At 33.7% G+C, this 72,089-nt stretch overlaps 2 protein-coding genes, 1 long non-coding RNA gene and 1 pseudogene across 3 annotated transcripts; 3 read left to right on the top strand and 1 right to left on the bottom strand.

Moving 5' to 3' along the window:
- The first annotated feature begins 15,568 nt into the window (after positions 1-15,568).
- On the top strand, positions 15,569-28,843 carry LOC125494859 (uncharacterized; annotated as a pseudogene).
- LOC125494858 (uncharacterized) lies at positions 25,528-26,260 on the top strand. The gene is made up of 3 exons (XR_008968460.1): positions 25,528-25,649; positions 25,745-26,053; positions 26,130-26,260. It is a non-coding gene; the product is annotated as an uncharacterized LOC125494858 (long non-coding RNA).
- On the top strand, positions 27,801-28,391 carry LOC130590617 (uncharacterized). Its single transcript, XM_057393098.1, has 2 exons — positions 27,801-27,949; positions 28,083-28,391. The coding sequence occupies exons 1-2, from the start codon at positions 27,815-27,817 to the stop codon at positions 28,296-28,298; spliced, it is 351 nt and encodes a 116-aa protein (XP_057249081.1). The 5' UTR covers positions 27,801-27,814; the 3' UTR covers positions 28,299-28,391.
- A 29,293-nt stretch (positions 28,844-58,136) lies between the features above and the next one.
- On the bottom strand, positions 58,137-64,617 carry LOC104886703 (hypothetical protein). Its single transcript, XM_010671182.3, has 2 exons — positions 64,309-64,617; positions 58,137-58,780 (listed from the first exon to the last, which is right to left on the bottom strand). The coding sequence occupies exons 1-2, from the start codon at positions 64,474-64,476 to the stop codon at positions 58,229-58,231; spliced, it is 720 nt and encodes a 239-aa protein (XP_010669484.1). The 5' UTR covers positions 64,477-64,617; the 3' UTR covers positions 58,137-58,228.
- Between the last annotated feature and the right edge of the window lie 7,472 nt (positions 64,618-72,089).

Below are 72,089 nucleotides of genomic sequence, written 5' to 3'. Positions count from 1 at the left end.
TTCCCTACTAATGATATGTAAGTAGAAGGATCATACAGTAGGTCTCCAAGGTCAGCATGTAACTTAAGATTGATGGGAAGAGGAGTAGAAGCTTTCTTAGAAAGATCAAACTTGCAGCAAGAAAGAAGTTCCTTTGTAAATTTGCCTTGGCTTAACAAAATACCAGAATCTGTATAACTCACTTCTAGACCAAGGAAATAGTGCAACTGACCAAGATCCTTGATACTAAATTCATGATGCAAATGAACCTTAAGAGCCTCTATTTCAGCAAGATTAGTACCAGTTACAAGTATGTCATCAACATACACTGCTGCAATACAGATATCTTCATGATGCTTCTTAATAAACAGACTATGATCATAGTGAGATTTCACAAAGCCTTAAGCAAGAAGAGAGTGAGACAACTTCTCATGCCATTGTCTAGAAGCCTGTTTAAGTCCATAGAGGGACTTAGTAAGATTGCAAACAAGCTGATGTGGATTTGCCATTTCTTCAGGCACTCTCATGTAAACTTCTTCTTTTAAATCCCCATGCAAGAAGGCATTATTCACATCTAGTTGAAATAATTGCCATTTCTTGCAAGCTGCCACAGCTATAATAGTTCTAACTGTGCTCATTTTAACCACTGGACTAAAAGTCTCTTCATAATCAATCCTATATTTTTTATTAAAACCTTTAGCAACTAAACGAGCTTTACACTTCTCTAATTCACCATTAGCTTTGAGCTTAACTTTGTAGACCCATTTAGAACCAATTGGTTTCTTACCCTTTGGAAGTGGAACCAGATCCCAAGTGTTGTTTTGCTGTAAAGCTAAGAGTTCAGCAGACATAGCATCAATCCATAGAGGATCAGTAGAAGCTTCAAGGTAATTAGAAGGTTCAGTTAAAGTACAGGCTTGAGAGATGAAAGCTTGATGTTCAGAAGGAAATTTATGATAAGAAACAAAGTTACACCAGTGAGGAGAAGGTAGAGAAGAAGTAGACAGACAATGATAGTCTTGTAAGTAAGAAGGAGGATGGTGTTGTCTGGTAGATTTAGTAGGAAGTGAAGAAGGTTCAGGTGTGGGGGAAGATGAGTAAGGAACATCAATAGGTGTAGCAAGAGAAGAAGAAGAATCAGGTGAAGTAGTATGAGAAGTAGAAGAGATGTGAGCAGGAGAAGGAGAGGGAGAATCATGAGAAGGGAAAAAAGTAGTTGGTGAAGAGAATTCATGTGGGTCATGAAAGATTGGAGAAGAACTAGAAGGAAGAAAGATGGCATGTGTATAGTTAGATGTAGGTGTAGAATGTTTATGAAAAAGATGATATGGAAAGTGTCTTTCATGAAAGTAAACATCCCTGGTGATACTAACCTTGTTAGTGTCAATATCAAGAACTTTATATCCCTTCTGCTTATCAGAATAACCAAGGAATACATAAGGTTGAGCTCTAGCATGAAGCTTAGATCTATTGTGTTTAGAAGTAGAGACATAGCATAAACAACCAAAGGTTCGAAGATGGGAAAGATTAGCAGCTTTGCCATATAATCTGAAGTATGGAGTAGCATGATTAATTGCTTTCAGAGGCATCCTATTGATCAGATAAGAAGCACACATGACACAATATCCCCATAATCTATCAGGCACTCTAGACTGAATGTATAGAGCCCTAGCAGTCTCCATAAGATGTTTATGCTTACGTTCTACAACTCCATTTTGCTGAGGTGTATCACTACAGCTTGTTTGAATGAGAATACCAAGATGGTCATAGAGCTGTTTCATGTCACCTTCACACAATTCACCAGCATTATCTGATCTAATGCATTGCACATTTGTATTAAACTGATTCTGAACCATTTGCAGAAAATTCTTCATGACAAAAACACAATCAGATTTATATTTCAAGAAGTGTACCCATGTAAACCTGCTAAAATCATCTACTATGGTGAGGAATTTGTTACAACCAGAAGGTGTATTAACAGAGTGAGGACCCCAAACATCAAGGTGTAACAGTTCAAAAGGTTTATTTGTTTTTATTGAGCTTCTAGGAAAAGGTACACGAGTTTGCTTTGCCTTGGGACATACTTGACAAATGATGTCATGACAAGACTTAGGATCACAAGAAATAGGAAGAAAATGTAATTTGTTAAAAGGCAAATGGCCTAATCTAAGATGCCACAATTTAGCATCATTAACAGTAGCTAGACAAGTCTTATTGTATGTAAGGGAAACAACAGCAACTTTGGGAAAAACCTTGTGATCTTGAACATTATACAATCCAGCCTTGAGATTACCAAGAGGAATCAACTTCTCGTTCTCAGAAACAAAGCATTTATCAGAAGTGAAATGTAATTCACAATTCATATCTTGGCATAACTTGTGCACAGAAATGAGATTGAACTTGAATTGAGGCACATGTAACACATTATGAAGTATAATGTCTGTAGTTAACATGACTGAACCAATGTGCTTTACTGGTATTTTACTTCCATCAGGAATAGTAATGAAATTTTCAGAATCATGTATAAGTTGATATTCAGAGAAATAAGTTAAATCAGAGCAAATGTGGTCTGTTGCACCACTATCAAGTAACCATTTAGAGTCAGAGCAAGACAAGAAACATAGACTGTTACCTGCCATCATAGCTTGTGCTCCAGTGGTGGTGGATTGAGATTTAAGCATAGTGATAAGTTGATTATATTGATCCATAGAGAGGGAAGGACCAGGTGAATCATCAACATCCATAGCAACAGTTTCTTCATGAGTAGATATAGCAGCAACTCGTTTATCTTTGAACCCTTTGAAATTGGCTGGATAGCCATGAATTTTGAAGCACCTATCAACACTATGACCTGGAACGTCACAGTGAGTACAATAATACTTGGAACCAGGTTTATCAGCCTTAGTACCTCCAGAACCTTTGAAAGGTTTCTTGAAATTGTTGCTGGTGGGCTTTACATTGTTTCCAAATGATCTATGTTCAGAATATCTTCGTTTATCTGCCATAAAAGCCATGGACTCAGTTTGTGAAGAAGTGGCAGATGAAATTTCCTTGTGTTTCTCCTCCTGAGCAAACATCCTAAAAGCTTCAGTAACCTTAGGTAATTTCTGCATCATGAGCATGTTTCCTCGAATTATTGCAAACTGATCTGTCAACTTCATCATGAATTGAATGATCATTCTTTCTTGATGCCTTTCAAGAAGTCTCTTAGTTAAGTTGCAAGAATTTATTACAGGTAAATAAGGAAGAGGATTAGCCTCATCAATTGCATCCCAGACAGTCTTGATACTAGTAAAGAACTTAGACACAGATTGAGTTCCTTCTTGATGTATGTCAGCTAATTTCTGTTCTAATGCATAAATCTGAGCCAGAGAAGTGTAACCAAACGTTCTTCAAGGTCCAACCATATATCTCTAGCAGTTCTCATAAACATAAATACTACTATGTTTTCATCAAGATTAAACAAAATCCATGAGCTAGATCATTGCACCTTGACCATGCTTTATATTCAGCAGATATTCATCAGCAGGAGGTTGTGACTGCCATCTACAAAACCAACTTATTCTTGGCTGAGAGAGTGAGCAACATGGCTCTTTTCCAACTAGTATATCCTTCACCACTAAATTTGAAGGAAACTAATTGAGCAGAATGTGAATCAGAGGGAAGAGTATAGTATGGACTATTTTGATCCTGATTCCAAGGTATAGTGGATGATGTGTTTGTGCTTGAAGAAGTAGTCATTATGAACAGATTGAAGAACAAATGAAGAAAAGATGATGAAATTTTGAGAAACAAAATGAAAAATGAATTTGATATTGAGAATTTCAGGAAAAAGTAGGATTGTTTGAAATTGGCCAGAAATTTCAGAAAGATTTCAACAATTACTACAAAATCAGCAAGATTAAAGAAGAAATTCTGTAGTATACAAAGAATCTAGCGTATGTGAATCAAAATAAGAAACACACCTTGATCGAAGAAATTTTAAGCTGAAATTCTTCTGATTACCTTTGAATTTGCAGAAAGAGAATTTCAGAATCAATGCGGAAGATTCAGTGAAGATATGTCCTAGAGTTTGAGCATAGCTCTGATACCATGACAATTTATGAAGATTAACTTCATATGTTCAGAGAAATGAAAGAAATGATTGAGAGAAGAGAGAAGTAATGAATTGTATTATTGTATTTCTTACCATACAAAGAGAGAGAAAGAATACTATTTATACAAAGGTTTGTTAGATAGTTAGTTAGGAGTCATAACTATCTTGTAACAACCATAAGCTGATGTGGCTTATATTATTATCCCCATCAGCATTACATGCTTTATTATTAAGCTCCAATAGTCAACACCACCAAGGGGAAAGAGGGAGAAATGGTGCAGCTGCATCACTAGTTCATGCACCAACAACCAAACCAAGTCAAACAAAGGAGGGAGAGATAGGGCAGCAGCCAACGAGAGGAGATAAAGCTTCACTGATGAAAAAGAACGCCAACAGAGGGTGAGGGGACCTACAAAGAGAGAGAAAGAGAAAGACAATGGTTTGAGAGAAGGACTTGAGAAAGAGAAGCCACGAGAGAAAATGGATTTTGGGGCGGTTATTGGGTTCATCTAACCGACGACAAGCAGACAGGAGGAGTAAATCAGAGACGCAAGAGTGGGAGGAGGCATATGGGAGGGTGGACGTGTTTCCACTAGCCAACGGTAGGGAGGTAAAGAGTAGCAGTTTCACGAGTAGGTTAGGTGGGGGTGGGGCACTAGAGGAGGTTTCAAGGGCGGGAGAGAGAGTTGTGGGGCAGGGGATGAGGTTTCAGGGCATGGGAGGTGGTGGCAAGGTAGTGAAAGAGTTTCGAGGGCGGGGGAGGGGGTGGTGGTGCAGGGGATAGGGTAGTGGTTTCAAAAGTTTACCTGTTATAGTAGATTAGGTAACTTGTTAGGACTATTATTGTAATTGACCCCCCAAAGTTGAGACTGTTGTGGAATATTCGAAAGTTTGGACCTTTTATGTAAGGGTGACCATAGTTGTGACCAACCTCGTCAGTTTTTCCAAAGTAATAAAGATATCTCATTGTTTTATAAGGCAAGTAATAGATGTACACTCAGTGTACATACATCTACACCGTGATAAATTTTCTCTAAATCAGGAAGGAAGTTTCATAGGCAAATTAATTTTGATTTTAGTCCAAAAGTAGAGTTTCAAAAATAAGAGTGGTGTATATATACACTAAGGCTCTGTTTGGTAGGGCATAAAACATTTTCTTGGAAAATTATTTTCTTCTATTTATAATTTTACAATGTTAGGTTTCAAGGGAGTTTAAAATCATTTCTCCTATGAGTAAAATTGCTCTATTTTGAATTCTATGCTTATAATGTTAGGCCTATATACATAAGTATAAATTTATTCTTACAAGTCCATACATTTTCTATAAGCCTTTAAATAAGTCTTCAAAAACTTAATCATATTAAAGAACTTGTAAAATATTTTAAAAGATATGCATCAACGTATTTTAAATTTTGAAAATGATCAGAGATCCATATGAATTCGATTTGTTCTATTTTCTTTTAAATTCAAACACCCTAAATCGATTCGATTTAAAATTTGATCAAATTTAATTTTTAAAAAATGATTTGAAACAAATCATTTAAATTAGATTCAATCCTTATTATTTATTCAAGTATTGATTCATTTACGTGTTGAACATATCTAATCTGACTTTAATCTGATCTCCTAAAGCTGAGGGAATAATGGAGAACTAGAAATAATTGAGTGTAACTAAGAAATTACGAGCTTTTTTTGTGAGATGCTTAAATGACATAGATGAGGTCCTATTACAATTTTATGGTAGAGGTAGTAAAAAGTGAGATGACCCGTCAACTCGCTTACTTAAAAAGTGAGATGTGAACCTGATGCTGATTAAGGTTAATGTTTCCATCTTATTTAAGTAAGCGGGTTGACTCGACGTGACATTTAAATGGGTTGGGTCATGGTTGAATCTTCTAACCCCAATTCGACAATAGATTACATATATTTCTATGCTAATATCAATACTATTAGATTTGCTTGTAATAATTTGAATATATTCGACATAAAATTAGCGGGTCGGGGATGAGGTTCACAACCCCCTTAAGTAACTGGATTGACCGGACACAACATGTTTAATAAACGAATTGAGTTAAGGTTAAGAGGGTTTAATCTGATTACGGGTGAACTCAAACCGTTTACTAGATCTAGTTTATGGGCTTAAATCGATTGATGTTCTACGTTAAACTGATAGGCTTGTTGGATTAAACTGATGATGTCTTACTTAATGTAATGTATGTTTCATGTTAAACTGATAGCAGGGTTGGATTTTGGCATGTGCCTAAATGTTTACAATACAGGGCCACATCTTTTAGGGTACCAATATTAAGGGTAAGCCCAGCTGAAAAAATTTAATATTTTTCTCAATTAAAATAAATAATCGTCCCTCTCTCTTCTATTAATGATACCTCTTTCTCCAAAATTTTCAATTCACACGTCTACTTATAATGGGGGCCTCATTTTGTTATAAAAATAGAGCCACAAAAATCCAAAGAATGGCCCTGATTGATAGATGTATGTATGGCTTTAAGCCTATAACTGATAGATATTTTATGTTAAACTGATAGATGTATGGTTTAAATTGATAGAGATCATATTTAAACTGACATTTATCTCAATAATGACTTGTGAGACAGTCTTACTCAAGACTTTTGGAAGATTATAATATTTAAATTGAGCAGCTATAACAATTGGATTGAATTTTCTGTACACAAGAGGAGAACATTAAAAAGATGAAAACCCGGTTTGGTAAAGAGAGGTTTGGATAAAAGTGAGAGGTTTTAAGTTTTAACTCATGTTAGAAGATTTGACCAATCAATCCCTAATATGAGTGTTTTGTTTAGGAATGAGTGGGCCCAAAAAGCACTTTTTAAAAAAGTTGTAGAGGTGAACTATTTGACAATAAAGGTTTGAAAATGAGTGGAGTAAATTACATTTATGTCCTAAAATTATTGAAAATTACATTTATAAATAATTAAATGTACTGCCTCCGTCCCAGAATATAGTGCTCGCATTTTTTTTGGGTGTCCCAAAATGTTGTGACTATTTTTTTTTCTATCAATTTGTTTGGACTAAATTAGCATTAATTTTTACACAAAATTTCTAAAATACCCCTACATTTTTTTAAAATATGTGCCCTATTTATTGGTTTTTTACAGTATTCCTACGAACATTCATTGTGTTTTAAATTTTTTTAAAGAAAAAACAAATAAAGAACTAGTTTCAAGATATGTACAAAAAAACTTCCTCAAAGTATTGTTTCGAGAAATCCTGGTACACTTTACATTCTCCTTAATTTCCGTGAAAAATAAGAAGTGAGCACTATAATGAAGTATAGGATAAAGGGAGTACATAAATAATTTATGCACGTGTTTATTGGTCATTTTATATAATTAAGTAGCAATAAACTATCAGTTACTTACCAAATACTCCCTCCGTCCCAAAATATAGTTCCTATTTCATTTTGCACAGTCTCCAAGACGTACTTTTGACCTACGTTATCTTCTATTTCTTATTAGTAAAAAATATAAAAAGTTGATATTACGAATTTATTTTTTGTATACATTAGTAAGAATATTTGGTCAAAGTTTTTAAAAATGGGAACTATATTTTGAGACAGAGAGAGTACATTTATACAATCGACTAATACAATTTACTAGTCAAACCAGTTAATAAATTAAAGGATTTTTCTAACCTATGCACCTAGTGCAAAGGTTAAGTCTATCTATTAAACAAATTGATTAACTAAAATAGAATATCTTCCCTATAATTTTGCTAAATATGTAAGGAGGATATTATATTTTTAATTAATTAATTTACTGAATAGATACAACTTAACCTTTGTATTATGTCATAAATTAGAAAAACTCACAAATTAATTATCAAGTAATACAAACAACTATTAACTATTCATAATTACAGTACCAAACAGAGAAGCAGTGGCCTATAAAATAGGCGTGATGCCCTCAAGAAAAAAATAGTGGCACTAAAAGGCGACAGGTAATAAAGTAAATAAAGAGGAGGATAGGGGTTGTTCCACATGATAGAGCACTACAACGAAAGCCATTTGATTTGGCCTTGCCACCGACCACTAGGGGTGTTCACAAAAAACCGAAACCGAAATCCCGTACCGAAAACCCGAAAAACCGGTTAAAATGGGCGGTTACCGAATCGGAAAATTTGGGATTGAACGGTTCGGTTACCGAACCGGTAAAAATAACGGTTAAACGGTACGGTTACGGTTATGATTTTTTATAAAACGGTTAACCGAAAAACCGGATAAATTTATTTATTATTATTGTTATTTAATTTTTTAAAATAATTATATTAATTAATTTTTTTATCAAAGACATTAATTATAAAGTATAGACATGTAGTCTGTGATTTCACTTCGAGTTCACTGGTAACTTGCCTAAGGCTAAGAGAATTAAAGACATGTTGTGTGCAAAGTGAAGTAATGCTGCTATTTTTATTTATAATGTTGCTGCTGTTTTTCATGTACTGCTGTTTTTTTGTTTTTTTAACTTCTCACTTCTCACTGTGAAGTGTGTGGCAGACTGGCAGTGTGCTCAACATGTAATAGTTTAATATCTTTATGCTTGTTTTTTCTTAGAACTTTGAAATATGTATTTCCTTGTATCGTAATATTTTACGGTGTGGAATGTTTTTAACAATGATTGTCTTTTATAGATAATTTTGGTATTAATGGTATATTATTTAGGTTGAGAAAAAATTAAAATCTAATATATAAAATAAGTAAACTGATTTGATAAAACTTGACTAACGGTTAGTGGTTAACCGAAAAACCGGTTAACCGTTTATGCGGTTACCGGTTTGAACGGTTACGGTTACGGTTCGCAAATATGGCGAACCGATACTTCCGGTTACCGTCCCGAAATTTTATTTCGGTACGGTTAACCACCCATGAACACCCCTACCGACTACCTAGGCAACATTCAATCATTCATGACTCTCCTCAGGTTTCCTTACAAAATCATTTATCCTTTTTATTTTTAACCAGTTGTTGTCTCGAGCGATGCCCCGAGTTACTGTATATAATTCATTTATTATTTTCTTATGAAATAATTGAAATAGACGTTAGTATATCAGCGTATGCATTTAGATGATATATGATTACCTCCAATGCTTCATAACTCTTAATAAGTTTTAAGTACTGTGTGCATGATAAATTTATTGTGATATCATTCACTTTTTGCAAAACAGTTCTTTTATGTGAAAATTAGTCATTTATAAACAAAGAATGATTTTTTACCGTAAATGAGTGACTTGAATAAAAGTTAAAGTGATCCATTTAGGACAAAATGTTACCTGGGTCTAAAAGGCAACTTTTTATCTTAAATAGATCACTCTAGTTACCTGTATCTCACAAACTCATATCAAACAATGAATTGGTTCTTTAAATTAGTTGATTCAACACGACAAAGTTTGTAATATCAATTTTCAGGTCATAAAGACAAGTTACATTCTCGTTCCTATTTATACATTGATTGAAACTAACTAAAATATATTTTTTCTCTCAAATTTCTCCTCCAGATAGATAATATTTGTGTTTTCTATCTTGTAAAAAAAGCTAAGCATAAATTAAGGTTTGCTGGACTCATTAGATATTTTGATAATGAAGCAAAGTTCATTTGATATTTTATTATTACTGTTATGATAAACGAAAACTTGATAGGTAATATAACTTGTAACATGGTGATATACTAGTATATTACTCATTTACATGATAAGTCAATTAATGTAGAAGTCGGATTGGTGTGTGAACTTAAGAAGCATAATTACTTCTATTTACAATAAAAAAAAAATCAATATGAGCTTGCAGATGAATTGGTTAGCATATTTGTATTTCAAATGAGTAGTTGTGGGTTCGAGTCTAAATGTCTGTTCTCTTCGGCATAACACAACTGAACTGAAATGAATAGTAATATGTGAGAGTAAAAATATTGTCAAGAGCTGAACTAAACTGAACTCATCTGAACTGAACTGATCTGAATTGAACTGAACTGAAAATAAGCTGGGGAGAACAGACCCTAACACCAACATTTTTACTTTAAATTTGTGTCAATTATATTACTTTGGGGGAAGGGGGAGAACATGTGGCAACATGACAATTGTCTGCCTTGTATTATATATATACTAGCTTTTTATGCACGCGATGCGTGCGATGACATTTTTAGGCCTAATTATTACTAAGTAATAAACAAAAAGAAAATGCAAGTTAGTACTTTAAGTTCACCCTCCATTTTGCGAATAAGATTCTTTTAAAAACAATCAAATAGTACTCCTTCTACATTCTGTTCTTTCTTTTGCAGTTATTAACTCTTTGCATTTAAGTAGCATTACAGTATTACTCCCTTAATTAAACTTATCTCTATTGAACAAAAAAAATGATTCCATATTATCTGTTACGTTGAATTTCCAATGCAACAATAATATTATAATTTGGCTACTTTATACTTTGATATACACTTGCATTTGAAACCCACACTATAATTTGGCTAATTTATACTTTGATCCACACTTGTATTTGAAACCCAAAATTTTGAGTGACGTGTTGTAGCCTGTAGGCACATCCTTCTAGAATTTTTTACAAAAAATATTTCACTACCTTTTCCACTACTTGGCAACATCAGTATAATTCCACTACTTTTGCTATTGATTTTCTTTCTCCTCTCACTACAAATCTACAAACCATATTTTCAAGGAACCTAGTTCATCAAACTATACACTATACAATAAGAAAATCAGCCTTTTCAAGGTATTAAGCAAAGCAGTAGATCTAATTCATCAAAAATCCATCAGCCGGATCAACCACTTTTGAAGGAAGCAAACCAACTTCAGTGTTTTTTCCCTTGCCTAACATCGAAATTATGATTTCACAAACTTATATTTAAAATTTTCATCAGTCTCATATTTAAAATTATATTTGAGATAAAATTGTAAATTTTCATACACAATTTGATATTGGAATTTTTTTAAAAAACAAAAATCGTTTCTTTTATCTTGTTTTCTGATTTAACATGAAAATGAATTAAATTTAAATTGTATAAAAGCCCTTTTTTTCCATTTCAAAATTTTACAGTTGTCTTGGTGCTTAATTTCACTATTTGTTTTCGCAAAATAATGTAATTTTTTTTTTTTCTGAAAATGGTTTTAGCAAATTAATTTAATTTTTTTTTGAAAATTGATTTTTGCGAAAACTTTGATTTTGGTTTTTTTTTTTTTCAAAATTTATTTGTGAAAATGGTTTTTTTGCAAAAACTATGAGCATAATTTTTAATATTGGAATTTTTTTTTTTTAAAAAACTAAATTTGTTACTTTTATCTTGTTCTCTCATTTCATGTGAAAACAAAGGGTTAAATTTAAGTCCTTTTTAACTACTAATTGGTATCATCTCCCTTTTTTCTGTTAGTCGCTACATAACAATTGCTATTGTTTTTTCAACTAATTTGAAATAACTTGGAAGATTAAAAGAATTATGTACCTTCTTGGAAGTTTGCAATTCGCCGATGGACAAATGTGTGATATCCGATCCCCGTCGAAATTTTATGTTTTTTTTACAGATTTTTAATGATTTGCGGGATTTCTTGAACATGATTTAGAAAGGGATTTGTAAAGTTTCCTAACATAAGTGATTTGGGAGTGATGTTGAAATTTAATTTCCGATAGCTTTGTTTGAATCCCCATTTTGGTATTGATATTATCTTTGTAATTTAGTAAGGGAAAGGGGGGCAAAATAGTCCGTTCAAAAGAGGACACCATAAGTCCCCCATCCCTTATGTAATAGAGATATAGTGAGTTCATATGAGAATGCATACTTATATGAGAAATGAGAATTAATTTTACACGCTATAACTCTTATAAAACAGTGATGTAACTCTAATGAAAAAGTGATGTAACTCCAAAAACTAAATATTTGAATTTTCAAAATTCAAAAAGAACAAAAGTTTTTTGAATTCAAAATTTTTTAGAGGGTTATAACTCTAATGAATAAGTGTTGTAATTCTAAACCAATCGTATGGTTGAGATTCATTCTCATTTCTCATGTAAGGAGCATTCTCATGTGATATTGCCTCTATATATATATATTCTCCTACTTTTTTTAAGTTAAAAAATAGAGGGAGCATATTATTAATTTTTATCTTTACTAAATAAAATGTAAAGATAAAAATGAAATAGATAAAGTATAAGTCTTTTCAAAGAATTATGCATAAACATTAGGAAAACATTACATTAGAGAAAATTATTTTTAAATTTTATGTTAAATGTACATGTTGAAGTGCTGCTAGTCTGCAGGGTACACCAACTCAAATGTTGGGTATTTCATATTTGAACACTATTCAATATCGTAGAATTAGGAATGATATTACACTGAGCTCTCCTATTTATTTATATATTAAATACTTAATACTTCAAATCTGATTAATTAGAATTTATCTATATATTTAACATCAATTTAGTTTTCGTAAATTCTACACACCAACTGACCAATGGAAGTAAAAGAAAAAAAAAGAAGGCAGGAAAAGGACAAATTAGACCGAAAGAGTAGAAAGAAAAAGAAGATCTCATCTACTTTTTCTTCCTTTTAATTTCTTCTCTTTTGGGTTCTCTCCTCAGTGCTTTTACCTGCTTCTTTTTTAGTTTGGGAAAAGAAGCCACCTGATATTTCTTTGAATTGGGGGCAACTTTAATGGTTTCAGACTACGAGCCTATTTATGTAATGGTTTTAGAAAGAAAGTTGGTTTGATGCTACATATATCTAATTTTCCCTTTGTTTTGGCACTTTACAATTTTAGTTGACCACATGCAAAATTAAGAACGAAGAATCTAGCAACTCCATACACCTCAAAAGAAAATATAAAATTACCTTAGCGATTAAGAAATAGCATAAGCTTTCCCTCGAAATAAAGGCAAAAGCATAATCTCCCTCAAAAAAGAAAAGTAGAGAAAAGCGCATAATCGATCAAAAGGTCTATGTCAATTGCATATTTGAACGCAAATTAACAATTTATTTGGTGTCAAATTGAACAAGCTAAGCAAAACTTAATCTCTAAAAATGATCGCATATCTATAGAATCTATATATCTATATATCTATATATCTATATATATAAATAAAACAAGGTTCAATTGGCTTACGTGTCAAGCTAATGCTCATTTTGCCACATGTCATCACTATACTTATTCTTATTCTTTTAGTGCCACGTGTACAATGGATCAATTACAATCTTATAAATTTGGTAAGTTTAACTCAACAAATGGAATTGCTTTACAATCATATTATTACGGCACAGTTGCTAACTAATAGTAAACAATATTAATATTGATAAAACTTACCATTTTACATTACCATTTATGTAACTTATCAAAAAAATAAATGTTATTATATAAGATGTTCATGTAATCACACCCTAATATAAACTGATTTTCTTCCACTTCTTTCTTTACACGAAAAATAAAAAAAATTCAAATGAATCTCAAATAAAAAAAAATAAAACTACCATGTTAGCACAAAAACAAAATGGCGTTATCGTAAACAAAAACAAAAAAGATGAAGTTTACTACAAAAAATTTAAATTCATAAAACCCTAAATATTTAACAATGGAACAAACTTATATTGTCTATTTATTTTTACTAACTTTAAAATTATTGTGTCACTCACCGGTAGAAATCATCCTTATTTCAATAATCTTAATTCTAAATTTTTTTATTTGATGGGTAATTTTTAAATTCCTAATTGACAGTTATACTACTAATATATTGAATTAATTTTCACTAACTGTTAAAATTTAGAATCTTAATTTTTTCAATAAATTTCTCACTCACTAACTGTAATAAATTACAAAATTTTCAATACATTGGCATATTGAGTATTTCATTCCAACCTTAGCTTATATTATTGATTTTTCTCACTCGCTATTATCAATTTTAAGAATTACTCCCTCCGTTTCCTAAAGATCTTCCCTCTTTCCGTTTAAGAGTGTTTCCAAAAGATCTTCCCTCTTTTGCTTTATTCCTTATTTGGCAAAACAAATTTTCATATTTACCCCCTCATGTCACTATCATATGGTCCACCATTACATTATTAATTCAATTTTACTCCCTTTCTCTCTCCTACTTTAACCCCTTTTATTTGTTTATTTATCTTAACCCCTTTCTCTCTCCTACTTTACTCACACCATGCCCCACAGAACTTGATTTTCCTTGGTATCTGTAGAACAGTAAGTGGGAAGATCTTTAGGAAACGGAGGGAGTATATGACTCATTTTAGTATTTTATATATATATAATATATATATATATATATATATATATATATATATATATACATGGAAACATAAAATCAGTTCAATTTCATCATAATTAGTCAAAATCAAAATTTTTTTAAATGAACTTACCAAATAATTTTAATCTATATTGACCCATTTAGAAAATTTCTTCAAACTCCATATCAATCCAACTCCATATATTTGCGGTTTTGCATGCGGTCTTTAAATCTTCTTCACTTTGTAGATCGAATGATTCTACACCTTGGTTGTATCAAGGAATTATAGTAACCATGCTTCAAATGCAAAGAACATGGAGATCAAAGGCTTAATTTCTTCATGAAACCCACATGCATGAGTTTTATATTTGTTGTTGATGCAAAAATCGATGACTTGGAGTATAATTTTGATGGATAATTTGTAGGTTTAAAGTATAAAAAAAATGTAGCTAAGAGAGATTTGCTAAAAAAACGTAGATAAGTTGTATGCAATAATCGGTAATAAGATAGTTTTGGTTCTAATAAGTTTTAGAATCATCTAGGCGTGGGTTGTAATAAGATAGAGATTGTATGTAGCTAAGAGAGATTTGCTAAAAAAACGTAGATAAGTTGTATGCAATAATCGGTAATAAGATAGTTTTGGTTCTAATAAGTTTTAGAATCATCTAGGCGTGGGTTGTAATAAGATAGAGATTGTATGTAGAGAGAGATTTAGAATCAATTCATGGAGAAGATGATGTATGTAGTTGTAATAATAAGAGAATTTATGATATTTTTTATTAAGTTAGAACACATAGTGGACTTAGAGCATTATTTTATAACCAAGGGCCAAATTGTTTGAAGCATCATTATAGTAAAGTGGTATGCTCATTTATGGAGAATACAAAATTTGAAGCATTTTGATTGTGTCCAAATATAAGAAAATATAACTTTTACAATCAAAGTTAATCTTTAAATAAACACTATTTTACTAGCTTCCATTTCACTCTTTATCACTAAAGGAAAGAACTTACCACTTCAGATATTCAAATGTGTAAAAAAATTATATGTACTTGGCCCACATCAAAATCGTATGGATCTATGCTAATTCATGTTATTTATTAAAAAAAAGTCACTATATAAAAAAATAGATATAATATCTGAGTAAATATAGATTGTAAAGTTTAATGATGTGGAAAAAAAACTGCAAAACTTTGCGCTAGCAGACATTGAAGCTAAGCTACAAAGCAATGGCAGCACATTACGTAAATTCAGCGAAAATGCCATATCCTAATGATCTTATCATAGAAGACGGGCAAAACAAAATGATAATGGACGAGCTTTCCTATGACCGAGGGAAGTTAGAAGAGGAGTTCCAGCGACTGTTTCAAGGATTAACAACTGAGCAACGTGGAATTTACAATGAAATTATGTCAGCTGTATCACGAGGAAAAGGAGGGGTGTTCTTTGTATATGGATACGGAGGAACAGGTAAGACGTATCTTTGGAGATTGTTGTGTGCCTCATTAAGGCGTAAAGGAGATATCATTTTGCCAGTCGCATCAAGCGGAATAGCTTCTTTATTGCTTCTGCGCGCGAGGAAGAACTACTCATTCTAGGTTTGGACTCCCGTTAAATGTTGCTGAGAACTCAACATGTGTTGGCATTAAGCCAGGCTCGGAATTAACCAGACTCCTTATGAAGACAAAGTTAATCATATGGGATGAAGCTCCCATGATGCATAAATATTGCTTTGAAGCTCTAGATAGGCGTTTAAAGGATGTTATGCAGTTTGTGAATCCTGCAAATCAAGATATCACATTTGGTGGCAAGGTTGTAGTTTTTGCTGGTGATTCAAGAAAAATATTACCCGTGGTGCCTAAAGGAAGCAGACAAGACATTGTCTTCTCAGCAATAAATAGTTCTTACTTATGGGACTTTTGCCGAGTACTTAGGCTGACAAAGAACATGCGCCTTACAACAGGTTCAAGTAATTAAAATGTTGATGAAATTAGAGAATTTCATAATGGATACTCAATGTTGGAGATGGCTAAGTTGGAAGGCCAAATGATGGTGAGGCCGATATTGAAATACCCCATGAAATGTTTGTAGATGGGGGACATGACCTATTGCGACAATAGTAGAAAGCACATATCCTGACATAGCGGATCACATTTGGGAACCAAGTTATTTTCAAGAAAGAGCTATTCTTGCTCCAACCCATGAAATTGCTGAGACGGTTAACGATCACGTGTTATCTCAATTGCCAGGTGAAGAAAGAACTTACTTGAGTTCAGATGCAATTTCAGTGGAGGAAGGAAATTTTGGAATTCATGAGATGTATTCAACAGAGTTCCTAATTACAATTAAATGCGGAGGATTACCAAACCATAGTATACGACTGAAGGTTGGAGCACCAGTGATGCTCCTATGGAATATTGATCAAAGTTTGGGCTATGTAATGGCACAAGATTGGTCGTTAAGCACTTAGGCGATCGCATTATAGAGGCTATTGTGGTATCTGGTAGTAATTTGGGCAATAAGGTCTTCATTCCACGAATGACGCTGACTTTGTTAGACTCAACAAAATTTTCCATCAAGTTCCAACAGAGACAATTCCCTTTGGTTGTGTGCTTAATGACAATCAATAAAAGTCAAGGACAATCACTTTCGCATGTTGACCTATATCTTCCTCGGTCTGTTTTCAGCTACAGACAATTTTATGTGGCCGTATCAAGAGTTACAGCAAGAAGGGTTGAAAATTTTAATAGTTGATAAAGAACGTGGAACAAATGTTACCACGAACGTAGTGTACAAAGAAGTATTTCAGAATGTTGGTTAAATACTCTTATTTAATGTTACTCAATAATTAATTTTTATTTTCATCCACTTTGTTGACATGTATTTTTTTACCTCAGATTTTCATGATTTATATTGCATGCGAACTTTAAGTGCTTCAAAATATGTTGCAACAATATTTACAGATATTACATTTGATGTACACAATTATCTCAAAAAATAAACTTCCCGTGCATTTTTGCACGGGTTAAAAGCTAGTATATATATAAAGCAGAGTACATTTATCCTACATGTCAAGCTATTGTTCAATTGCATAGCATGCATCACTAACTTATCCTCATTTTTTCAGTGCCACGTGTAGTATGCATATGAACATTTGCTGAGATTTGCTTCCACAATCAAACTGTGCGTGGGCTAATTGTCTCATTTATGGAAAGCCATAACTATTGCTTTAAATTGGATGATTTGCAACATATATAGTCTATAGATATAAAATGAATCAATTACAATCATATAAATTTGACAAGTTTTACCTCATTGCTTTAATTACGTCACCCGGTTAAATTAAATTAATTATTTAGATTCAAAATTTGAAATTCGTGGGTAATTTTCAGACCATAATTAGCCATGACTTTTTGCTGTCAAAAATAGTAAAGAATATTCATTAGATATAGTGAGATTGATTTGTCTATATAATATTTATACTAAGAATATTTAAACCATAATAAATTTTCAAACTAAATCCAAAAGATCAATACAATTAGCATGCCAACATTAAATCATTTGCTCCTAGATCGAAACAAAATCACCATTATGAAACCAAACTCAAAGGGTAAAAAAAGGAACTTACAAGATTGAGAGAACTGAAGGGAGAGAAAGTGAAAAATATTACGGTTCATCAAATAAGTCAAAACAAAATAAAGGAGAGAGAGTGGATACTTTGAAGTGAGAGGGTGATGAGTGTTGCGTTAGTGACAGTGCTTATAATCAAGAAATGGGGATAATTGAGACCATACAAGAAGATAGGAATAGATAGGTTTGGTTTGGTAACTTTGGTTTACCATAATTTTTATACTTTAATCAAGAAATGAAGCTATATTATTCCCTCCTCCCAAAATATAGTTCACATTTTCATTTTAGTTGTCCCAAAATAGAGTTTCCATTTTCATATTTAGTTCCACATTTTTCCGTAATTTGTCTAGAAAAATTGTGTCCCATCACTTATTTGCTTCTTGAATTTTATTTTTTCCTTTGTTTATTCGACCAAGATGTTACAATTAATGCTCTTTCACCAATTATTTTTCATTCTCTCTCCTAATTAAAATCATTTTTTCTCAGACAATACTTATTTAAATAAATAAAAAATCTTTATTATCACTCTGAGATTATACTTACATAAATTACTATGAAATAAGGGAAATGAGAACTATATTTTGGAATGGAGGGAGTATACCTTATGTAACGTGTATGAGCTACCAAATGAAAATTTAAAAGTTTCTTCTAAAACGCTAACAAAAAGAAAAGGAAGTCATTGTCAGGCATGTCAACAATACTTTCTAAATAAAATTCAAGGGTTTCCTCCAAGCTAAGATTTTTTTTTTTGAAAATAACATTAATTCATTGATTCAAAGTCATACGACATCTACAATAGAAGTAGAAACTAAACAAATACATATCAAAATGAAATAAATATTCATTTAGATATAAAACCACGATCGTTGAGTAGATCTAGCACTTCTGAACATCGTCTTTTACATCGCTGTCTGATGCAGCCTTCTGCAAGGGGGTCTGTCGATCTTTTGTAGTTTTGAAGTAGAACTGGATTTAATTCAATTGATTGTAAATGAAGTTTTGACATCTGTTGCAACTCCGCGCAAATTTCGATCAACAAATTAACATCTAGAATTACACAAAAACCCAAAAACAACGTCTCCAAACTCTCACATGGAGAGAGATAAAACTCAACATATGGGAGATATAACCCAATATATGGGTAGAAAAACTCTCCATTAGAGAGAGACTAAAATTTATTAGAAAACATAAACATAAAAAACTAGTAACAAAAGGAGAAAAGGGGCTTACCAGCCAAAAGGGTGGTGGTAGCCCCTAGGTTGAAAATTAGGGTTTTGTGGGAGAGGAGAAAGAAGAGAGAAAAAAAAGTTGAGGGGAGGCGTTATACGTCAAATTAATTACTTGATAATATTGGTTACCCTCCAAGCTAAGATAGATATTAGGAAAAGAGTAATAAACTTTGTTTGTTGGATTAGACAACCATTATTGCTAATTAGTGTCCACAGCCTCCAAGATGAAATTAGGATTCTTATTGTATATGATAAACTTGTCATGTTATATAATTTCTGATTAATTATTAGCTCTGTATGTTACATGTATTGTTATGTTTGCTTTATTTTATTTTTTAATAATATAGATTGATCAGTCGTGCATTATAGATAATCATATCATACAAAAAATAAAAATATGTAATAAGATAGTTTAATAAGAGAGAGGGGTTGAGCGAGACTGCCACAAGCAAGGAGTGAAAGTTGTTGCGTGATTGATGCCAGTAGTGGCGCATCGTGTTTTTTATGATAGCCTCATAATGAAACAATGGGCAGAAACACAAGCTTCTTAGCTTCATTCAACTTTTTTTGTTTAAAAAAAGTTTTTTTTGCTAAGCAAATAATTATACTAATTAGAGTAAACAGTTACAACCTAAAATCAACTAAGAGGAAGCGAAACCAAATTATATTAATTAGAGCAAACAGTTACAACCTAAAACCAAATAAGAGGAAGTGAACCTTGGTTTGCTTCCTAGTTGGTTTTAGGTTATTGTTGCTCTAATTAATATAATTACTTGCTTAGCTAGCAAAAAAAAAAAAAGTCGGTTGGTCACATGTTTTTATCATGACATTAGCTACATCAATCACTGGACATACATATCATAAGTCGGTTTTTTAAAATTTATTTTTATACAGATATGATATAAAAACTTGAAATCAATAACTACATTCAGATCATGATTTTAGGAGAACATTCTAAAATCTTAAATTTAAACAAAGATTCCCCCCGCATTTTAATATGTTTTTTGTTTCATTTACGTATTTATAAATGTATATATCACGATTATAAGATTTTAAAGTTTAAAATGTTGTAACAAAGAATTTTTATATATATTAAATATATAATTTTATATTTTATATTCTTTTAATCTTAAAATAGATGGTATTAACAATTACGGATTTAATATATTTCAATAAAAACAACTACTTAATATACAAAATAATTATCGTACATTATACACGGCTCCACGCAAATCATTTCTACATAATTAACTTTTGTCATGTTATTAATTTCTGATTAATTATTAGCTCTGTACATGTATTGTTATGTTGCTTTATTTTATTTTTTAATAATATAGATTCATCAGTCGTGCATTATAGATAATCATATCATACAAAAATAAAAATAGTAAAAGATAGTTTAATAAGAGAAGGGTTGAGCGAGACTGCCACAAGCAAGGAGTGAAAGTTGTTGCGTGATTGAGTGCCAGTATGGCGCATGTGTTTTTATATGAGCCTCTGAAGAAACAATGGGCAGAACACAAGCTTCTTCATTCAACTTTTTTGTTTAAAAAAAGTTTTTTTTGCTAAGCAAATAATTATACTAATTAGAGTAAACAGTTACAACCTAAAATCAACTAAGAGGAAGCGAAACCAAATTATATAATTAGAGCAAACAGTTACAACCTAAAACCAACTAAGAGGAAGTGAACCTTGGTTTGCTTCCTCTTAGTTGGTTAGGTTGTATTGTTTGCTCTAATTAATATAATTACTTGCTTAGCAAAAAAAAAAAAGTCGGTTGGTCACATGTTTTTAACATGACATTAGCTACATCAATCACTGGACATACAATCATAAGTCGGTTTTTTAAAATTTATTTTTAATACACGATATGATTATAAAAACTTGAAATCAATAACTATATTCAGATCATGATTTTAGGAGAAACATTCTAAAATCTTAAATTTATAAACAAAGTACTCCCCGCATTTTAATATGTTTTTTGTTTCATTTACGTATTTAAATGTAATATACGATTATAAGATTTTTAAAGTTTAAAATGTTGTAAAAAGAATTTTTATATATATTAAAGTATAATTTTATATTTATATTCTTTTAATCTTAAATAGATGGTATCTAACAATTACGGATTTAATATATTTCAAATAAAAACAACTACTTAATATACAAAATAATTATCGTACATTATACACGGCTCACGCTAAATCATTTCTACATAATTAACTTTGTCATGTTAATATATTTTGATTTAATTATTAGCTCTGTTACATGTATTGTTATGTTTGTTTATTTTATTTTAATATATAATTATCATCAGTCGTGCATTATAGATAATCATATCATACAAAATAAAAAGTAATAGATAGTTTAATAAGAGAGAGGGGTTGAGCGAGACTGCCCAAGCAGGAGTGAAAGTTGTTGCGTGATGAGTGCCAGTAGTGGCGCATTGTGTTTTATATACCTCTGAATGAAACAATGGCAGAACACAAGCTTCTTCATTCAACTTTTTTTGTTTAAAAAAAGTTTTTTTTTGCTAAGCAAATAATTATATTAATTAGAGTAAACAGTTACAACCTAAAATCAACTAAAAGGAACGAACAAATTAATTAATTAGAGCAACAGTTACAACCTAAAACCAACTAAGAGGAAGTGAACTTGGTTTGCTTCCTCTTAGTTGGTTTTAGGTTGTATTGTTTGCTCTAGATTAATATAATTATTGCTTAGCAAAAAAAAAAAAAGTCGGTTGGTCACTGTTTTTAACATGACATTTAGCTACAAATCACTGGACATACATATCAAAGGGTTTTTTAAAATTATTTTAATACACGATATGATTATAAAAACTTGAAATCAATAACTACTATTCAGATCATGATTTTAGGAGAAACATTCTAAAATCTTAAATTTATAAACAAAGTACTCCCCGCATTTTAATGTGTTTTTGTTTCATTTACGTATTTATAAATGTATATATCACGATTATAAGATTTTTAAAGTTTAAAAGTTGTAACAAAGAATTTTTATATATATTAAAATATATATATTTATATTTATATTCTTTTAATCTTAAATAGATGGTACCTAACAATTACGGATTTAATATATTTCAAATAAAAACAACTACTTAATATACAAAATAATTATCGTACATTATACACGGCTCCACGCTAAATCATTTCTACATAATTAACTTTTGTCATGTTATATAATTTCTGATTTAATTATTAGCTCTGTTACATGTATTGTTATGTTTGCTTTATTTTATTTTTTAATAATATAGATTCATCAGTCGTGCATTATAGATAATCATATCATACAAAAAATAAAAATATGTAATAAGATAGTTTAATAAGAGAGAGGGGTTGAGCGAGACTGCCACAAGCAAGGAGTGAAATTGTTGCGTGATTGAGTGCCAGTAGTGGGGCATTGTGTTTTTATATGAGCCTCTGAATGAAACAATGGGCAGAACACAAGCTTCTTCATTCAACTTTTTTTGTTTAAAAAAAGTTTCTTTTTGCTAAGCAAATAATTATATTAATTAGAGTAAACAGTTACAACCTAAAATCAACTAAAAGGAAGCGAAACCAAATTATATTAATTAGAGCAAACAGTTACAACCTAAAACCAACTAAGAGGAAGTGAACCTTGGTTTGCTTCCTCTTAGTTGGTTTTAGGTTGTATTGTTTGCTCTAATTAATATAATTACTTGCTTAGCAAAAAAAAAAAAAAGTCGGTTGGTCACATGTTTTTAACATGACATTAGCTACATCAATCACTGGACATACATATCATAAGTCGGTTTTTTAAAATTTATTTTTAATACACGATATGATTATAAAAACTTGAAATCAATAACTACTATTCAGATCATGATTTTAGGAGAAACATTCTAAAATCTTAAATTTATAAACAAAGTACTCCCCCGCATTTTAATGTGTTTTTTGTTTCATTTACGTATTTATAAATGTATATATCACGATTATAAGATTTTTAAAGTTTAAAATGTTGTAACAAAGAAGTTATATATATATTAAATAGTATAATTTTATATTTTATATTCTTTTAATCTTAAATAGATGGTATCTAACAATTACGGATTTAATATATTTCGAATAAAAACAACTACTTAATATACAAAATAATTATCGTACATTATACACGCTAAATCATTTCTACATAAAACTTCTCGTGCATTTTTGAACGGGTGAAAAAGCTAGTATATATATAAAGCAAAGTTAAAATTGCCTATGTGTCAAGTTGATGCTTATTTCGCCACATGTCATTACTATATTTATTTTCATTTTTTATGTGCCACGTGTATAATGTTTTATTGACAATTTTATAAGCTTGGTAAGTTTAACTCAAACAAATGGAATTTTTGGAGCCTAATGATAAATTTGGTAAGTTATTAAGTTATAACGGTATCTTTGGAGTTCTGCCTATAACTTCTACAAGAAAAGCATAAATCTTTATAGCATTAATTTGGTAAAGAATCATATTGTTCACGGCACAGTTGCATCTATATATACTAGAATTTTTTTGCACACAATGCGTGCTTGAATTGTTTTCGAAACAGAAACTCGATTTTCTTCGGCATAAGAGTCAAAATTTGAATATTAGATATACGAAGTAAAATTGTGTTTAGTTGCAAAATTTGATTGGTTTAGTTTCTGTCACTTAAGTCTCTCACCATTCTTTTTGTTTTGTTTTTTTTTTTACTTTTCAAAGTTAAATTTTATGAACAAAATAGAAATTTTATTGAATTTATTTATGATTTCTAATATTATAATTTTTTAGTTGATTTTTGAATTAAGTACAGTTTTTTATAAAGTGTAAAGAAAGTAAACACTTTGATTTCAAGTCAGTTTTTTCATAGGTTGTAGTTTGTAAGTGAATTTTTAAGTTTTTGTAAAGTTTCCTCATTTTAGTGATTTGCATAACGTAAATTATGCAATTTTATGATTTTAGTTGACTTGTGAGTGATCGTTATAATTATATTTTTGATATTTTTGTTTGAAGCCCCCTTTGATTTGTAAGTGAATTTGTAATTTAGAATGGGAAGGAGGTAACACAGTCTCTTTATTCGGGGACAACATACCTCCCCCCTTCCCTTATATAATAGAGATATGTTGTACTTTGATTCTTGAATGATATTTTACATAAACCTCTTTACCTTGATAATTAATCGCTATTATATAATAGAAAAAAATAGGTCCAAATATATGTAAAAGGTTTATTATATATAGGAAACACTATAAAAAAGTAAATATTTTTTTTCCTTGTCTAACTTCTAAATTCTAATTTTACTACAAATACACCTCTATTTTTTTATCATGATCGACCCACCATAAATTGTGAATGGTTCTTGAGAATAGTGATTTGTAAGTAAATCTTTGTAAATGTTTTTGTATGTATTGATGTTCTAGGTTATTAGCTAATTTTAGTTTGTTTGTAAATTTTAAGTTTTAATAAAGTTTCTTGATTATTTGAGTGATTTGCGTGATTTTTGTAATGTGATTTTCTCAATTGTATGAGTAAATGGTAAAGTTTCTTATTTTAAGTGATTTGTGAGTGAGTGTTGTAAATTTATTTTCGGTAGTTTTCTTTGAGTGCCGATTTTGATTTTGACATTCCTTTTGTAATTTAGAAAGGGAAGGGGGGCAAAATAGGCGTTTCAAAAGAGGACTCCATTGCTCCCCACTTCCCTTATATAATAAAGAAATATAAAAGCAAAGTTAAAATTGCCTATGTGTTAAGCTAATGCTTATTTCGCCACATGTCATCACTATATTTATTTTCATTTTTTATGTGCCACGTGTGCAACGTTTTATTGACAATTTTATAAGTTTGGTAAGTTTAACTCAAGCAAATGGAATTTTTGGAGCCTAATGATAAATTTGATAAGCTATTAAGTTATAGCGGTATCTTTGGAAATCCGCCTATAACTTCTACAAGAAAAGCATAAATCTTTATAGCAGTAATTTGGTAAACAATCATATTGTTCACAGCACAGTTGCATAATATTCATAAACAATATTAATATTGATATAATTTACCATTTTACATTACCATTTATGTAACTTACCAAAAAAAAGAATGTTATTATATAAGATGTTCACGTACACACCCTAATATAAACTTATTTTATTCCATTTCTTTCTTTACACGAAAAAAAAAAATCAAATTGACAAAATGCTCCAAAACAAACAAGGATGACCTACAACTAAAGGAATTGTCAATATTCGCAGAATCATGTCCATTGAAAATGTTGAACATGTATTAATAAGTAAGTGATTAATACTATTTTGATAAATTTTACTTTAATCATGTCCATTTGAGTTTTTACTTTTTGAATGCTAGGTATAATTGATATTGTTATATATGCAAGCCCTATCACATTGGCCAAAGATAATGTCACATACCTACAAGATATTGTACTAATTGATAAAAGGTAATTTTTTTCACAAAGTTTTTACTGTTAATACATATAATGTAATTATCCATTACATAAAAGTGTAATTAAAATTATATGAATTATGTGTTTAGTTGCTTTGCAGTTATGTTGACCATATCAAGTCATTTCATATATGGGCCGAATGCACTGGACAATATTAAGGATGCAATTCCTTTCTTAATATGTGGATTAACTGTGAAGAAGAATAATGGTAATTGCCTACTCACTATATAATATTCATTAAACTTATTTTACTAATGGCGTTGTTCCAACATTGCGGTATCAATAATATGACATGTGACATTTTTGATTGAAATAGATGGAATTTCATTACACTGTGGTATTGATACAACTATAACAATTGATCCCAGATGTAAAAAGGCAAGAAGAATGATGTGTTGGTAAGCTATGTATAAAGTATTCAAGCGTAATGGCGTAATTTATCGTTTTTCATGATTTCATCTTTAATTGAAACAGGTTTTTGAAACATCGGTTTGCCCAACACAAAGTAAATTGGATAAAAAGAAGCTCATTTTCGTTATTTATAACTCTAAAAATATCTAATGCAAGGCGAACAACAATCAACGAATTCATGAACATGGACCATGCATGATTGTATTTAAATTATAGCAACTTGAAGTTAATTTTTATACATTCTATTGTTTTAATTTATAACTAATATACAAAAAAATTAATGCAGGAAATCAATTGTCGAATAATTGGATGATTAGTTGGCGTAAATTTGGAGAGTATGCAATGGTGTGATGCATGTTTTTTTGTAATCAAAGAGTCAATTTTGTGGGCCCACAAAGTAATTGTGTTTTGTGCCGCAACAAAAATTTGCCCTCGAAAAAATGGTATAGCTACATATGTCCCAATTTATTAAAATTATATTTTAAACATAATATTTGTTATAACGTACTTCTTCCTATTATTTGTTTTTAGCATGTCACTAAAAGTTACAATTAAGGACAAAAGCGGAACTATAGATGTCACTCTATGGGACAAGCAAATTGATTTTTTATTACCGATGTATAAATCGGTATTACAATATGACAATGTTGAGGTACCATGTAATTTTTTTTTCCTTTTAGTTTTGATTCTAATTATACCATAATCATTTAATTTCTACACTCAATATTCCTTTTTTTTAAAGAAAAATTCTTTGACACACTTAGTGTATAGGACTGCAAAATACACGTAAGATACTCGAAACACGTATAGGAGACGGTTTCATTTTCTTACTACGACCAACAATCTGTAATTCAAAATTACCAGATTTTAAGGTTATTCACATAACACATGTTCATTGGGATGAAGAATGTGCTTATCTTTTTAGGTATGTTAATATATATATATATATATATATATATATATATATATATATATATATATATATATATATGCAATTTGATTTTTTTTTTATATAGATTCATGTTATTTTGAATTGTTACTTACTTTATTAATTTTTGTTTATAAATAGGGATCGAAATTATGTAACAAAAAGCAAGGTACATCTATTCAAGGTACATCTATAAAAAAGGAAGTTATCATGCAAGGTACATGTCATCTATCGAAATTGCATACGTGAATATCAAGGGACATCTAAAAAAAAAAGAAGCTATCATTGATTATGCTAACTCATTGTAATTGAGTGGTGTACTTATTCACTAAATCATTCTATTGATAAATATATGAGACAAAATTACCATGATTCAAGGAGATTTAATTCCAAATTGTAGAACTTCCTGTGATTCACGGATATGGTGATTTAAGTTGGCATATTTTGATGATTTGAAATCATATAATCTATTTCAAAGATATGTAATCTCATTTTATAGAATATTATCTAACTCCATATTATATTATAAATCATAATAAAATCATAATGTATGAGAATTAAACATAGCAGAATATCGTAACCTTATATATATAATATATATATATATAATATATATATATATATATATATATTATAAATTCTAATTAAAATATCTAGACCTCATACCCTAGCAGAACCTATCGCTATATATATACAAATAAACATAAATTTTTTACCATGCTATCAATTCAACATTGTTTAGAACTCTAAAAAACTTTTAATTATCGTCTTTAAACTGAAACAAAATATGTCTTCCGGTGAAGGGAGGAAACCAGATGTGATGAAAATTGCTGACATAACTAAGACTACCAAACGCAGCACAATCAAAGGTAAAATTATAAGGAGTTGGTCAGTGACGGATTTCAAGAAGGCCGATGTTGTGAATAGCATGGATATTGTGCTGATGGATATTCAGGTATATTATTATGATATTTTATTTTAATTTTAAATATTTTGTATTACCAATAAGTTATTCATATTATATTATATAATATTATACGTCCATTTATATATATATGAATATTACTTATACATGTCTAAATTTATAGGGAGGAAAAATCCAAGTTTCTTGCAAGAAATCCTTAATGTCGACTTTTTCTGGAAATTTGAGTCACGGGATGTCCATTGAGATTACAAATTTCGGAGTGTGTGAAAATACCGGGCTAGATCGACCTACTAAGCATTGTTTCATGAACACCTTAACTATTCTTCTCACATTGAACAGTGCGAGGCCTTGGAAATTGACTTGCATGGATGGGATTTAGTTTCTTTTAGCGATTCATTGTCTAAAAAAGAGTCTGATGTTTATTTGCTAGGTAAGTTTTAATTTTGATTCAGTGTAACTAAAAAAAAACTACACTGTTTATTATCATATGTTTCAATTTATTTTTAATAAAAACAATGCTAATAAACTAACCTTTTATTGTGTTTCAAGATTTTGTTGGTGAGATCATTGGATTTACTCTGATTGAGAAAAAAACAAGTTCAAAATTTGGGCAATAAGATCTTCATTCCACGAATGACGCTTATTCCGTCAGACTCAACAAAATTTCCCATCAAGTTCCGACGGAGACAATTCCCTTTGGTTGTGTGCTTTGCAATGACAATCAATAAAAGTCAAGGACAATCACTTTCGCATGTCGGCCTATATCTTCCTCGATCTGTTTTCAGCCACGGACAATTTTATGTGGCCGTATCAAGAGTTACTAGCAAGAAGGGTTTGAAAATTTTAATAGTTGATAAAGAACGTGGAACATCAAATGTTACCACGAACGTAGTGTACAAAGAAGTATTTCAGAATGTTGGTTAAATACTCGATCTTATTATTAATGTTACTCAATAATTAATTTTTATTTTCATCCACTTTGTTGACATGTATTTTTTTTACCTCGGATTTTCATGATTTATATTGCATGCGAACTTTAAGTGCTTCAAAATATGTTGCAAAATATTTACAGATATTACATTTGATATACAAAATTATCTCAAAAAATAAACTTCCCGTGCATTTTTGCACGGGTCCAGAAACTAGTACTATAAAACAATAAAGATTTGTTTAGGTGTCATGACTATGTTGAAATGCTGAGGTGTCAAACTTTTGAATAAATTTCAAACTTAAATATTGATGATGTGTCATGCCTTTGGTAAATACATGAATCTTGAGTGTGTGTCGTGATCTTCATAGCTAGGATATTGCAATCATGAAATCAATTATTATCATTGAGATTAGGAAAGCCGAAAATAAATTGCTAAATTCAAGCCGATAATATAAACTTTCCTTTGATATATCATCTCATATCCGAAATTTGAGGAGGAATATACGAGAATTTATGCTTTACTAGATTCTTTTGTAATTCATATCTATACTATTATGATATGCAGTGATAGAATATTTGTTGTTCAACTGGCCAATCTATGAGTGTGCCGTGATTATGTCCTTGATAGAATATTTCTTCAATTAATTGTAATATCCTAAATTAGGTAATAATTTGAAACCATGCTTAATTTATGCTCAATCATCTTTTGAGATCAATGGTCTAGAATATGATGCTTGACAATAATTCAAAATGGATGGCTACAGTTTCATCAGTACGTAATTAGCTTGATTTTAGCAATCATAATGTTAGTGTGTATTGCAAGATACATTTAGAATTTTAAAAAACTGTTTTTTTTCCGAAATACATTAGTATGTGGCTCATCATGTGAGATATAGATAGTGATTCAACCCACACCATTTTCATTCAAAATCAATCATTTTCCACAGAAACACTTGATATATATTAGCAATTGTCAATCATCTAAAGCATGAGTAGGATAAGAAACAAATCGCTCCTCATGCTATTTTGGTTGAAGATTCATCCATTTTATATGAGATTAATATGGTGTTATTGGTGTTCCATTCAGACCATCTTCTTTTTTTCTCATGTTTGTAAGGGGCCTATGAAGAAAATCATGTTTCAACATATAAATTACTACCATAAAAAAGCTAAAATGGATCCACTGCTCATATATATCTAAAACTTGAGATTATTTGCCTTGTATAGCTTTGATATATCATCTCATATCCGAAATTTGAGAGGGAATATACAAGAATATGTTTTACTAAATCCTTTTGTAATTGATATCTATACTAATATCTAAATCAAAATGATAAATTTTACATGGCAAGCTCAAATTCACCAAGCAATTCTAGAGTTTCACAAAATAAAATCTCTCCATTTCGGTGTCCATGTAGCATTTTCTTAGTTTGGCAAAAAAAAAGATTTAGGGCCTGTTCTCTTCGGCATAAAACAGCTGGACTGAACTGATCTGATCTGAACTGAACTGATCTGAAATGAACTGATCTGAACTGAACTGAATTGAACTGAACTGAATTGAACTGAACTGAACTGAAATGAATAGTGATGTGAGAGTAAAAGTATTGTCAAGAGCTGAACTGAACTGAACTGAATTGAACTGAACTGATATGAACTGAACTGATCTGAACTGAACTGATCTGAACTGAACTGAATTGAACTGAACTGAATTGAACTGAACTGAAAATAAGATGGGGAGAACATGCCCTTAGTTTTACTTTCAAAAGTCGTAAATTTAGGTAATTAGCTATGTCAATTATGTCAATTTATATCATCATAATCAATCCCCATATAAATTTGGCCGAAAACCAATCACTAATATTTCGGATTTCAAATATGGTAATGAAAATAATTTATAAATCATGCCTGATTTATGCTAATTGCCAATCAACCATAATTTTGGGTATTAATTAGCCAATTAACCTAAATATCCGAATTTGACATAGCATTTTTGTGTACAAATAGTAAAGATTTATCATGTATGATCACTAAAAAAACATAACTTATGGTAAGGATTTCAATTTCTCAATCAAAATTAATTTTGCCTATATTAATTGCCAATCAAACTTAATTTCGAATTTTTAAAATACATATGGAAAAATTACTTTCAACAGTACCAACTAAACTATTAGCGATTAATTTTAAACGGTACCAACTATCGTTTATTCAAAAATAGTACTGACTAGTGGGCCTATTTGCAATAAACGGTATATGGTGACATGTGTCACACTCTTACTGGTTCATAATCAAACAAATTATTACAAATATACTGTTTATTGTAAATAGGCCCAATAGTTGGTATTGTTTTTAAATAAATGATAGTTGATACCGTTTAAAATAAATCGCTAATTGTTGGTATCGTTGAAAGTAATTTTTCCTGTTAATTGACAACTAATTTCCGATTTTCAAATCCTTACTAATTAAAAGAAAAGTTAAAAAAATTTAGGTGTTAGTCATATACATAATTTGATTTCATAATCTTAGGAATTTGATTTCTTTATTTTGGGCAATAGATTGATCAAGGTGATTGATATATAATATATACGCAATAAATATGATCAACCGAGATATGACCATTGATTAGGAACCAAAATTATGGCAAATATTGATAATTGATATCGATTGATGATTGATATTGATTGCATAAATCTACCATTTATTCGTCCATAATTTAGGCATTATATTATGCTTTTATTCAGGTAATATAACTATATAAAGCCTCATAATACCCATTGCATCTATAAATATCTTCTAACAAAGAGGAGAAACACATTGGCAGTTTTCAATCTCCTTATATCATCTTTTAGCGTCATCGCATCAACAACCTTTGGAAAATCATTTCATGTGGAAGTCAAGTAACACACAACTGCAAAAATTGAAGATTTTCATAAATCCTAGACTATTGAATTTAAGCTTTATTATATTAGTTTCATAAGATAGGATTTCAATTACATATATTATAAATGATCATAGTGTACCAAGGATAAAGGATCATGTTTTTATTTTGAATATTCAGCGTAAGACTCTATGAAGTTATTACATCCATGTGAGTGATGTGATATTGTTTTAAATTGTCCTATTTAATGTTATGGATTGCAATCATTGCATGGTCATGGTTATTACATCCATGGATATTGATATGCTTTAAAAATATATAATATCAAATTCTAAAAATTTCTTTTTAGCATCAAAGGAACCTGGTATTTATCAAAGTACTTTCTTTATCCATGAAAACCAAAAGACTATATAACTGGTATATCAAAGGAAGTAATTTTCAATATGTTTTTCTTTTTCTATACACTCATTGCTTTGGAAAATGAATTACTTTCGTATGAATAATAGGAGAAGTAATAAACTGGGTGACACAAAATATAGGGCAAAGTGACTTAAATTAAAATCGTAAATCCCTTTGTGTTGTAAATGAATAATTGAAAAGCAAGAAATATATTCAAACTTGGTCTCAATTGTTTTAGCCCTTGTTCTCTTAAATCACTTTCAGTTCTATCGCCAGTAATATATTGCCGCGTATGGGTAAAACCGCAATTATTCTACTAGGGCCTCAAGCTAAGAGTGGAGAGTATGCTAATTGTTGTGCAATAGGAACACAGGTAGGAAGGACATCCCCCTGACTTGACCTCTGATGAAATGACAATCTTTCCCACATGTTTATGCCAAATTCTGATCAGGCAGAACTTAGCTGAGGATCTACAGCTAATGGAGATGCAGCTACAAACAACTAAAGATACTAGCTACGAAATTGAAAAGAGAATGCAAAGCAAAGACAAGACACCAAGAAATGGTGACGCGGAAAACCCCAAGAAGAGGGTAAAAACCGCGGGTGGAATTGAGTCCACCAATCCACTATGTAGGAAGATTACAACTTATAGCTAGCAGCTAGCAGCTTGTAGCTTATACTAATACATTGTAAATATTTGTGAAAGTAAATGGAAGTGTTCTAATGTAAGCAATGTTAATGAACTGCCTTTTCCCCAATACTTCACTCCTATTTATATCCATACATTTATTTATAACGTTGCTTTACATGTTTACGTTGCATAACTAATCTCCTAATATGATGCCATGATCTCCTAATATCAAGGAGTATCTCCACTTCTGCTTAATGACTTTGTCAACCCTATTTTGTAGGCGCAACAGCATTATTTGACTTGACTTGATCAGTATCCAATGCTCTTTGAATCAAATTTATTCAACTCCTTCGTTCTGCTTGCTGTAGCTGCTACCTGATAACTTCTAGCTAGGACGGATGTATATCCTGCAGATTCAGCTTAGCAAAATTTTTAGGACATAACAATTGCCCCTAACTTGTGATGCCAACCTAGGCGCAACTGAGTTAAAATCGCAAGTTACCAACACAAAACAACTTGTTAGCAAAACTTAAATAAATTTGTGCTATCTTAGAAGATTTTTATCTTTTTCTTCGAGGAAAAACGTTTGTAGATAAAAATTTTAAAAGATAAACTCATCTAGCCATTTGAAAAGATAATTTTCTTGGGAGAAGATAAAACTATCAGATAATTGATTACTTATCAACATAGAAAGATAAATTTTAAGCAACATTAAATACTTATCCGTTAGCTTAGGCTACCGTTGAGCTACAGTATTTAAAGACCTCTCTCAGCCTTCTTGAACTTACTTTATTTCTGCGAATTCCTTTTCTCCTAGGTAAACCTTCTCTCTTTCGTTTGTTTCCTCAAGAATTTTCTTTTAGATCTTTCCTTTTTCTGATGGGCAGAGCTATAGATGATGTTGCTTCATCTGTTACTGAGCGAGATATAGAGTGCTCAAAGTTTTAGGGGTTTCCCTGAAAGTACTCAGATCATACTCCCTACTCCTACATGCAGACCCGAAACTGCCCGGAAGACTACATTTGCTATTATGAACACCCTTTCTACCTAGGGTATAATTACGAGTTTTCTCCCCTCACTAGGTCCTTTATGGAGGTTTTACACCTATCCCCTGGCCAGCTGATGCCGGCTTTTTGGAAAACTTGCTCGACTTTAGAGACCTAACTAAAACATGGCACAACCCTTTTCTTTAAACGAGCTTTTGACCCTATAGTGTTAGAAAATCAAACAAGGGTTTCATAACTTTTAGGGCTAAGGCTCCCCTTCCCCCCTTGATAGAAGGCACAATCGCTTCTGACTCTCTATGGAAGACTAGGTATTTCTTCGTAGTGAAGGATTCGCTGGGCGAAGCTGGGAACCATCTAGTTGGGGGTTGGTCTAATAAAGGTACTTATCTGTTCAATTTGCGTTTTGCTCCTAAAAATGAATTAACTAGGTTCTTACCTTGTTTTTCTTGCAGGTCTTGGCCCCGTTATCTCCCAGATCCCTGAACAAGCTGAGAGATTACCTGAACTGCTCAAGTTTCCTGTTGAGGAACGCACCTTCGCAGCTCCTACCGAGGTTCTACCCTTAGATTCCAGAGCATCTTCTCGCACTAACTCGATGTCGACAGGTAATTTTGATTTTTGGTGCAGGTTTTACTTTGCTCAAATCTTAGATATTAGGCCAACTAAGTTTTCTCATTCATGCAGCTCCAGCAGATCCAGTAACTTGTCCGACGAGGAGCAATGGACAGGCTCAAGAATAGGAAGAGATCAGCTGCTTCTTCTGGGCAGTCTCAGATTGAAAGAGTTCCTCGCAAGAACCTACGCTCATCCTCCATCCCAACCACCATTGACATCACGACTGATTCTCCTAGGGATGAGGTCCTTGTGAGCTTTCCTGCTGACTTTCTAGCTGAAGAAGGTCTAGAAGGTGGGATCTGGCCTGCAGCTGACAAGCTCGTATTCCCAGCTGCACAAAAGAGGTTAAAGGGACAGGACCCTGAGGTCATCCTGAACCATGCTGTCCAGCTATCCCTACAGGTTAGTAACATCTTTTGACCTACTTTATTAAGAAAATGATTAATGCCGCTTATACTTATGATTTTTATTGCTTCGCCAGCTTTCCCAGAGTTGCATAGCTGCCAGGGACAGCTTGCGGACTGTTGCTACCCTTCAGGATAAGGTGGCTCGTCTGCAAAAGGACAATTTGAGCCACCAAGCTAAGCTGGAGAGGGAGAAACAGTCCGGCTGGATGCTGAGAGCAAGTTAGCTGCTGAGCAAAAATTAATGGAGAAAGAGAGGCTGGAAAAAGATGAGAAGATAGCTGAGCGGAGAAGAAAATGCACGCCTGGCTGCAGCTGTAAGAGAAGCTGAGGAGAGGGCTTTGAATCCAAGCTGAAGCAAAAATTATCGAAACTGCGAAGCTGATCCTGATAAATTCAAGAAGCTGGACACAAGGGTTCAACTTATATTGACAGATTCCTCAAGCTGGACTCGATGGCTGCCTTGGAGCCTAGCTACTAGGTGGCAAGCAGAAGACTCAGACAATCTACAGCTGATCTCCTCCACTCTAACCAGCCAGAGGGTGCCGCTCAGCTAGCAAGGACGAACTGTTGGTGATGATGCCAGCGTAGCTTCTTAGTTTCTTCAGACTTTATCAGCTTTCTTTCTGGAACAATTTAGTTTTAATTAGCTTGGATACTTTTACCATTGCCTAGGGGGCAATGCGTTTTTGTAAGAACATATTTCTTTTAGCAATTTAATCGTTTGAACTTATGCTTTGCCTTTTGATCTTAGCTATTGATACTTTGATAATACTTAAGTTACATGCATGCTTTTTGATCTTAGATATTAGAACAAACTATTTACCTGGGGTAAGTGTTGTTCAACTTAGGTTGGGCCCGTTTCTTGGTGCTACGACCATCAGCTAAGTTTGGGTGAACTAACCCTTAGCTGCTTGATGCTGGTGCTACGACCTTGTAGCTGGATCTCGAAATTCCAGCTACCCACCTGGGTGCTGCAACCCCTTGCGTTTACCTGCGTATGAAGTGGACTTTAGATGGCTTGCTGCTACGAGCATAAAATACTTAAGCTGTTAGACAAATTAAGTGGTCGTTTACCTGGTGGACCAATGCTTTGTGCAAAGCAGTGGTTGCCTTTAAAGATTCTGGCGTCTTTGGCCTGATAGTAACCTGGTAGTGCCCCAGGTTAGAAATGATATAGCTTAAGGTGAGAAGCGTTCCAGCTTCTAGGTACTGCTTTTCCATCTTTAGTAGTTAGCGATAAGCTCCTTTTCCAACTACTTGATCGATTAGATAGGGGCCTTCCCAGCTGATCCCTAATTACCGCATTGACTCTTGGGTATTCTGGAAAACTTTCCTTAGAACCCAATCTCCTACCTTGAATACTTTAGCTTTGACATTCTTGTTGAAGCTACGAGCCACTATTTGTGTTGTGCAGCCATTCGTATTAATGCATTATCTCAAATCTTCGATGGAATCTAGGTCGTAGCTAAGCTCTTTGTCGTTGGCTTCAGGAGTCATCAATCCATATCTAGCTGTAGGGACAGCTACTTCCGCAGGTAGCACCGCCTCGCATCCATACACAAGTGAAAAAGGAGTTCTTCCTGTGGCGCCTCTTGGTGTTGTTCTGTTTGCCCACAGCACCTTAGGTAGCTCTTCTACCCATCTTCCCTTCTTAGCTTTTAGGCGCCTCTTAATGCCATTGATAATTACTTTATTGCTGGACTCAGCTTGTCCGTTAGCTTGCGGATATCTAGGTGTGGAAGTTATCAAGCTGATGTTCCATTCGTGACAGAATTGCCTTGTCTTGTCACTTATGAATTGTGATCCGTTATCACAAATGATTTCGCTGGTACCCGAATCTGCAGATAATGTTAGTATGCAAAAAGGATATTACTTCTTTATCTCTCACCTGCTGGAATGCCCCAGCTTCGATCCATTTAGAGAAGTAGTCCGTGAGTGCTAGATGAAAACTTTTTGCCCTGGAGCTACAGGAATTTCCCCACAATGTCCATGCCCCACCTCATGAAAGGCCAGGGTGTTAAGGTGGGGTGCAATATCTCAGCTGGCTGATGTGTCATGCCTGCGTGTTTTGGCAGCTTTCGCATTTTTGCACATACTTCTTAGCATCAGCACGCATGGTTGGCCAATAATACCCGTATGCTAGGATTTTGTTTGATAAGCTTCTTCCAGCTGCATGAGACCGCATTCACCTTCATGGAACTCCTTGAGGTGGGCTCCCATTGGTCTTGTCTAAGCACTTTGTAATAGATCGTAGCTGGCGCAAGCTCTTTTGAATAGAGTGCCAGAAATAACATGATATCTTGTGGCTTTCATTCGCAGCTTCCTAGCTTCCAGCTTATCTTCTGGCAAGATGCCCCTCTCCAGAAAATCGATGATTGGCTGGGTCCAGCTAGTGCTTCCTGCCTGGTGTCATCTGATTGCACCATGTTTACCTCTTTGCTGATAGCTGGCTCAGCTAGGTGGGCTATAGGTATTGATTTGAAATCGCATTTTCTGAGTGCTGATCCGAGGTTAGCTAGGGCTCGGCCTTGGTATTCTGGTCCCTTGGGATCTGTTTTATGCTGAACTCTTCGAATAACTTGGCTTTGTCTTTGGCTAGCTCAGGTAAGAGGCCATTTTAGAATCTTTAGCTGCGTACTCTCCATTTACCTGGCTTACTATTAGCAACGAATCACTGAAGACACGCAAACTGTTAGCTTTTAAATCATGTGCTAGTGTCATACCTGCTATTAAGGCCTCATATTCAGCTTCATTGTTGGTAGCTTTAAAATCGCAGCAGATAGCGCGTACTATCATGTCCCCTTGTGGCGACTTTAGCACTATACCTAGACCAGCCCTCTGAAGTTTGAAGATCCATCTACATACAGCTGCCATGAGCCTGATTTACCTACTTTGTTAACGTGGCGCCTTCTTCTCAGCGGTAGCAGCTAAGTCAGGGCTAAAGTCTGCCACAAAGTCAGCTAGGGCTTGCGATTTTATAGCTGTCCTGGGTAGATACCTAATGTCATGTGCACTCAGGGATATGGCCCATTTGGCCATTCTCCCTGAATGCTCAGGTTTTCGTAATACTGCTTTGATGGGGTAATTAGTCATAACATGAATGGGGTGAGACTCAAAATAGTGCCTCAACTTACGAGATGCCATATATAAAGCTAACACTAACTTTTCAAGTGATGTGTACCTGGTTTCAGCATCCAGCAAGGATTTGCTAACGTAATAAACTGGGAGTTGTTGATTTTCAGCTTCCCTGGCTAGTACCGCACTTACCGCTTTGCTGCTAACAGCTAGATACAGCTGGAGAGTCTCTCCTGTGGATGGCTTTGATAATAGGGGAGGTTGAGCCAGGTAGGCCTTCAGATCCTGCAATGCAGCTTCATGCTCATCTGTCCAGTTGAATCCTTTATTCTTTTTTAGCACGTTGTAAAACAAGTGGCACTTGTCGGATGATCTGGATATGAATCTGTTCAGTGCAGCTACCCTTCCTGTCAGCTTCTGGACCTCTTTCAGGTTTCGCGGTGACTGAATGTTGATTAGTGCTTGCACTTGGCTGGGATTGGCTTCTATTCCTCGCTGGGTGACTATGTAGCCCAAAAACTTGCCTGCTGGGACGCCAAGGAACACTTGCTAGGATTGAGCTTCATCCCATACTTCTTTAAGACTTCAAAGGTTTCTTGCAGGTGGTCCACATGATCCTCTGCTTTCTTTGTTTTGACCAGCATGTCATCTATATAGACTTCCATCGTGTCCCCCAGCTGCTTCTCGAACATCTTGTTGACTAGCCGCTGGTAGGTGGCACCCGCATTTTTTAGCCCAAAGGGCATTACCTTGTAACAATAGATGCCTCTTTCAGTCATGAAGGCGGTCTTTTCTTGGTCTGCAGGATCCATTAGTATCTGATTGTAACCTGAGTACGCATCTAGGAAGTTAGCCTTTCATGGCCAGCTGTAGCGTCCACTAATGCATCAATATGTGGCAGCGGGAATGGATCTTTGGGCACGCCTTATTGAGATCTGTAAAATCGATGCACACCCGCCACTTGCCATTTTTCTTTCCAACAACCACCACGTTAGCTAGCCAATCGGGATATTTGACTTCTCGGATTTTGCCAGCTTTGAGTAGCTTGTCCACCTCTTCGTTGACTATCATTTTCTTTCTGGAGCAAACTTCCTTCTTTTCTGCTTCACGGGCTTTGAGTTGGGATCGACGTTTAGCTTATGGGTGATGATGTCAGGCTCAATGCCTACCATTCTTCATGGCTCCAGCAAAACAGCTTACATTTTTCTTTAAGAATTCAATATCCGCTGCTTCTCTCTCAGCTGGCAGGGATGCCCCAATCTGCACGGTCTGCTCTGGCTTTGCTGGGTCCAACGCCACTTCATCTACATCTTGATCTGTTGGCTTGGCTGGCGCTGGACCTTGCTGTAATTGCTAGATAGATTCCTTTTTTGCTTTTAGAGATATGCTATAGCATTCCCTAGCCAGCTTGCGATCGCCCCTGATTTCTTGTACTCCCCACTTGGTGGGGGAATTAATAGTCTGGTGATAGGTGGAAGGTACAGCTCGCATTTTGTGGATCCATGGTGTCCCCATTATGATGTTGTATGCTGAGGGACAATCTACCACATTGAACCTGGTTTGGAGGTTGACTCCTTTTGCATAGGTGGGCAATACGATTTCTCCGAGCGTTGTAGCTGGCTCGCCATTGAACCCGAACAGAACGGTTGCTTTCCTGAGGATATCAGCTTCCTGCAGCCCCATGCTTTCTAGAGCACTTTTGAAAATGATATTAGCTGAGCTGCCATTGTCTATCAGACTCGCTTCATGAGGCAATTGCTGACGGTGAGAGACACGACGAGGCCGTCATGATTATCAGCTTCTTCATCTCCATCTTCTTCGTCGAAGCTGATGGTCATGCTTCTGAGCTTTTTCTCTTCAGCACTCCTCAGCGGGCTAGGTGCATTTTGGAACCTTCTCGAGCAAACTCTTGGCTGCAGAGTATGTTAGTCCACATATTTCTGAACCTCCAGAGATAGAATTGATTACCTTATCGTGCAGGGGCTCAGGTGGCGGAGAGGCTGTTGCTGGCTGGGGCCAGCTTTATCTTCTTGCTGCCCCTTTTCCCCATCAAGTGCTCGAGATAGCCCTTCTTGAGCAGCCAGCCACCTCCTTTTTGAGAGCATTGCATTCTTCTGTTCGATGGCCATGGTCGCCATGGTAGCTACACCACTTGGTGGTGTCCTTCTCGCTGTCTGGTCTGTCGTTTTGCGAGGCCACCTAACTGTGGTTCCCAGCTTTTCTAATGCGTTTACTACGCCTCCTGCATCCACGTTAAAACAGTAGGAAGCAATGGAAGGGTAATCATTGTTAGATATTTACCTGTGGCCTTGCTGGCTACGTTATTACTTTCGCGCTTCTGATATGGTGATGGCGCCAATCAGTCTTCTTCTGGTTCTGGGATTTCCGATCATAGCTAGGCTCGCTTACGTACCTGGACGCCTCGTCCTCTCGACACGTATCTCAGCCATGCTCTGGCCCTGACCTCTTCGAATGTGCCACATGGGTACCTGGTCAATTCATAATACATCTAGATTTATAGGTTAGTCCTCTCCTGAATGCTTCGATAGCTGTGGGAACATCCAGGTTCTTGACAGAGATCATTTCCTTGTTGAATCGATCTAGGTACTGCCTCACAGCTTCATTGGCTTTCTGGGTGATGCGGTATAAGTCGCCGGTGTGCTTCTCTAGGATTCTGCTGCTTGCAAACTGCATATAAAACTTGTTAATTAAAGCAGCAAAATTTTGAATGCTACCTGGCTTAAGACTTATCAGCCATTGTAAAGCAGGTCCAGATAGGGTGGCCCCGAAGGACTTGCACATGGTGGCTTCTAGCAGATGCTCAGGAAATGGACAGAGTCCACATCTTCTGTTTATATTGAGCCACATGGTCATAGGGATCCGCAGCTCCATCATACAGCTTGTGAGGCTGGGTCACGTTGATCTTTTTGGGAATCCTGGCTCTTGCGATTTCTTCCACGAAGGGGGATTGGGCGTAGCCATCAGGAGATTCTTCAGCCACAGGGGTAGGTGCTCCAGGTAGCTTCGTCAGCATGCGAAGTATTTTCCTGTTCTGAGATTCTAGGAGCGCCATTTTCCTGGCTGTGGGATCAGCTTCATCTGCTTCATCGTCGGATCTAGCTGCTCCATCTTCACCTTCGCTGGCCTCGGAATCTTCGAGATTAAGCGCTTTAGGAATTATGTTCCGGATACGCTGTTTGGGTGTTTTGTTACTTTTGACAGATCCAACTCTTTCTGAGGCTGTCAATGGTCTGCTGGGCCTCAGATTGAGTGCGGTGAAGGTCCTCCTGAGCCTTCAGCAAAGCCGCTTTCATTGCCTCAGCAGAATCGTCAGCCATTTCAAAGTTGGGTTGAAGTGTTTCTTTTTTGGGATTTTGATGAGAGTTTAGCTGTAGAGCCCCACGGTGGGCGCCAAACTGTTTATGCCAAATTCTGATCAGGCAGAACTTAGCTGAGGATCTACAGCTAATGGAGATGCAGCTACAAACAACTAAAGATACTAGCTACGAAATTGAAAGAGAATGCAAAGCAAAGACAAAGACACCAAGAAATGGTGACGCGGAAAACCCTAAGAAGAGGGTAAAAACCGCGGGTGGAATTGAGTCCACCAATCCACTATGTAGGAAGATTACAACTTATAGCTAGCAGCTAGCAGCTTGTAGCTTATACTAAATACATTTGTAAATATTTGTGAAAGTAATGGAAATGTTCTAATGTAAGCAATGTTAATGAACTGCCTTTTCCCCAATACTTCCACTCCTATTTATATCCATACATTTATTATAACGTTGCTTTACATGTTTACGTTGCATAACTAATCTCCTAATATGATGCCATGATCTCCTAATATCAAGGAGTATCTCCACTTCTGCTTAATGACTTTGTCAACCCTATTTTGTAGGCGCAACAGCATTATTTGACTTGATCTTGATCAGTATCCAATGCTCTTTGAATCAAATTTATTCAACTTCCTTCGTTCCTGCTTGCTGTAGCTGCTACCTGATAACTTCTAGCTAGGACGGATGTATATCCTGCAGATTCAGCTTAGCAAAATTTTTAGGACATAACACCACACACTTTGTTTTCTCATGATGAACATGATTAAAGGCAATAGCTAAGGTTGCCTGATTATCACAAAAGAATAGGACTAGTGTTCAAGTTTTTTCACCTAAGATTCTTGAATAGCTGCTTAATCCATATTACTTCACATACAGTCATAGCAAGAGGCATGCATTCAAATTCAACTATTGACCTTGGAACAACACTATTAATTTCTTAGACTTCCATGTAAGAGGAAAGTTGTCTAGCATGATAAATTGATAATCCATATGTTGATCTTCCAATATTAGTGCAACCAGTCCATTAACTATCACAATAAGCTTGAAATTGGGTTGCAGACTTAGTTGCAATAAGAAAACATTGCTCTCTTGATCCAACTAGGTATCTAAGGGCGCTTTTTGCAGTTTGATAGTGAACATAGGTCGGATCATGCATGAATTGGCTCAAGACATGCACATTATATGCAATGTCTGGCCTAGTATTAGTTAAGTAAATTAACTTGCCTATGAGTTTATGATATATCTTGGATTATGGAGAGGTCCTCTTGATGATGTGAGTTATTTCACATGAGTGTCCATAGGAAGTTTCAAAGGCTTGCACTACATTAATCCATAATCTTCAAGAAGGTATGTGATTATTTTATTTTGAGACAAGAAAATGCCTTGAGTACTCCTATCAACTTCAATTCCTAGGAAGTATTTCAAGTTTCCTAGATCTTTCATTTTGAACTCAATGTTAAAAAATTGCTTTGATTGATCAATGCTTGTTATGTTGTTTCCATTAAGAATAAGAACATCTACATAAGCTAGGATCGCTGTAATTATAGATCCTTCTTGCTTCACAAAGAGTGAATAGTTAGCTCTAGATTATGTAAAACCATCTTATTTCAGTGTTGATCAAGCTTAGTGAACCACTGTCTTGGAGCTTGTTTAAGCCCATACAGTAAGTTCAGGAGCTTACACACCATTACATTGTCAATGCTGGTTGTGACAACTTCTTTTAGTCCATGAACATCAAATCTGAACCCCCTGCTTATCATACCTAGATGGTAACTTCATATACACAGTCTCTTCAACATCTCCATGTAGGAAAATATTTCTCAAATCCATCTGATGTGTATGCCAACCTTGTATTGCTGCAACAACAAGGATTGACCTAACTGTAGGCAATTTTACCACAGGGGCAAAAGTACTCTCCCATATTCTAGGCCATATTATTGCCTATTTCCAAGAACTACAAGTCTAGACTTGTATCTAGAACTTTGCCTCTGAGGATCAAACTTAGTTGTATACAACCACTTGCACCCAATAGGATGCTTACATTTAGGAAGATCTATTATTTCCCAGGTACTGGTACTCTCCATAGCTTCTAATTCTTCATAATTCATTGCTTTCAACCAATGAAGTTGTGCTTAGCTACTCTAAAGAACTTGGGATCTTGTGCTTTCTCTCTATTTTGCTCATAAAATAAGTGTATTGATTAGTCACTTGAGTTTAAGTCACTCTTTGAACACAATTAGCTCTTACTTGATAGTCACTATGCTAAGCAGGAGCTCTATGTTCTCTTCTAGATCTTCTTAGAGATCCCTTAGTAGGAATATAGTATCGTTTCCAGTGCCATCAAGTTCTGGACCATCACTACTTTCAGCATCAGTGATCTCCTCATTTATCACATGTGTTTCTTCATCAAAGCATTCATTCCACACATACTTTCACTCTTGGTTTATGAGATGAACAAACCCAAAATATGATATGGATATATGTTTTCATGATATTTCCAATTTCTAGATACAAAGGACTACTCAAGTAGTAAGATTATGAAGCTTGTATCCCTTATGTGTGTTTGAGTATCCAATGAAAATACATGGAGTACGCCTAGCACCAAACTTCTTCTTCCTTTCAAGGTCGTAGGCCATGGCCAAACGACCAAAGCATTTCATCCCTGCTATAGCTTGGTTTTCTTCCTATAGCACACTTCATATGAAATTTTAACCTTATGAGCAACACTTATAAGTTGCTTTTATCAAATAATCTCCCCGAAAGTGGAGAGGAAGTAGACTATGCTCTTGCCATTACAAAGAAATTTCTATGCCTTCTTTCAACTCTACCATTATGTTGAGGCCTATCAGGGAAAGATGTTTGATGAATTATTTCTAATTTTACAAATTAAGGTCTACATTGTTGTCATCAAAATCCAATGCATTATCAGACCTTATAACTTTCACACTCTTCCCGAGTTGAGTCTTAACCATGTTCACAAAATTCTCAATCGCACTAAATGCATCTAATTTTAATTTCAGTAGGTGAACCCATGTCACTCTTAAGTAGTCATTTACCAAAGTGAGAAAGTATCTATGCTTTCCCTTGTAGCTCACTTTATAGGGTTACTATGTATCCATATGCATCATTTCTAGCAATTCACTTCCCTTGACTAACTATTACCAAATGACAATTTTGTGAATTTAGCTAAAGGACATTTGATAAATACATCCTGGCATTCACCCTTCACATCAATGGAGTCATTCATATCAAGTTTTTTCATAAGGGTATGGCCCAAGTTGTGATGCCACAAGTTTCTTTTCTTATTGTGGGATATTTCGTACACTAGGAATCATAATGCAATTTTGAGCATTTATAACTGCTTCTTTCCATTTCCCTAAATGGTATTAGTTGTTTGTTCTTGATTCTCTGAGAGTCTTCTCCACTGGTTCATTCAATGTAATAAAGACATTTTACTCTTTCTATCCTCTTATTTCTAGTCACAAAAACTATGATCAAGCAATACTTACCAAGAAATAAGACATTGCACTTCATATCACATAATTTGTTCATAGATAACATATTTATGTTTGAAGGCTGGATATATAGAACATTATTCAACCTTATATTGCTTTTAAGAAGATGATAATTCTGTTGATATTTTGGAAGTTTCACTAGTTGATAAATTAATCAAAGAATTGTCTTTAAAGACAATAGCATGTTCTAACAAAAGAAAGTGTTAGTCATTTGATCTGATGCACTAGAATCCATAATAATCCAAGCATCTATTTTTCATAGAATCAGTAGAAAACCATACTTGAGTAGTGTATATCCATCTCATCTTCAGTATCTTCACCCTGATGGGGTAGATAGGAGTCTTAGAAGCTGCTCAAGCGGTTGAGCAGTAATTGTAATGTTGCTGCTAGAGATAGACATGTAGTCACTCTGATTTTGAGCATTTGAACCACTTTAAACTAGATTGCTTACCATTTCTCCATTTTTACTGACTATGAGATTTTTCCTTTTCCTTTGTTGTAAGACAGAGTCTGGTTTATTGCTTTCTTCTTTGGAAATCCCTACAAACAACAATTTTCCTTTGTGTGCCCACTCTTGCTACACATAGTGCATTATGTAGGTGTTTGTATGCTGCTTGTAGCCCGCTGCCCTTTACAACAATTTCCATTGAAAGAATTGGAGTCATCATGAGAATATTGCTTCTGTGAGCTCTATAGACTGTCAAGTCAATTCAAAAATTGAAACAACTTGTGTTCATCTTGCTGTTGAGTAAGAGCCTCAGAAGATAGTTATCTCAGTAGTTAAATCAATAAAAGGAGGTAGAGTATTCAGAGCACCCGCTTCTCACAATGACATTTCATCATGGTGTAGATACATAATCTGTCTGATTAACCTATGATAATTAATACCTCGTTCTAATTGGTCCGTATCAAGGCATGAATAAAGAACGAGCCTGAAATAAAATATTTTAAGCCTAATCTATTTTCTAATTTTAATGACCCATTTTCGAAAACTTTTTTTTTTATAAATAGCTTTACTAAGTCTACTTTTCAAAACGTTTTAAAATTGCCCACTTTCTAAACATGTTTTGAAATAATTTTAAAATAGTGCACCTTCGAAAACGTTTTTCATAATATAGTTTTATAAAAGCACATGTTCAAAAACCTTTTAAAATAGTTTTATTAAAGCACAACTTCTAAAACCCAATTTCTAAAACCTAATTTCTAGCCCATTTAAAATAGTTGCAAAGTATCTTTTATCAAAAATGTCTATCTTTATCTAAAATCTTTTATAAAATCTTTTCAATAAGAATCTTTTTGAAAACCTAGTTGTTGAAAACCTATTGTTTTCCAACAACCTAATCAAACCTATATAAATCAACCCTCTAAACTCGAATCACCAGGCATCCTATAACCCATTACTCTCACCTAGGGGTGTTAACAAGTCAGGGCGGCTCGCAACATTGGTTAAGAAAACAAGCACCAAACTTATTTTTTTTATAAATAGCTACTACTCCTTACCTCAATTTAGAGTTTGATTTGGTACCTCCTTGGTTGGAAAATAAACTTTGTACTCTATTTTTTTAACAAAAGGAATAAAAAATTAGGATTCTTTTTTTTTGTTTTAAATAAAGAATTACTACAAATCTAAACAAAGAAAACTTTATAAAAAAGATCTTTGAAACAAAGCAAAGAACAAATCATTTAAAAAAAATTATCTCTCGAAAATTATATAATTCATATGAATTTACGTAAAAACAAACAATTTTTTAAGCAAAACATGAAGAAACAATATCTTTAAAGAAAAAAATACATATAATACAAAACGAAAATTTATATTGTAGAACAATAATAACAAAATTAGATTTTTCAAACATTATAAAAAATATATACATTGTAAGAAAATAATTGAATTCAAGAACATGAAGAACATGAAAATATTAGAAGAGAGAGAATAGAGAAAAACAAACCCAAAAAAAATTAGGATTTTTTAACTACAATAATAAAAATGTTTAATTTGCTCGTTCTCTCGCAATAATACAAACTTTTGATTATTTTTAATAATACAAACTTTACATCAAAATTCCTCCAATAGATCGATCAATTTGACTTGTAACCGGTAAAACAGGTCAAAAAAAATTACAAAATCATCTTTCTTCTTTCTCCCTCCTCCCCTCCTCCCCCCCCCCCCCACCCACCTGAACCACCTCAACTTGTTACCTCCTACAACAAGTTAACGACCGTTATTGGCCTACTGGAGGAATTTTGATCAAAAGTTTGTATTATTAAAAAATAATCAAAAGTTTGTATTATTGCGAGAGAACGGGTAAAAGTTTGTATTATTCTTGTTAAAAAATCCAAAAAATTACTTCAAAAAAAAAAAAAAAAGGAGAGATAAGAAGTTAGTTGAAAAATTAGGAGCATCAATTGTTTCATGAAAAAAAAAATCAGATTTGAAATTTGAAATGAAATTTTCATTTGAAATTCAAATAAAAATTTTGGAAATACATATTTGGGCTTAAACACAAACACCAATAAAAAGCTGCCACATCACCAGTGTATGTTTGGCCTAGGGGTGATAATGAGCCTGACAAGCTCGCGAGCAGCTCGGGCTCGGCTCGGTCAAAGCTCGGTCAAAGCTCGGCTCGTTGAAGCTCGGCTCGAGACTTAAACGAGCCGAGCCGAGCTGGGCAAAGCTCGGCTCGTAAAGCTCGTGAGCAGCTTGTTTATTATTTTATATTAAAAAAAATATTTATATTAAAAAAATATTTTATATTAAAAAAATTTAATACTAATTTATATTTTAATTTAGATTACAAATTATATATTTTAATTTGTGATCCAACTTCACCTCTACTCCGCTAGGCACTAAAGTCCCACATTGGTTAAGAAAACAAGGATCAACCTTATTTTCTTTATAAATAGCTACTACTCCTTACTTCAACTTAAAGTTTAATTTTGTATCTCCTTGGTTGGAAAACAAAAACTATACTTTGTTTTCTTCATAGAGGAAATGAAGTATATTTTTGAATAGTTGATTTTTTAATACTTAAAATATTTGATAATTTTTTCTTTAGCAAAACATGGAGTCCCACATTGAAATTTTAACAATGCTAGGAGGGATTCCAAGTTATAAAAGCATAACAAGGGTATAATGAGTTTTTTTTCTTAACAAAACATGGAGTCCCACATTGAAATTTTAGCAATGCTAAGAGGGATTCCAAGTTATATAAGCATATGTAGAATGAGTTTGTTTATCTTAAACAAAACATGGAGTTCCACATTGAAATGGGGATAGTGAGTTTGTATTTCTTTAACAAACCATGGAGTCCCACATTGAAATCTTAGCAATGCTAAGAGGGCAATCAAGTTATAAAAGCATATGATGGGTGAGTGAACAAGCTCACCTACTTCGAGCCAAGCCGAGCTCGCGAGCCGAGCCTAAACGAGCTCGCGAGCCGAGCTCGAGCCCCAAATTTCCATCACGAGCCGAGCTCGAGCTCGGATCTCCCAAGCTCGGCGAGCTTACGAGCCGAGCCGAGCTTGGGAAATTTTAAACGAGCTCGAGCCGAGCCCAGTGCTATTCGGGCTCGGCTCGCTCGATAAGCACCCCTAGTTTGGCCCACATACATCGAGTGTATGCGTAGCCTTTGCCATCTCTCTTCTCTCCAAAAATTGCCTAGAAGTCCATAATTTTAAAAGTATCATAACTAAATTGAAACACATGAAGTAAATGATTTCTAAATTCTAATTAATAAATTTTAACGAATGATTTCTATCTAACTAACTTTTGTTAATGAAGTCTATGAAAACTTACTAACAATTTACAGCCTAAAAACGAAATGCAAAGAATATAATCCATATAAAAAAAATCAAAAATCGATATGTAAAATATGAATAATTAGGTATGAAAGAGAATGTACGAGGAATATACTATCGGCTCGTTTGGTAGTCGTTAATAAATTGCGGTAATGCGAATGGATTTTAAGTGTAATTTTACATGGTTGCTAAATACAACCTCACTTTACTACTACAACCCTACAAAATATCTAAAATACCCTTAACCTTAAAATCCATTTCTCTCACTAACTACTCCTCTCTCCACTCCTCTCTCTCTCCTTCTTCCTTCTTCCTTCTTCGTCCTCTTGAAGATGTTTATGATTCAATATTAATTTGTACCCAATTCTCCATCATATGGGGCGATTTCCCCATTTCTCTCTCTAACAACTCCTATCTCTCCATCTTCCCTCTTCGTCCTTTTCTGATGTTGAACAAATTGGGGCTGATTCAAGAATAATTTGTATCCAATTCTCCATCTTTTGGGGAGATTTGCATGAGTGATTGTGTTATTGGCTTCGTGCAATGCGAATTGGGTCTTGATTTTTAACCAAATTTCATGACTTTGGCGCAAATCGGTTAGTTCTAGGGTTTATTTTTTTGAAAAATTCTGGCTGGTTGGCGCAAATTGATGCGTTTTGCTAATTTTTTGATTGATGCGTTTTGCTAATTTTTTGATTGATGCGTTAGTAAAGTGAGGTTGCATTTAGCAACACCCTAATTTTATTAGGTAAGTACCCATAAAATTTTCATGGGGAGGCTTTTTTTTCTCCATTAGCAAGCAATCTCACCCCTAAACTTGTGTTTTTGTCTCTAAGGGGAAGCAATTTTCATTACCACTCATTACCACCTACAAGTTGGTATTGGATGGGAATGGGAATGAAAATTCAAGAAGGAAAGTAGTCACTTTAGGATAAATTGCATTACATGGGAATGTACAATGATATTCTTCACAAATGTTTTGAGTATTGGTCGATGGAACGTGATTCCTCTGCATCCCTTGTATGTTTAGCATGGCAATCTAGATTGATGACCGTATTGAGAAAATGCTCGTCACAGTTAGGAGTTAGAACATACTCCCTCCGTTTCAAAATATAAGTCGTTTAAGGTTTTTGCACATAGATTAAGAATTTAGTTAATTTTAGTTAGATTTGCATGGGTAATAAGAATTGACATTAAATATTATATTGATAATACCAAATAACCTATAAGCTTATCTTGATAATATAAAATTGCATTTAATCTTACATTGATATTGTAGAATGCCTTATATTTTGAAACAAATTCTTCTAGCTAAAATGCCTTATAATTTGAAACAGAGGGAGTATTATCTCAGACCGACCATAATGTAAGACTAATGTGATTTCAAGAGAAAGGGGGATAAGCACATCTGAGAGGGGAGTTATAAGGATCACTTAGGTATATTGATGGCTATGATTGGTATCGAAGAGTTTTTGTAACCATAATTTTGGTATATCGAGGGCTTTGATAGGTATTGACCCAGTTTAGGAATTAGCGAATAGTTCATAGTTGTTAATTGATTATATTAACTGGTTTGACTAGCTGATTGTATAAGTTGTATCAATAAAAGTGTTCGATAAGTAAGTGGATAGCTGATTGCAACTTAATTGTATAAAATTACCAATAAGGATATGTACATCATTTATTATTGTACTTTTTATTGTTTATAAATGCAATTTTCAAGAACCTTAAGACATAAATGTAATATTCCCCACTCATTTTCAAACTTCTAATTTCAAAAAATTCCTCCCCCAATTTTTGTCAAATTCAATTTTTTGAGCATAATCAATTATTTAAACCTTTCTTTACCATAAAATCATATTAGAGGATTGGCTAGTGAAATTTTCTAATATGAATAAAATCATTAGTTTTGTCCTCAAATATCTTTTTACCTAATAGGGCCATAACAAATTATTGGGGGCTATGTTTAGAATTGAGAAATTTATATAAGATAGCTAACCCAAAATTGTCGGGCTTATGGTTAACGTGGGTTGTGCGCATAGCCCATAGGCGTTAAGTAATATAGTTTGTCCTTTCGAAAGGTATTAATCTTATCTTCATGGGTTGGACTTGGTTATAATAATGCTCAGCAACTTTAGTCTTATGGCCCAGTAAACAAATATATGAGTTCATCTGAATATTGAAGCATAAATAAGGATATGTTAGCTGCTCCATGAAGGTAGAGAGTCTAACAAGTTAGCTGATGCTCTAGCAAGATATGCAAAAGGGAGGACATCAGCTTTTAATTCAATAGAATTTTTCAACTACCCTCCCCCGGTCTGTATAATGTTTCTACAGCAAGATGCTAGTACCTGCTACTCTTCTGCATTTAACATGGTCCATGATGATCATGGATAAATGCGTGTATATCTGAACCTATTTATGCCTTAATATAATGTTCCTGTTTTCCAAAAAAAAAAAAAAAATAAAAAAAAATAAAAATAAAAAAAAAATAAAAATAAAATAAGGATATGTTCATTTCAACTCTAAAAACACACAATTAATAAAAAGATGAAAGAGAAAGTTAGAGAGAGAAAGAGGAAGAGAAAGAGAAAAAAAGCTCCAATTCCTTTACCCAAGAGCCATTGCCTCCTGAAAATAGTTCAAATCTCCATGTATCCATCTTATCCAAAATAGTTCACAGTGAAGGGCTGCGCTTTTCTAGCGCAGCACTACTTAAAATGTGAAGGGCTGCTATTGAAAGGGCTGCTGTCAAAAAGCGCAGCCCTACAGACCTTTTTCAGCGCAGCCCTTCTTCATTTTTCCACTAGTGTGACTATTTGACCAGATATATTGCTGCGATTTTTGTCAAAAATCGCAGCATTATATTAAAATAATATTAAAAAAAATATTTTAATATATTGCTGCGGTTTTTGACAAAAACCGCAGCAATATCATTAAAAAAATTATAAAACACAAAATTAGGGTTTTCCCTTCATTTTCCATCTCTCACCCTCAGTCTCTCACAGCATCTCACAACCCTATCTTCTCTCTCTCAGCCTCACACGCACTTTTCTCTCTCGTCTCTCTCATCACTCTTAACCTCTCTTCAACCTTTCATCTCTGTCAACCTTTCGTCTCCGTCAACCTTCGAACGGAGCAGACGCGACCAGAGTGTGCGACGCCAATTCGCCGCCTCCTACTCCATCTTCTTCCTCTCTTCCTGAGTCTTAGCTATCTCTGGGTCTACAGATGCCATTATTCCAATCTAAACCTAAAATCCCTAACTGTTTCTTACGCCTCGATAACCCGAATTCTCACTATGGCAAAATAAGTCCCTTTGATGAATCCAAAACCTGTAATTTCAAACAATGTTTAATTTCCCCACAAACAATATAAATCAAAGATTGAAAAGGAGAGAGAAAGAGAAGATGTTTACGATTGACAAATCTAGAAAGAAATACCTGGCGATTGACGAAGGAGATGAAGACACCGGAATGGCGAATGGGTTTTTTTTTCGTTTTCGTATTTGTTTTTGTTTCTTTTTTAGATTTGTTGGTACCGACGCCATCGTCATTCGGTTTTGCGGCCAGATCTTCTCGCTATGAATTTCCGGCGAGTTTTGTTTGAAGTTTCGTCCCTCATCGTTCGTCTCGGCCTCATATCTGAAAATATCGAAGTTCCTTCTCGGGATGAATTTCCGGCATCGTTCTTAGATCTGAAAATTTCGAAGTTTCAAGATGCGTGTTTTGCTTTCCGTGATTTCTTCGGTTGAGGACGGTGGTTGATGACGTGGTTGATGGCGGTGATTTTAGTGTTTTTTTCTTAGATTTGATTTTCTGATTTTCATCATCTTTCTTTTCTTTGTAAGCTGGTACAGTTATAATTTTGTATAGTTTTTTTTTACTTAGATTTTACAGTTATAATATAATTTTTCGGTTCTTATTGTTAGTTTCATCTATTGTGATGAGACGTGATGTTGGTTTCATTTTTAGTTTAGTTTCTATTAAACGATATTTGTCATTTCATCTTCCATTTGTCTGCGAATTTGGTGGATAGTGGATGGGTTTGTTGCCCGGTTTTAATCTTTCGAATTTTATGACAAATGCAAAAAAAAAAAAAAAAAAAAATTTGCCTGTACAGGACCCTATTGATGCGGTTTTGGGCTAGAAACCGCAGTAATATGTTGTATTTTTTTTAATAAAAAATATATATATTTCTGCGCTTCGGGCTAGAAATCGTAGCAATATCTGAAGATATTGCTGCGGTTTAAAACCGCAACAATATAATTATGACCTATTGCTGCCCCCTTAATTGTCGCGCGCCCAAAACCACAACAATAGGCCATTTAATGGCCGCAACAATAAGCATTTATTATACTAGTGAGCTTCAGTTGTTCTTTGATGCTGCATATTTGCTTCCAATACCAGCTTGCCCTTTTCTTTGGAGCATACTCGCACCAGTCCTCTTGCTTCAAATAAATTGTATTAATCCATTTCACCAACAAATTGTCTTGTTTGGTAGCAACTACCCACACATACTTCCCCATATTTGCTACATTCCATTTCACCACATTCCTAAAACCCAAGCCTCCTGAAGTCTTAGAGCAACATATGTTCTCTCAAGCAACATTTTCAGGTTTGTGACTGAAACTATCCCCACTCCAGAGAAAAGCTCTACAAACTTTCTCAATATCCTGTAAAACCTTCTTGGGAAGAGTAAAAACTTGAGCCCAATACTGATGAAGACTCAGTAAGACAATGTTCACTAGCAACATTCTAGCAGAATATGATAAATGTCTTGTGCTCTAAATTCTTATCCTAGCAGCCATTTTTCCACCAAACCATCACATTGAGCCACTGGAATCTTTTTCGAGCAGATAGGCACTCCAAAATATCTAAAAGGAAGTGCACTAATCTGGACACCTGAAGCCTCAATTATTCTCTATACATCACTTCCTTTCATTCCACAACAATATAATTAAGGAGGAGTTATCCATATTAGCTTTCAATCCCGAGGTGCTTGAAAACAGCTTAAAAGCTTGAAGTAACAAATAAACTGAAGCAAATTCCCCTTTACAGCAAAGTATTAAGTCATCAGCAAAGCATAAGTGGGTAAGCTTCAAAGGCTTGCAGTTGGGGTGAAAGTGAAACTGAGGCATGTTGCTCACATTTTGTAGTATTCTGGAGAGATACTCCATGCATAGAACAAATAGTAGTGGAGACATGGGGTCTCCCTGCCTTAAACCACGAGAAGAACTAAAGTAACCTTGCATTGAGCCATTAATCATAGTAGAGAACTTAGGAGTTGTCACACACTCCCTAATCAACTCAGTGAACTCCTCTGGAAATTCTAAGATCTGCATCATCTCTTTAAGGAATTGCCAATCGCTGATAAGAGGTTTTTAGTGTGTCGTTAAGGCACTAAGAACCGCTTTCCAAACAATATTTATAAGTCCTAACAAGCAATTACTAAGAGAATAGTAAGGGCAAGTCAAGGGTCGATCCACAGGGAAAATGGGATTGATTAAAGTCTATCAAGTTCAGACTACCTAATTGAAAGGTATTTGGGGGTTTGAAAGATGTTTGGTAACAATTAAGCAACTATCAACTAGAACAAGCAAATATAGAGTTTAAATATCAAATAAAAGACACTAGAGTTAAGGTTACTAGTATGAATAAGAACAATGATGATTGTTAATGCGATTGTGAAGTAACAAAGACGATTATGCAAGGTTTAGTTCTCCTCTAAATACTCTAGTCCTCTCTCGAATGGTCCTCAAGAGTAATCACTTAATCAATCAACTAAATCCTCTCTCGAATGGTCTTTAGTTAATTGATTAAGAGATTCAATAAGTTTGGAAAACCCCTAATGAAGGATCCCCTTAATTTCCATCCAATATCTTGGTATAGAAATTAAGTTGATTCTTGGGGATGATAAAAGAGTTCAAAATCCGATTTAAGAACATTTGAAATCAAAATACCAAAGTATAAATGTGATCAATATCTATCCTAAGGTCTCAAAACACCAAGATCAATGCATAAACTTCTCCATACATCACAATCACATCAACATCAATTTAAAACCCTAATTCATACTTTCACCCTAACCCTAGATTATGAAACTACTCACTAATCATGGAGTTAAAGCAATTAAACAATAAATCTATGACTAATCTAAGGCTAAACATGATTAAGTAATGATTAAACTAATATAAATCGCAATTATGGGACTAAAAGAATAAGATCTAAATAATCAAAGCAAGAACAAAGACGAAAGAATGAAATAAAAACTAAAACTTTGAATTGAATTGAATGAAAAGTACCTTGAATGTAATGGAATCACAAACTATGATCACTAATCTCAATTCTCAATGAAACTAAAGTGTTTTCCTCTAATACAAAACCCTAAAATATTTGTAAAAACTAGAATAAAGCGTAAGTCTTTGAAATAAAACAAAAACTCGTTTAATGAAGCCACGAGCTCCATTTTCCGGAAACGACTGGTGCGGGCGCACCAAGATGAGGTGCGGGCGCACCAAACAGAGGTGCGGGTGCACCTCACCCTTCTGCCTCAAACTGGACAGTTCAACTTAAAACGAGAATAACTTCTTCGTTTTATATCCAAATCAAGCTTATGACCAGTCTGTTGGAAAGATATCGAAACGAGCTTTCACCTCCAACTGGAATTACCTTCATCGATTTGTGGTTTAAAGTTATGTCCATTTGAAGTTTCTGTTCAAGATTTCATTGTGCAATGTGCTCCTTTGTGCGAGCGGACATGGGGAATGATGCAAGCGCACCATTTATCAATGTGTGCTTCGTTTTATTGCTACTTCTTTCCAACTTTACAAATCGTAGCCATCTTAGTAGTTTCACCTGTATCAAGAACATGGCAAAACAAGGTGAAAGCAAAAATAGGATCAAAATGAGCTAAAAAGAGTCAAAAATGACTAAAAATCTAGCAAAATATCACTATGATCAAGTATGATCAAGTGAATGAAATAGACGGGAAAAGGGAGAATAAAGAGGGAAGAAAGGGGATAAATAGGATCAAAATGAGCTAAAAAGAGCATAAAGTACGTTTGAAACGCACTTATCAATCGCCGCTGTATCATATGCCTTCTGCAAATCCATTTTAATCATGCAACTAGGACTTGCATTCTTCCTACTGTACTTCTTGACTAGATCCTGCACCACCATGACATTATGAATAATATACCTGCCATGAACAAAGCCTCCTTGATTATCAGTTACAATATCAGGTAATTCCTTCCTCAACCTTCCACAAATGACCTTAGTAATACACTTAATAATATCTCGTCCTATTACTCCCTAACAACGATTTTAGAGGCGTTTAAGTTTGTTTATTCCCTTTACATATCTCCAATACATGTCAATCCCTATATCTCTACTCGGTTGTTGGATGTGAATTATAATTGTGGTGTTTTTCCATTCTTAGTGCTTTTCCTAATTTGATTCCAATAGTTTATACCCTTAGTTTAACCAAAACTTGACGATTTCTTCGGCTAAGCTTATTGTTAAATTAACACATATTGGTTCTCCTTACGAGTCCTTATGGAAGAATGACCCTTGTTTGGCACTTTACTTAGTAAAGTGGTCTAGTTAAGTTTTGATTGACTTTAGAATACTAGTACTAGTTTTTCCTTTGTCATAGAGCTGTTCTGATTCAGTCTAATCTAGCTACTAAGGCTATTATCAAATGCAAAGCTTCACTCTCCCCTCGTCTATCCTTCAGGACTTCGATAAAACCAACACAAATTTCTTTTGTAATAAAGATCCGGGTTGTGGTGCGGGCCAATCTTGTTGGTTGGGACTCTATTTGCTGCCCTAAATGTGTTGGTGGGCTTAGTTTCCAGAAGGCCAAGATTACTAATCTTGCTTTCGAATGCAAATTGGTTTGGAAAATTATTGCAGCTCCGGAGAATATTTGGGTTCTTTTAGTTATGAAAAAGTATTTGAAAAATGAGTCCCTTTGGTCTTATACTCCGAATGCAAATTGCTCCTGACAATGGAAAAATCTTATGCGCCTGAGACCCTCTTTCAAAAGAGATTTGCGGTGGCAGGTAGGTAGTGGTAAAGATATTTCATTTTGGCGTGATAATTTGGTTTATTCTGTCCCAGTGCTCAGGTCATGCGAAATCATAACTTGTCACATAGTCAAAATCTAATGCCTGCAAGCATGAAAGGTTGTAGCACTACAAGTCGACTCATACGGCAATATATTGGCGTATATGGCTTTATCAATAAGAAGCCTATGAAAAGAACCCAAATATTCTCCGGAGCTGCAATAATTTTCCAAACCAATTTGCATTCGAAAGCAAGATTAGTAATCTTGGCCTTCCGGAAACTAAGCCCACCAACACATTTAGGGCAGCAAATAGAGTCCCAACCAACAAGATTGGCCGCACCACAACCCGGATCTTTATTACAAAAGAAATTTGTGTTGGTTTTATCGAAGTCTTGAAGGATAGACGAGGGGAGAGTGAAGCTTTGCATTTGATAATAGCCTTAGTAGCTAGATTAGACTGAATCAGAACAGCTCTATGACAAAGGAAAAACTAGTACTAGTATTATAAAGTCAATCAAAACTTAACTAGACCACTTTACTAAGTAAAGTGCCAAGCAAGGGTCATTCTTCCATAAGGACTCGTAAGGAGAACCAATATGTGTTAATTTAACAATAAGCTAAGCCGAAGAAATCGTCAAGTTTTGGTTAAACTAAGGGTATAAACTATTGGAATCAAATTAGGAAAAGCACTAAGAATGGAAAAACACCACAATTATAATTCACATCCAACAACCGAGTAGAGATATAGGGATTGACACGTATTGGAGATATGCAAAGGGAATAAACAAACTTAAACGCCTCTAAAATCGTTGTTAGGGAGTAATAGGACGAGATATTATTAAGTGTATATGAGATGGACCAAAAACGTCACATTACGTACTAAACCATCAAAATTAAAAAAGATGTTATGAAAATATCTGTCAGACTCACAACCTTTACACGAACCCATTACTCCCACATTCATTACTTTACATTCAAGATTTTTTTTTGGAAAAGTTGAGTTTACGCGAATTAGAATTGCATTATTATTATTGTACTATTTTCTTTATTCATGTTAAAAATTACATTGTAGTTTGTATGGTGATTTGGTTGGAAATAAAAACTGTAAGTTCATAAAATATTTCAGACTGATGAAGTTTTACTTTTTGGGAACTATAAAAAGTTGTTAGAGTTTTTCATGATTAATAGAATTCCTTATGAGAAGTTCTACGGACCTAGTTAAGTTCATTCTTTTATTTTGTCGAAGTATAATAACTAAAGAGTGGTTTTTTTTTTTTGTGTCGCCAACCATAACTTAAATTTTTTTAGCAACTTTAACTTTACAAGATTTACTACTTTTCATACTCTATGATGTCAATCAAACCAGAAATATATTAATAATCTACACACGTCTTGTGAAGCGACCGTTAATTTATTAATATCATAATTAAAGTATCAACTAGACTAAAAATATTAATTTCTTGTAAACATGTCCAAAATAAAATTGTTTGTTATTACATAAATGGATTAACATCCTTATCATTTGCAAATGTAAATATAAATATAAAACTAGAAAGAGAGCAAAATCCCATTAAATATATTCTCATAAATCCAAATGTCATGATAATATCACAATTAATAAAGTAAGATGAAGAACTCGATCATGTACTTAAGGTACAGACAAGAAATCCCCATGTGTGATCTGATCATGAGCCCCTTTTCCTACATTAGACTGAAACACAAAGTCAAGATTGTAAAGCACAGGAACTAAGGCAACAGAACAAAGGAAAACTAGGACAGGTCCAAAAATCCAAAGCAAAAGTGGGAGAGCAGCATGAAAAAGCCTATTTCCCACAGTGTTCAACATGAACCCTTTCTCCAATAATTCACAGATATAATTAGGTGTTACCTTAGCAATCAATAGGTCTTGTTGTGGGGTGTTGATAAGAAAATTAACTTGGTTTATGAATCTAATAGACAAAGAGTGACATAAAAATGAGAACAACAAGAAGATGAGCAAAGTAACATATTTGAGAGCCACTATGAACTCGCCGTGGGCCCCGTAAACGGCGTTGTTTAACGGCCTTTTAATGCTGTAAGTGCTGCTTAAAACAGCTGCTAAACCTGAGCAGAGAAGGATAGAAGTGGTGGCCATTAGGGTTGCTCCCATGATTGTGTTCCTTATGGTTTGAACGGCTAGGATGTTCTTCTTGTCATTATCCTGCATGCAAACGTGTATACCATCAATTTTTCATGCGCCATCTCACATCATATAGTACATAGTTTGGGATATATATACTAGTATATGTATGGGTGTTATCACTGTCATATTATATGTTGGTGCTTTCACTTTCTTGATGTTAGGACTTTGGAGTTGGAGACACAAATGGCTGTCAAGGAAAAGAAATAAAGAAAGTAAAAATTGATTATATATAGTGAGAAGCACGTTAGCTGCGTAACTTCTTTTATGACTAAAGTTTTAGGTAGATGTTTGATTAGAAAGAGATAAATGTTATAAAAAATTTGATTGCATTCAAATATGATTGGTTAGCAGATAGATAAAATGGTAGTATACAATATGGTGTAACCTTAGCTTTGTGGAGCATAATGTCCAATCAGCTAGTATTCTGATATGCTTAGCATTTAGTTTGTATTTTTTGCTGGATTAGTGAAAAGGATGGTATTTAAATGGAGGTTTAAGCAAGTCTTTTTTTGTTCTTTTGCTCATGTGAGGAATTAAGTGTAGTCGCTTGTTTCACTGGGAAAAACCACAAGTTGTATTCAATTTGTTTGTTAGTATGAGCACTCTAATTGTTATTTGAAGTTTTATTACTATGCATTGCGCAATCTAATTTGTTTATTAGCTAGTAATTAAGCTGATATGCTTAGCATTTAGTTTCCTGTTTGTCTCGAATCGTGCATTGTGAACTGCTCCGGTACAATAGGGCATAGGTCATAGGTCATAGGTGTATATATACACACTGAACACACATAACTACACAAGGGTTCTTAGGATAATATGATAGAGTTTAAAGTCGGTTGAGACTGGAGAGGATGAACATGTGTAGCCATTGAAAAAGGATCTTAGAGTGCACTGTATGTATAGCCATTAAAGAAAAAGAAGAGGAAGCGTGGAGAGGAAGGAGAACAGTTGGGTCACCATTGCTTGTTGTATCGGCAAGCATGATTTATGGTGTAGCCATAGAATAGAGGGAGGTGGGATTGTGAAAGCGGAATAAGATCAAGGCTCATGATACCATGATAGAGTTCATGAGAAAGCTTGTATTGAATAGTAGGATAAGTACACCTTATATAGTACAAGAGATAACAACTAATACATAAAATAAAGATATTATGCTAATAATATTCTAAAGAATATGTTATACAAGAAAAAGATAATACACTAAAGATATACATGATATCCTAAATATACGAGATTGCTATAACCCAAGGTATTTGACTAAGACATATTATATGAATATCTTCTATATAATAATGGACTTATTGGTCTTTCCTTTCTTTATTGTCAAGAATTTAGCCGGTAAGTACTTTGGAAAGTTGATTCGTAATATGATTTTAGGAATTTAAATATTCTCTTCCATACTTTGTATACCATTTATGATTTATGTGCCATTTGCTCTAATCATTGATTATAAAGTATTTTCTAAACTTCGTAAATAATAAACAGTAAATTATAGCAGTGACAACAACTAATAAAATACAATAATACAATTATCTTATGAGTTTCATTTCATCAAAATCCAGAATTCCAACAAAGGAAGTGCACTAACTAATTAATGATGCCTTTTGTCTCTAATTAATTAACCCTAAACCCAAACTTTCCGCAAGAGATAACACATATGAGGTCATGAAAAATAATAAAGAACGTGAAAATGGAAAGGTAATGCAATTACGATTTATGTGACGTGAATTTTGACCCCTTTTTCTTCAGGCAGAAGTGAATAAACTTATTTTTATTTTACATAACCAGTAAGTATGAGAAGAAGTGAGCATGTAAAGTTAAACATGTTGTAATTGGCCGAGTCATGCTACACTTTTGCTGAACCACTATCCTATGTTGCATGAAAGGTTAAAGGTATCATTTCATTAGTGGACATTGTTCATAAATTATCTACAACTTTCCCTTTGATGAATGAATTTTCTGTTGAGATTATAAAGTTAAGGTTGGCCTGTTTGGTAAAACATCCTGAAGTGAAGGCACATAGGTTGACGGGTCATGCGTGGAATGAAAATAGTTTCCCATAATAATGGTTATAGTATGATCTTTTAACCTATCTCCGTTTTGTTAGTTTACTATGAATTCCACCTATTTATATTTTCCATATTTGTTGGCTATAAATCACATTTTTAGTAGAATATGTAAAATGTAGTTTTATCTATCATATATGTATATGTATATGTGTATATATATGAATTTTTGGGCCCCCTGGGGATTCCTTGGTAAGAAGAAGGACCATACTGGACGAATACCTTGTCCAGGTAAGTCAGCCCAATTACACAGGTCAACACTTGAGAATAGGGAAGGTATAACTATATAAGGGAATCCCTATTCCCAAGCACAAGTAGATAGTGAGGTTCAAATTAAACTTGTGACCTCCAAGCACAATGGATTCTCCACCACCTCTAACAAGCAAGCTTGATTATGCACATATGTACGTGTGTGTGTGTGTGTGTGTGTGTGTGTGTGTGTGTGTGTGTATATATATATATATATCAATTATATGTAATTATTACTAAATATCCATGATCGAAATTGTGCATTGACAAGCGTGAAAAAGTATAACAATTTGATAAATAATAACAAAAAAAATTATAAATTTGAGTTGTTTTTTTCTAAAATTTCTAGACATGCTATTTCATCATGCTATCTCTTTTGAAAATCCTCGAGTGGTCTATCTAGAATCTATAACATGATATTTGAACTGGAAATTATCAAAGATATATACTTCTAAATATAAATTAATTACTCAAATATCCGGAGGCTAAATCTTGACTAATAACAAACTCGCCCGTTTATATTTAATCTATATATATTTTGTTTTAATATTTTTACATATTTTATTTGACCATCATTATTTATGGTTTATACATAAGGAAAGACAAAATCATGTAGGATCTTTATAGATTCATCTTGATATATATTTTCGAAATATAAACTTTATATAGTAATATTTACTTATTAATAATAAAAAAGATGTATTTTCACAAATGCGAAAATCAAACTATGTAGATAAAAAGTAATAAAGGTAGTAAATTAGTAATACTTCAAACTATAATGATAAAAGTTAGTTTAACGATAAACTTTTAGTACGTTCAATCGAAATCTAATAATATACTAGTTCTTATGTTTTTGTCAGTATACCTTATGGTCAAAATAAGATATCCAAGAACACATGATCGAGGATCTTATATTACTAGCTAGCAACGATGTCTTGGTCCTAATGGTTAATATTGAGGTGATGTGAACGATAGGTCAAATGTTCGAATTTTCCCTCTCTTTCTTTCTACTTTGTATTGCCTTTGTGTCTTATATAAATCATAAAATGAGAATTTTATTTAACTTCCTACATAGACCATAGTATTAAAGGCAACAATAGAACTTCCCACGGTGGTTTTTTGTAATTTATTTAAACCTATCAATCAATAGCTTTGCATGTATAACTAGTTTCTCTGTCTATTTTTTTTCCGAAAAAAACACCTTCACCTATAATAGAATAGAAAAGAACACCAAGTCTTATGTTGATGATGCGATGCGGGTTACGAATTAGTACAAGCGAGTTACCAAAAATGCATTTATATATGAGCTTACTAATAGAATTACTAAGATTATGAGGTTATATTATTAGGTCATACATAATGGCTAATGCCACCATTATGAGTATGCGTTTGCGACGTGTCACACAAAAGATGGGTTGTTCCAATTTATATTCATACGGTAGACTCACAATATGAGTGGATCATGAACATGTTAGTCAATATTTAATAATCCTACCACTAACTAAAGATCATTGCAATCTAACACAAAACAAAATTCAGGAGTCTATAAATGCATCCTCCTGACTTAAATGCTTCGTTAGTATTTAATCTGATTTTTCTGGTTTGAAAAACTAAAGATGCCAAGGCCAACTAGATATCACATAAATAAAGGGGTAACTAGAGGCTTTGTTAATAGCAATAGGGGTAGAATTAAGGAGTAATTAGAGGCTTTAATTTGCTAATGGGGGTAGAATTTAGTGCGTTAGAATTAAACCAATGTTTCTCCACGGCCAGCACACCATCAAACACTGCTGTCATACAGCTTTTACCAATTACCATCTTCATCTTCATCCTCATCATCGCCCATATCACAACCAACGTGGAGAGAAATATGGATGAAGTAATTGGGGTTTGGTGAGGATTAATTACTCATGGGGGAGGGGTGTTAAGTGGGTTTTTAGTGTGATAATGGAGACAAATGGGGAAATATTATAATTAATAAAGAATAAGCAAAAGTGGTAAGAAAAAAATTAAACATACTATAAATAAATATCTACATCTTGATATTGTGTGTTAAATTGCGTGTAGACAACTACTAGACGGTTATCACCACCACTTTTTTACGTGTATTCCAAGTCTCACAATAGGTAGACATTATCCATGTTGTTACCTTACAAATTGTCTTTATTTTGTAGTTAGTTGTGACCCCATTGTTTCGCATTCATTGCAGTTGTATTAAATATTGTATTTGAGATATACATGTTTTTCAAGTTTTTGAACGACTATTCACCTTTAGTATCTGTGTATCTGAGTACACATGTAATTATGAATAAAGATAATGAGATGATTATATTTATATTCCAGGTTTTTTTTAGTGGAACATTTATATTTCAAATTTTCACAAGTTTTGTTTTGTCCGTCATACTTTCTTCCTTAATATACTTTCTTTCCCTAATCAATGATTAAGATATATATGCAACTTGTGTTTTCCATGCTATACATGCTGTTAAGCGAGGTTGAAAGTTGAAACATAAGGCATGTAACCGAAAGTCCGAAACAGAAATTAAATGAAACAAACCAAATCTCGTGTACTAGGAAGATCGTGTTAAAGTATGTGCGGTAGGGTACACGAAATATTTCATCAGAGTTTTTCATTTACAGTTTCTATAAAACAGAAAGTTGTTAATAATGAATTATACCGTAATAGCATATGACAATCTATCCCGGATTTACTGTAACCAAAAAATTTGAGATTTTGATACCTCCTCAATTTGTTCATTATACCTTTCATAGTATCATTGAGTTCATTTTCGCCGAACGATTAGATACTGCTTTTTCTGTTTTTTTTAATTGTAACATTTGTCTTTTTGTCTTGAATGCACAAATTTACTGTAACGTTTGTTTTTTAATTTATGTATTAATAAAGATTAAATAAGGTGTATTATTTAAAAATTACACCTCTTGACACCAAATTCTAACATATATATATATATATATATTCAAAATTTATAAACACTGAACTCCAAAAGTAAGATATCGCATTAACAAAAACCGATGAAGTATTCTTTGATGCATGATTGATGATTTAATGAAAACTTGGCATGCCCTAGTAAGTTTCACCGTACCATGCATCATGCATGTATAAACCTCGAATATGCTGAGGTTATGCCAATCATCTAATTACCAAATCTTAAGCTAAAATATGGGAAATGAAGGGAAATTAAGATGATGATTATTATAAGTACTACTTACCTTCATTATGGCAGCTACCCAATATCTTCTTGCATTTGAATTAGTACCAATGATGGTGGAGAATGGCTGCGTTCGAACCTTGTGCCATAGCCAAACATGATAAGCAGTCAAAATTAATAAACCAGAAGGCACCAGTAACAAGTCCAAATAACATTTTCTCCACTCCATTTATATATCTTTTTTCTCTCTTTTCCACTCCTCCTTTAGATTTTCTTAATAAGTTTTGTGTTTGGAGTGGCTTGAGAGTTGAGACTTGTTTTCTCTCTCTTGTTTTATTTTTGTACTATGTTTTGCTTTTGGTGCTTCATATGTTTTTCCACCTATATATATTGTGCGTATACATGGGAGTAGAATGTACGTGGACGTGATCAAATAAGATATGCAATTTTCAAAGCTAGGCATGATGAAAAGACCAAAAATTTAAAGGGGGTAATGGCCTTTATCCTTTACCTACCAAATTACCAACATGATAGATCAATTATGTGGAACTTGTCTCATATGGCCACTTTGTTAGGTCGACCATATTATATCTCAAGTAGGCATGTATTTCTTATGAAAGTATATATAGTGTGGCAATATTTTTTCTGAAATATTATATGGTGTTATATGTTTCTAAAAGGTTTCTTTACTATAAAATTTTGTTGCTACAGTTGTTTAGAATATCTCTGTCTTTTTTTGTTTGTTTTAGTTTAGTTGACATGTTTATTTAACTAGTTTTATCTCTTACTAGTACACTTAGTTCAAACACTTTGCTTGCGAGAGTTTGGGATTATATAATTCAATTTTTTCAGAAAATGTTGGTTTGTTGATGAAGATTTGTGCAGTGCTGCAACAACAATCAGCTCTTGGTGTGTAATCAATTCCATCAAATGTAGTTGGATTTCAAAACCACAATAAATCAAAATTCCCTTTCGTGCTGGAAGCAAGGACGTATCAAACATCGATGTAAAGAAGGATACTCATTAAAATCAGATCTCATCCACAATGATCGTAATTTTGCCAACTTAGACTTCTATTTGATTTAGTTTGATTTAATGCGGAACAAAAAATCAATGGAAAAATAAAGGTGAGAAAACAATAAAGATGAACGAACAAATAACACAAAGATTTACATGGTTCAGTCAAACTTGACCTATGTCCACAGATGGAGGATTAGAGCTTTTTCACTATAATGGAAAAAAACTCAGAGAGAATAATACAAGGTGTCCTAAATACTAGAGGCTAAAAGTATTTCATCAGTTGTGTTTCAATAATGAGCACCAAGAGGTCCGTTTATGACATAATTAAGGAACCCCGCACAAAAAAAACCCTAAAATATTACTCCGCATAAAACCCTAAAACAATAAAAAAAAATTGATTCGGAAACGGATCTCGCAAAACGCGTAACGCGGTGGATGTCGCAATGGCTCTCGGCAGTTCTTCGTAAAACGGGCGTAACTTTCTCATTTCTCAGCGGAATTGGGCATATGACCTATCGTTGGAAAGCTCTTTGAACAAGCTATCACTTACCATTTGAATCACATCAAAAATATTATTGAGAGATATGTGCATTCAAAGTTAACCTTATACCATTCACAAGATCTCAAGTCATAGATAACAAATTTCCACCTTGACTTGAAACCGATCAAACAAGATAACTCCATCTAAAAAAATTCCATAAGCTTACTCACTTTAAGCAATCGAAAAATAGACATCTTCTATAATTGTGTACCGATGCGTCTTCGAACACAAAATCCGTATACAAAACCATCACATGGTTTAGATCGAGAGTATAAAGTCACCAACGCCAAGCATGCTTCCTCAAATTGACGAAACTCTCTTCAAACACTTCTTCATCTCAACAACAAACTCTCCTTAACATCCTGTAAACTCAAATTAAATCATCTTTACCATATGATAAGGTATCTCGAAAGTGCTTATATGAAGGTGGTAAAGAACACAACAACCTAATAGCCATATCCTCATCATCGATTTCAACATCGATGTTTTACAAATCCATAATTATACAGAAGAATTCATCTAAATGAGACTCAAGCGGTTAACCTTGTTCTAGACTAAGATCTTGAAGTCTAGATTTTAGCAATAGACGGTTGGTCACAGACTTTGTCATATACAATGACTCGCTCCAACTTCAACCATAAACCTGCAATAGTCGTCTCTTTGGCAACCTCTCTCAAAACTTCATTAGATACACATAGATGAATCGTTGATAGTGCCTTCAAATCAATCTCCTCCCACTTGTCATCCGTCATACCCGAAGGCTTTTTGGATGCACCTTCTAGAGTCTTGTGACAAGCACTTTGAACCAGGATGACTTTCATCTTTAATTGTCATAGGCCAAAATTTACTTGCCTATCAAATTTCTCAATATCGGATTTCATTGACATAATAAAAAAATCAAACTTGTTCTACAAACACCTAAGATCTTAAATAACCAATTTCTTGATACCAGTTTGTTAGGAAACAGGGTGTTGTAGTGTGATTTGATGCGGAACAAAAATTCAATAGAATAATAAAAGTGAGAAAACAATAAAGATGAACGAACAAATAATACAAGGATTTACGTGGTTCAGTCAAATTTGACCTACGTCCACAGGTGGGGGATTAGAGCTTCTTCGCTGTAATGGAGAAAAAACCAAAGAGAATAATACAGGGAGTCCTAAATTATAGAAGGTAAAAGTGTTTCATAAGTTGTGTTTCAATAATGAGCACCAAGAGGTCCTTTTATAATATAAGGAACCCCGCACAAAAAAAAAACCCTATACTATATACTCCGCATAAAACCCTAAAACAAGAAAAAAATTGATTCAGAAACGGATTTCGCAAAACGCGTGTCGCGTTGCATGTCGCGAGTCGCGATGGCTCTGGGCAGTTCTTCGTAAAAACAGGAGTAACTTTCTCGTTTCTTAGCAGAATTGGGCATATGACCTATCGTTGGAAAGCTCTTTGAACAAGCTATCACCACCAAGTTGAATCACATTAAAACCATTTATATATTGAACGATATGTGCATTCAAAGTTATCCTTATGCCATTCACACGATTTCAAGTCATAATTGTAAATATGGTATAACTCTTTTATCAATAAATCAATTTTACTTAAAAAATAAAGAAAGCCAACAAAGAAGGAAATTTTGGTCATGCACTAAAGGTTTGCAAGTGGGAAATTTATACTACTATTAGTGCAATACCATTAAACTAATCTTATCACCATGCGTTAATTAGTCAATTAAAGTAGTTAATAGCTTAATTCATCTTCTCCAAAGTCCACCACGGCTTTGTAAATGGGTCATGAGGTGGAATATGACAGTTTCGTAAAATCGGTCTCGTTTCAATGGGATCAACAGAAGTGGTTTCCAGACACCACGCACACAAAGAAACTATATCGATCTCTTCAGTTGCTTGAGCACTAAATTGAAAGCGTCCACAAGTTCAGAGATGTGCAGAACAATATGCGATATCCACCGTTTTCTTCTAAAATGTAAGTTTACTTTAGCTAACGCTATAAGATGCACCAAAATAAGTATCAAACTATTAGCTAAAAGCTGATACGTAAAATGCAAAGCATAATATGTTAAACAATTGTTCTCTTGTTAAACGATCTAACCAACCAGTTTTGTGTCGAACAATTAACTATTTACATATATATTTTAATTATTTTGATTTTTGAAGTAATTTTGATTAACTATAAAGTTTTTTTTTTATAGGAAAAATTGACGATAGAGGTCTCAACTTTGGGTGATAATTTTTAAAAAGTCTGAACTATTGATTAATCTGTGTAGGTCCCAACTTTAGTGGTATTAACTTTTAGCGGGCCTTAGGGACTTGAAACTGGCTTTATAGGTCATAACTTGTAAAACTTTGGTCACACCAGAAGGGTTAATTGAGGGAGGGAAGTAGGAACAATGTGAGATTTTAAAAAAAATTTGTCAGTTTTAAGTCACGGAGGCCCGCTAAAAGTTAAGACCCCCTAAAGTTGGGACCTACACAGGTTAATCAATAGTTCAAACCTTTTAAAAATTATCGCCCAAAGTTGAGACCTCTATTGTCAATTTTTCCTTTTTTTTTTAAATAATGTTTCCATATAATTATGTTTTTAGGTAAATGAGCGACTAAGACTGTATTCGATTCAACTTACTTTAATTAATCTGAAACTGTTTTATATTATCTTATCTGAACTCATTTTATCTTATCTGAACTTATATGCTAGTTTATCATGTTGCTTAACATAACTAGTCCAATTTATTCAACTTATTTTATCTTATCTTATTTTATCTCAACTTATTCAAACTTATTGTATTTTATCTTATCTTATTTAAACTAATGTTTTTTTTTTTTCTGAAATAAGTTAAAATAAGTTGAAGAATGACGCGGTGATGGAACCAGAATAATATAGTGATGGAAACAAAATTCGATCCCAGTTTTAAGTACCATCCCTCAAGAGTTTGTTAACTCAGATTGATGGATTGATGTTATCTATGCATATCACCCTAGAAAATTTGATATCATATGACACTAGGTCTCGACCTAGTGACCCATGCAACACACGGAATATAAGATTTCATCATAACTTTTTCGAAATGTATATATCAAGCTAGGAATTATTTCAATGTTTTTCTTCTATTTCATCTAATCCTGATTGATTATCATGATTCCTAAAGAAAAGAGGAGGAGAAGAAAAGATAAGGCAGTCAAATCAGGGGAAAGGAAAGAAGAAACAGCAAAATGACAAGGCTTTGCACTGTGTTTTTTTTTTTCTTGTATCAGATAAAAATGAGATTGACGGTAATGGGGATAGCATAGCTGTCTGTACATGTAGTGGTCACTGGTGAGTGGAGTACACTACTCAAGTTTAGATTGCCATGCAAAACTCCAAAACACTAGCAATCTAGCATATAAACTTAACATGGTTCTTCTTTCCTCAAATATGTTATTTCCCTTCGTATATGGTAAGCCATGTAGTTTGAATCACCTTTTGTCTCAATAAAAAAATCAATTCCATATTCCAAAATCATTTGAAACCATAAGATAACTCATGATCAAATTAATATAACTACCTAACTTCTTTAGGAGGGGGCATACAAGCTAGAGATAGAAGCACTCTAGTTTGCAAGTTTCAATTAGCAACAATACTCTTGCCTAAGCAATTTTAGTCTCCTTAACTTGATATTATAAAATTGCATAGTAAATTACATTCGTATTTTAGAATAAATTATATTATGAAACAATATATTTTGATTTAAATGTCATTTGATTAGAAACGAATAGAGTGTGTGGCTTACCCCACTGCTTTTATTCTTTGCGTTATATATACGATATTTAATGAGGGTTTGGTTACAACATCAATTTCTAACTAACAAAGTTGTATTATCGTTAGCAGTAAGTTTAATTGAAAGAGAAGATCGTAACCTCAATATTGTCAATTCGAGAAGAATATTTGATTGTGACCTCCAGGTCACATGAAAATAATTTCAATTCTTTTGCCAAATTCACATGTCTAAAATTACTAATAAGGTTATGTTCTCTTTTTTTTCCTTGCCAAACTCACGTGTCAAATGTTGTTATTAAGGTTATGTTCTTTTCACCTTATTTGAAGAACTTATTACTTATTTTCTTAAAAACTACTGATATGATCATACTAGATTTGAAAATTTGATTTCATCGTACTTTATCATTTTCTATAGGTATAGTCCAATATTACAATTTATTTCATATCAGATGTTCCGGAATAGTATTTTAATCTTATATATTGAGGTTTAATTAGACTATGGGACCAACTCATAACAAAGACTTTCAAATTGATCTAAGAGATTTAAACCTAAACTTCGTATATTAGGTGATCAAGAATACACAGCTATTGGCAGAATAAAATGATAGTGACTTTGATAACAATTAATGTAAAATGAGACAGAATTATGCTATTTCACAATTTGGACACTCGCAATATGGTTCTGATCTTGAGAGAAGGGTATATGACTATTTAATAAATTTATGCCAACAAGAATTAGATCATTTAATTACATACTCCATATAAGGGAAGATTTTCCTTGCTCTTTATTTGGCAAGTCCATCCTAAGATATGTGAGGAGAGCAAACAAGAGACAAGGTTTGTTTCAACAAGTTGGCTCATGGTTCATTTTAGTAATATTTATTTATACATTGGTATAGTTCAAAGAGGTGGGATAAACAGTTTTAGCCTTTTATTCATCATGGTCCTTTTTTGGGTGCGTAGCTCCAATTTGATTGGTGGCAACCACATCTGACCAATTGATATTGCTTGTTTTATAAGTGATCTACCTAACTAATACCACGTCGATCGCTTTCGGACGTTTAGGTGGTCATTTTTTTATGGAGCCACATAAGCCGCATAAAAAATGGAGTGTTTAAAATCTTTGTTAACTCAAAAGCAATATTATAACCGTTAGTTGAATTGTAGTGTGTAATTTATTGTTCAAATAATATACAATTTAAAATATAAGTAATAAGGAACTTAAAGTGTAAGAGAGTTACTTTTTATGTGGAAACTTCTTATTCTAATATAAGAAGAAAATCTACGACCTACTGGTGATTTAAACTCTTCACTATAATAGAGGAGCAACTTAGTTATAGCCTATTAAATGCACACTCTCGCAAGTTCCACTCGAAACTCCAAACTCTTGCAAATTATAATCGGAATTCCACTCTCCTCACTATGATATCTCAATCATAGTGCTACTCTTCAGTCTCTCTTTACTCATAAATTAACTCTAAGTATCTCAAGAGTTCCCACAACTCTTACAAAAGGTTTACTCAAACCTTTTTCTTCATAAGTAATTTGATTACTCTAAAACCAGTTACAACCTAAACCAATAATAAGATAACTATAGACCAACTAAGTTGGACCATAAATAATCAAAGGAGGTAAAACGTACAACTAGTTACATTACAAGATTACAATGTTAAAACCAATTGTAACACTCCTACTCACTTTCTTTGTTAAAACAGTATCAATTCTTATTCTCACTAGCTACTTAATCTGCCTTACTGTAAAAAAATATGCTTGGACTACAATGCATCCAAAAACACTTGTTTCTCCCTTGCCAAACATAATACACCATAGCTGCTCATCTTGCACTTATGACATGCTTCTTAAACTTTGTTTTTTCCTACTATTTCTCACCCATCTGATAAGTTCATGCAATGTTATAGAACTTTACTTGAATATCTAGCCATCTCTTGATCATAGTAAGACACTACATGTTGTACGGACAATGAAAATATAAATGTTCATGGGACTTTATACCACCTTAACAAATCAAGCACAAATCAGAACTGCTCACTCCAATTCTTGCAAGTTCTGCTGTAATTTGCAACTTCTTATGAACTGCTAACCGAATTATAAACCTGTGTGGCTGTGTTACGGAATAGTAAGTATGTTGGGTATATGGCGTGATATGAAGCTCATGGAGGTGTATGGGTGTGGAGATGAGGTTGCGTAGAAGGAAAACGTCATTTGGGACATAAGGCTGACTTTGAATGCACATATCTTTCAATCTATAAATGATTTTGAGGCGATTCAAATTGCAGGTGATAGCTTGTTCCGAGTGCTTTCCAACGATAGGTCATATGTCCAATTCCGGTGAGAAACGAGAAAGTTATGACTATTTTACGAAGAATTGACGAAACTGATGACAGAAGACTCAGGTGCCCCCGCACCTGAGGCCTGGTGCACCCGCACCAAGGGCTGGTGCGACCGCACAAAGGGATGGTGCGCCCGCACTAAGGGATGGTGCGCCCTCACCT

This window comes from Beta vulgaris, chromosome 2 (genome assembly GCF_026745355.1).
Source record: "Beta vulgaris subsp. vulgaris cultivar EL10 chromosome 2, EL10.2, whole genome shotgun sequence".
Classification (NCBI taxonomy): domain Eukaryota; kingdom Viridiplantae; phylum Streptophyta; class Magnoliopsida; order Caryophyllales; family Amaranthaceae; genus Beta; species Beta vulgaris.
This window is presented reverse-complemented; position numbering and strand designations above follow the sequence as displayed.

Excerpts from the sequence above, each read along its gene's own strand:
- LOC130590617 (XM_057393098.1), top strand. The coding sequence starts at position 27,815 with ATGAAAATTGCTGACATAACTAAGACTACCAAACGCAGCACAATCAAA. Across the intron at positions 27,950-28,082 it reads TTGTGCTGATGGATATTCAG|GGAGGAAAAATCCAAGTTTC; the intron begins GTATATTATTAT and ends CTAAATTTATAG.
- LOC104886703 (XM_010671182.3), bottom strand. The coding sequence starts at position 64,476 with ATGGAGTGGAGAAAATGTTATTTGGACTTGTTACTGGTGCCTTCTGGT. Across the intron at positions 58,781-64,308 it reads GGGTAGCTGCCATAATGAAG|GATAATGACAAGAAGAACAT; the intron begins GTAAGTAGTACT and ends GTTTGCATGCAG.